Raw genomic sequence first — 61,132 nt, 5'->3', positions numbered from 1 at the left:
GTGTGCTGTTTTGAAGGGACACATGCACCCCCATGTTTATAGCAGCATGATCAACAACAGCCAAAGTATGGAAAGAGCCCAAAAGTCCATCGATGGATGAATGGATAAAGAAAATACGGTATATATATACAATGGAGTGTTACTCGGCAATCAAAAAGAATGAAATCTTGCCATTTGCAACTATGTGGATGGAACTGGAGGGTATTAGGCTAAGTGAAATTAGTCAGAGAAAGACAAAAATCATATGACTTCACTCATATGAGGACTTTAAGAGACAAAACAGATGAACACAGGGAAGGGAAACAAAAATAATATAAAAACAGGGAGGGGGACAAAACAGAAGAGACTCATAAATATGGAGAACAAACTGAGGGTTACGGGAGGGGTTGTGGGAGGGGGGATGGGCTGAATGGGTCAGGGGCACTAAGGAATCTACTCCTGAAATCATTGTTGCACTACATGCCAACTAATTTGGATGTAAATTTTAAAAAATAAAAAATAAAATAAAATAAATACATTTTCAGCGTTTATACACATTCCTTAAATGAACCTGGTTGACCAGCTTGAACATACCAGTTTAAGACAAAGACCATGCAATTTATTTACTTTTATTATTTTTTAAAGACCTACTATATGCTAGGAAGAAGGGAGAAAGACAGTTGTTTTTTTTTTCTCTCTCTCTTCCTAGTAAATGAATTCAATTGAATGAACCATAGCTTTTGAAAATTACAAGCAGTCATGCAGGCTGGAGTGGCTTTACCACTTAAGAGCTGTGGGAATTTGGGGCGCCTGGGTGGCGCAGTCGGTTAAGTGTCCGACTTCAGCCAGGTCACGATCTCGCGGTCCGGGAGTTCGAGCCCCGCGTCAGGCTCTGGGCTGATGGCTCAGAGCCTGGAGCCTGTTTCCAATTCTGTGTCTCCCTCTCTCTCTGCCCCTCCCCCGTTCATGCTCTGTCTCTCTCTGTCCCAAAAATAAATAAACGTTGAAAAAAAAAAATTAAAAAAAAAAAAGAGCTGTGGGAATTTGAGCAAGTTACTTAACCTCTCTGTGCCTCAGATTCCTCAGCAGCCAAGACAATAATACCTCTCTCATAGATATATGATACATAATATGTCATATTACATATCATATAAGTATTATATATAATATGCAAAATACATACTAATATAATACAGTATATAATATATTTAATAATATATGAAAATAGAATACAGAAATATGTATATGTATATGTATATGTATATGTATATGTATATGTATATGTATATGCAAAACATGTGCCTGACAGGGGCGCCTAGATGGTTCAGTCGGTTAAACTGACTTCGGCTTAGGTCACCATCTTGTGGATGGTGAGTTCAAGCCCCGCGTCGGGCTCTGTGCTGACAGCTCAGAGTCTGGAGCCTGCTTCTGATTCTGTGTCTCCCTCTCTCTCCGCCCCTCCCCTGCTCACTCTCTCTCTCTCTCTCAAAAATAAACATTAAAAAAATTTTTTTTAAAGTGCCTGGCATTTAGCAATGGCTCAATTAATGTTTATTATTAGTATATATTATATAATGATTAAAATAATGCACCTTATTTGTCTTAATTATGGCTGTAGTAAGACCTCTCACAGCAGACCGTGGCTTTCTAACTTCCCTAACTGTCCCACATTGTTAGAAATGGACGCTCTCGCTGAGGAATGACCTTGTCCCAACCATGACGTGCATATGGGCCTTTTCTCTCACATCCATACTTTTATCCAAAGGAAAAAGTCTGCTGAACAGGTGGCCTTTCAGCAGTCGTGCTAATTACTTGTAGTTGAAATGTCTACATGTCTGGACTTGCTGCCCCATCAACTAGTTGAAAGAACTCACAGACAAGCACGTCTATAAGGTGTGTAGCTTAGGAGCCACAAAGAAAAAGGAATGGAGTTAATGCCATCAGGTTTTACATTCTGTGCATTCTTCTTCTGTTCCGTCAATTATAGAAACACACATGGGGGAGGAGTGGGGAGGGGCAAGTGAGGCTCACTGTGGTGTCAGCAGGGCCCAATGTTAAGAAGGTCGTGAAGTTTAATGCTTATGAGCATTTCTGGAATAGGGAGACAGGTTGCGGTCTTAGCTCCTTCTAACCTGCAGTGGCTCCTTCCACAAGTCACTTAAGCCCCCTGCGCCTTGATCTCAGTCCTGAACCTGTTGTCCCAGGGAACAGCTTCTGGGAGGGAGATTTGCAGATAGATCCTTTACCGGGAAGTGCTTAACACCCGTGAAGGGGTGAGGGGAGCAAGGGGGTGCACAGGGAGAAATTGAATTATGAGGCAGTTGCAGTGAAGGCCTCAGTCAGTCCCTTGCGGGGCCATAAAGCTGGGATGGCCCTCAGAGGTGTTCTAAAGTGAGGCTGGGGGGCCGGGCCTTTGCATGCCTGCATCAACCAGGCATTGGTTTCTTTTTCTTTTGTTTTTTAATGTTTATTTTTTTATTTTTGAGACAGAGAGAGAGAGAGTCAGAGCACAAGTGGGGGAGAGGCAGAGAGGAAAACAGAGACTCTGAAGCAGGCTCCAGGCCCTGAGCTGTCAGCACAGAGCCTGATGTGGGGCTCAAACCCATGAGCCATGAGATCATGACCTGAGCCGAAGCTGGACGCTTAACCCACTGAGCCACCCAGGGGCTCCAACCAGGCATGGGTTCTTAATGCAGGGAGGGGAGCCAGTTTTGTCCCCAGAGAGCACCTGGCCATGTCTGGAGACATTTTGGTTGTTGTTGCTGGAGGAGGGGTACTACTGGGCATCCAGCGGGAGAGACCAGAGTATTGCTACACATCCCACAGTGCCCAGGACGGCTCCCACGACAAACAAGTACTGTCCCAAGGTGTCAAGAGTGCTGAGGTTTCTCAAGGATAAAGCCTGCTCTTGAAGTGGACTCATAATCTTAGAGTGGCTTTCTTTAGCTAAGGGCAATTTCTGGAGAATTCACGAGAAATGTGAGTCAGCAGCAGCCAAGGCTCCCGGCAGCTGGGAGAGTAAGTGACTGGTCCCGAAGGGCTATGTGGACAGCACATCACAATATCCACTACATCCTTTGAAAAAAAATCAACTTTTGGCTCTGCAAGTAATACTTGAATCCCACCTCCTTATAAAAATTAAAATGTTCTAGGGGCACCTGGGTGGCTCAGTCGGATAAGTGTCTGACTTCAGCTCAGGTCATGATCTCACGGTTCGTGGGTCCGAGCCCCGCGTCGGGCTCTGGGCTGACAGCTCTGAGCCTGGAGCCTGCTTCGGATTCTGTGTCTCCCTCTCTCTCTGCCCCTTCCCCACTCATTCTCTCTCTCTCTGTCTCTCAAGAACAAAATAAACATTAAAAAAAATAAAAATAATAAAAATAATAATAGAAAAAAAATTAAAATGTTCTAGACCAGGGTTTCTCAACATCAGCACTGTTGGCATTTTCGGCTAGATGTCTGTTGGTTGTGAAGGCTGTTCTGGGCTCCGTCTGTCAAGCAGCATCCCTGGCCTCCACCCATTAGATGCTAGTAGCCTTTTCCCCTCCCCCAGCCTCCGCTGGACAACCAGAAATATCTGGAGACGTTGCCTCATGTTCCCTGGAAGGCAGAATTGCCTCTGATTGAGGATCGTTTTTCCCGGGTAAACTTAAAACAGCCCTTGACCACACAATTCCCAATCTTGGGAACCCTCCCCAGAAGTAACCACTACTGAAAGTTTGCACTGGATCCTTCCAGGTTCTTAGTACGTATTTATGCAGATACGTATGTGAGCATAGAAAATAGTGTGGGCTCTTTTGTTTCTTGTTTTGTTTTGTTTTGTTTTCCATAAATGTAATCACCTGACCACAGAAAATAGATCATCTCTTTGTTCCGTTTCCTTTGGAAAAGGCCTGAATTTTCATTCTGGTCACCACATTCGCCCCACACAGCCCGTGCTCTGGAAATGGGCATGTACCACAGACCCAGATCAATCCATGTGAGCCAACCTCACAAACGGTGAGATCATGACCCGAGCCAAAGGCAGACACTTAACCGACTGAGCCCCCAGGTGCTCCTCTATCTTCCTCTTTGAACGTGACCGAAGAATCCTAACTGCGGACCCTTTGGCAGCCATCTTGTGATCGTGGAATTAGAAGCCACCTTTTGTTTCTAGCTGCTGCCATGGGAGACACAGCAGACAAACTGGAAGGAAACCTTGTGCTTGATGAAATCACCAAGCCCCTAACCAAACACAACCGGAGGCCCATGTTACCATAGATCTTGCAAGATTATGAACAACTGCCTCCAGAGATCCCCTCAGCCAGTCAGTATTACACTTTCTGTTGCATTCAACCTAGCATATTCTCAGTGATCCCGTAATCCAGAACATGGATCTACCATAATTTATATAACTATTCCCCTATTAAAGCATACTTAACCAGTATAACTCCTATTTTCCACTTTAACAATCCAGACTTTCGTGAATTCAGACTTTTTTCTTTAAATGTCTTGATTTTGGATATTAAACAGATCACTCATATATTCATCCCAAAAACATATCATGAACACTTGCTGTCACACTCACGTAGATACGGAGGATGCATAGGCATCAATACCAGACCCCTGCCCTCGGGGAGTTTTAATTCTTAGAAGGTAGATAACAAAATAAAACACAATATGAAACAGTACAGAACAGCATGAAAAAATACTATAATATAACATGACATAACAATACATACATAGGACATGACCGTGTGGCTATAAAGTCTATGGGCAACGTGGTTGGTTTTTACCAGTCATGGTTTTTTGGACCCAAGCTTCATGCAGCTTGAAAGCTCTATTTTTCGGGGCGCCTGGGTGGCGCAGTCGGTTAAGCGTCCGACTTCAGCCAGGTCACGATCTCGCGGTCCGGGAGTTCGAGCCCCGCGTCGGGCTCTGGGCTGATGGCTCAGAGCCTGGAGCCTGTTTCCGATTCTGTGTCTCCCTCTCTCTCTGCCCCTCCCCCGTTCATGCTCTGTCTCTCTCTGTCCCAAAAAAATAAACGTTGAAAAAAAAAATTAAAAAAAAAAAAAAAAAGAAAGCTCTATTTTCTAGGAGGAAGTCATTGAGAGCTCTGAGTACATATGGCCCTCCTCACGGGAGGGAAATCAAACATACAATTTCTAAGAGCAGTGTCTGGGTGATGTTTCAGGGTGTGACTATAGGTTGAAAGCCCCAAGGAGGTAAGAGCCCTGTGTCACCATTAGTGTTTGTTAGAACTCTCGGCCTGTTTGAAAGCGGCCAGAGAATTGCTTGCCATTTCCTTCTTTCAGTATGTCTGATCACCATCACTGATTAACGGAGCTGCAATGGAAACGTAATTGGAACATTTCTGAAGCAAAGTTAGACTGAAACAAGTTTAGGGCAAGGCTTTCAAATCAGAAGCCCTAGTGGCTAAGAATGTGGAACCATTGCTCTGTTAAGAAGGTTAGCCGTTGTGGGGCACCTGGGTGGCTCAGTCGGTTAAGCATCCGACTTCAGGTCGGGTCATGATCTCACGGTTTGTGGCTTTGAGCCCCACGTCGGGCTCTGTGCTGACAGCTCGGAGCCTGGAGCCTGCTTCGGATTCTGTGTCTCCCTCTCTCTCTGCCCCTCCCCTGCTCGCACTTTGTCTGTCTCTCTCTCAAAAATAAATAAAGATCTAAAAAAAAAAAATTTGTTTTTTAATAGTTCAGGTTCAGGGTTCCTGGCTCAGTCAGTAGAGTGTGTGACTCTAGATCTCAGGGTTATGAATTCAAGCCCCATGTTGGGCATAAAGCCGAAGTCGGATGCTCAACCGACTGAGCCACTCAGACACCCCTAAAATAATTTTTTTAATACTTCAGTTTGCTCTTTTATCTAGAAAACAATTGTGTAATCACATCAATGTCCTTTGAGAGGTCTTGGAACCTATTCCTTCCTTCTCATCAATACCACAAGTGATATTTTCAGGACTTAACTGTTGTTGGTTTGTTGGTTTTTTAGGAGTTTTTTTTGTTTTTGTTTTTTTATTTTTTTCTTATTTTTTTTAAATGTTTTATTTATTTTTAAGACAGAGAGACAGAGCATGAGTGGGGAGGGGCAGAGAGAGAGGGAGACACAGACTCTGAAACAGGCTCCAGGCTCTGTCAGCACAGAGCCCGACACGGGGCTCAAACTCACGAACTGTGAGATCATGACCTGAGCCGAAGTTGGATGCTTAACCAACTGAGCCACCCAGGCGCCCCTGTTTTTGTTATTTTAGAGACCAAGAGCACAAGCAGGAGGGGCAGAGGGAGGGAGAGAGAGAATCCCCAGCAGGTTCCACGCTGAGTGTGGGTCGACGCAAGGCTTGATCCCACGACCCTGGGATCATGACCTGAGCCCAAATCAGGAGTCAGATGCTCAACTGACTGAGCCACCCAGGCGCCCCATGTTTTTTAGGAGTCTCAATTAATAAGCAACATCCTCTGCCTTCATCCAAATGCAGAATACATTGAAGGACAAATGTAGGTGTCCTAGGGACAACAAATGATCACTTTTACCTCTGAGAAAACTGATTGGAGAACATGGCTTCCAATGGGAGAACTGTAGACAGGTGGGCTTGCAAACATTTCACCCCTGAACGTGAACAAGCTCACTTATTAGGGTACTGTCAGGGTCGTTGATAGAGAAGTCCCAAATCTTGGTGGTTTGGCACAATAGATGGTTAATTCTTGCTCCTGTAAATTCCTGATCAGAGGAACATCTCCCCCACGTGAAGATTTGGGAATCTATGTCCCTGAATCCCCATTTTGTGGCTCCAGCATCTTTTTTTTTGATTTTAAAAAATTCGAACCCAATGTGGGGTTCGAACTCATGACCCCAAGATCAAGAGTCACACGCTCCACTGACTAAGCTAGCCAGGCACCACTGTGGCTCCATGCTCGACTCCCAAGGATGCGCATTGGTACCAAGACAAAAGGCATGGATGTGGGGGTGGAAGGCATGGGAGCCCCAGGGAGTTCTGGAAGGAGAGTGTTTTGGGCAGACAGAGAAAAGCACAGTGCAAAGGCCATGGGGTGTGTGCAAGCCTGGGCTGCTGGAGCAAGGAAACGGTGTGGGTGTCGGAGTGGAAGTGCGTAAGGGAGTGGTAGAAAGCTTTAGGAGATTTTAGGGGTATAGGACAGACATGGTTCCTGACTCCTCTAGAAGGGTAGGCCCCATTGACACTGGGGTAAAAGCACGACTCCATCCACAGAAGACAGTCAGTTCTCAGCTCAACCGAGAGTTTCGAGGCAGGAATGTGGGGCCCAATAGCCAAATTATGTGATCATTTCAAGAATGGACATTGAGAGGACACGGGTCTCAGAAAGTCTTATGTCCAGGGGTGCCTGGGTGGCTCAGTCGGTTGAGCGTCCGACTTCGGCTCAGGTCATGATCTCACGGTTCTCGGGTTCGAGCCCCGCATCAGGCTCTGCGCTGACAGCTCGGAGCCTGGGGCCTGCTTCGGATTCTGGGTCTCCCTCTCTCTGCCCCTCCCCACTCGTGCTCTGTCTCTCTCTCAAAAATAAAATCAAACAAATTTTTTTTTTTTAAAGGAAGTCTTATGTATACAATGCTCATAGGCTTGCATTTTACCCTATAATGGCTGGAGCCAGTGGGAAGTTTTGGTACTTAGAGTAAGCAGCTCCCTGCCATCCAGGCTCAGGTAGGAGGGCACTTCCTCTCCCCCTGCAGTTGGGTGGGGCCGCGTGAGTAATTCTGGCCAATGAGTGATGTGCAGGAGCCACGGATCACTTCTGGTTAGAGCATTTAATTGTAGATTCGGGACTCTCCAGGCAGCTTTCTTTTTCTCTAGTTGGGTCATCAGCAGTGCTCAAGATGGTGGCTGCTTCATGACTTGGGGCCCATGAATCACTGCAGCTTCCTGAGCCGCCCCCCCCCAACCCCCCAACCCCCGTAAAAACTGGAGACAGACCGGGATACATGAGCCACCAAGATTGGGAGGGTTCTACTACACGTACCCGCGATTCCCCACCTGGGAACATTCTCTGGACCTCACCTAGGGCGGGCAGTAATGCTGGGGACTTGTCCCACCAGCAGCCCTCAGCAACATGGTGCTCAGCCCTCAGATGGGATAAGTCTGACATGTGCTCTAGGTGCCTTGGCCGTGAACGCTCTGGCCTAAGGGAGGCGAGGTGAAAGTCTCAATGGCGGGCCTGGGCCCCGGGTCCGTGCTAAGCACAGAGAATTCATATCTCCAGTCCCTCTGCAGAGGATTTCATCCGAGTGGTGGGAGCTTCCAAAGTGGAGAGGGAGGAGGGAAAAGGAAACGAGGGGATGGGGCTGCCTGGAAATCACTTCACCCCTCGGCATCCAGGTCCCTCTAGTTAAGCACTTTAACCTGATTTCTGCAGGGTAATGTGTTAGGGCGTCCCTCCCTTCCTGCCTCTGGTCTCCCAGCCGCGTGTTCCCCTGTGGTTGGCATTAAGGAAGCAAGAGCTTGACTGTGACCCACAGCAGCCGCACACAGTGCTAGTCCCACCGACAGCAAAGCCGTCTGTCTTGAGTGGCCTCCTTGGTCAGGAACCACCCCCTGCCTACCTCTCATGATGAGAGGGGACATTTGAACCCACCTTGAACTCAGGTTTGGGAAGCCCTGCTTACCGCTGCCCGGGGGGCAGCCCCTCTCAGAGCAGAAGTCTCATTTTATGGCTCTGATTTCAGAGCTGCCCAAATTGATGCCTGCTTTCTCCCCCAGGACTGGCTTGCCTTTGAGTCCCTACTGCACGGGGACAATCCACACATCAAGAGAGAGCTGCTAGCATTTACCAGTGCAGGGGCTGGGGGGCCCTTGAGGAAGAATCTGGGAAGAAAAGGGGGATGGATTCTTTGTCCTGTCTGGATGTCCTCAGGACAACGGAGGGAGGGTGCCAGGACCTGGATGGAAAGACCCCGAGATCTTGTGAGAAAAGAGAATCATGAATCAGACACATTCTGCTTCCTAGATTTTCATATCAAGTGTGCTTATCCCCAAATGTGGATGATTATTCCTGAGATTTCTGCTATTAAAATAACCAAGTTAGCAATTATATGAGGACAAACCGCCTCTTTAACCTCCACAAGTACAACATCGATAATGGTGGGGACTTTTTGTTTTTCCTAATTCTGTATCTTTCCTTTCCTGGGGGCGTAAAATGATGGCTGATAAGGCCACACTGGGCTGAAATGCTGGATATTGCCATGTTGCTGTGCCGGGACCAAGAAGGATTTGATTTTTGCCTCGCAAGGGTGGTGATTATCATAGCGGAAATCATCATGCGGGCATTTTCCAACATTCGCCTAATATCTGGAGAGGCTATTTTAGGCTTTGGCAAATATCTGCATTCATTTTCCTATTTGATCACTACTGCAAACAGGGGAGGAAACCTTGACCTTGTGTAATAATCTCTGACCTCAGCTCTAGGCAATAGCTCTATCCTAGTGACCAGACCGTTTGGGTATTAAGCCAAGAGTGACAAGAGCACCTTATGTGGTTACGGATCCCCACCCCGAGAGTGCCCTGATTTTATTCAAAGGGTCCATCGTTTGGGGGGGTGGGGGGAGAGTCAATCAGCTGTCCAGATCTCAATTCCTTCCCTGACCTACAAGTCCTGGCCAAAGCCTGTTCTGATTTCTTGGTGCTAATTGGCCGTTCTCTCCGACTCCTGACCCTTGGAACCCTTCATGCTATGCTGCTGGTAAAGGGCTTTCCAGGAGAGGAAAAACATCCTGGTTTGTAGTATTTGCCAGCTCCCATGGTGGAAATATTTCCACCATAACTGATTTCAAGCAACCTACGTTTTAACAACTGGCTCTTAAGATTCCTAAATTTGGGGGGCGCTCGGCTGGCTCAGTTGATAGAGCATGCAACTCGTGATCTCAGGGCTGAAACATTGAGCCTCACGTTGAGTATAGAGAGTACTTAAACATAAAATCTTAAAAAAAAAAAAAAAAAAAAAAAAGATTCCTGAATTTTGAACAGTTGGCTCTCTGGAGCAGGGACAAGCCTGCTACGGTATGCTGTTGCCTATGGGTGAAGCACAAGCAAAAATATTCACTGACCTCACAGTTCGTGAGTTCAAGCCCCACGTGGGGCTCTGTGCTAACAGCTCAGAGCCTGGAGCCTGCTTCGGATTCTGTGTCTCCTTCTCTCTCTGCCCCACCCCCCACTAGGCCCTGTCTCTCTCTCTCTCCTCTCTCTCTCTCTCTCTCTCAAAAATAGATAAACAGTAAAAAAAAGTTTTTTTAATTTTTATAAAGAATGTCAAGTTTATACACGTTTTTGTAGGCCATCTGCCCCAGCCTGTGGAGGGAGGTCTTCATGTAAGCTTTTAAAAGCTCTCCTCTAAAAGGCAATTAAAAAGAAAAGTTCCTTCTTGACCAGAGCAAAAGCTGAATTTTAGTCCCCTTCAGCCTGGTGCTTTTGTGCAGTGCACAATCTGCCTAACTGTGTCGACCCTGCATGTAAGCTGGTCTTTAACTTGGGACTGGTGAGTATCCTCCAAAGGGCATCTGGCTGGGTCCCATCCCAAGGCTTTCTCTTGGCATCTGCTGCCCAAATGTATGCTATGAGCTGGGCTCCACCTTGGCCCAGTGCTGCAGACGTCCCCAAGCTTCTGCTACGACCTTTACCCAGGCCCGGCCAGTGCCTGCCACCAGCCTCGCTGCAGGGCCACCTTGAGCCCAGCCGTGGTCTACCCCGTGGCAGGTAGTGTGCAAGGATGCCTCGGGAGTGCTCCCTGGGCCTGCTCTCTGCCTGTCCATGCCTGTGTCCGGGGCGGCTCAGCACCCTCCCCCCGACTTAGTCAGAATCAGGTGTGGGCTCAGGCCCTCCTCCCATGCGTTCCCCTCCACTGCCCGCTCTTTCCCCTCCGGGCCCTCCGCTCTCGGATTTTCTCTTCTCCATCACACTCCACTGAGCCAGAAACCTGAGCCACGAGCCTCCCTCTTCCCTTCTTCGTTGTCCCCGAGCCTTTTCGTCGCTCATTTTCTCCAGTCATTTTCAAAACACTAGGTAGATACTTGTACATTTTTTCCTAAATCCCAACTTTTAAACAGCTGAAAAGGGTGTCACGTTTGCACCCCATAAATACTGACATCTTAAAACAGTTTCTTCACACTGAAATGATCCCCAAAGAACATCAATATCATGATAGTTTGTTTTCCACCATCATCTGTTCTTAAAAAGCCATGAACAATATGGGGCGCCTGGGTGGCTAGATCCGTTGGGCGGTCGACTCTTGGTTTTGCCTCAAGTCATGATCTCACGGTTTGTGAGTTCGAGCCCTGCGTTGGGCTCCGCGCTGACAGCATGAAGCCTGCTTTGGATGCTCTGTCTCCCTCTCTCTCTGCCCCTTCCCTGCTCTTTCTCCCCCTCTCTCTCTCTCTCCAAAATAAATAAATGCACATTTTAAAAATAAATAAATAAGCCATGAACAATAGAATGGAAATATTACTTGACCCTCTTTGCCAATAAAATCTTCAAATACATATATGTATTTTATAATGTATTTAAGTAATCTCTACGCCCAACATGGGGCTCGAACTCACCAGTCCAAGATCGAGTCACATGCTCCACCAACTGAGCCAACCAGGCATGCCTAAAAATAATAAGATTTTTTTAATTAAAATTAAGTAATGAAATAAGGTTTTATTTAATAGTAATCAAATAAAATTTTAATAAGATTTTATTCGAAAAGAACATCGGGGAGAAGCCTGACTGTCCTTTGTAAAGGGACAGAGGGAACACTGGGCAGAGGGCAGTGAGAACAAAAGCTGGCAGAAAAGATATAAAAGGAAGGGGAGGAACTATGAACTGATTCCCTTAGGGGCGCCTGGGTGGCTCAGTCGGTTAAGTTCCAGCTTCAGCCTAGGTCATGATCTTGCTGTTCCCAAGTTCGAGTCCCGCATCGGGCTCTGTGCTGACAGCTTAGAGCCTGGAGCCTATTTCAGATTCTGTGTCTCCCTTTCTCTCTCTGCTCCTCCCCCACGCACACTCTCTCCCTCCCTCAAAAATAAACATTGAAAAGAAATGTTTTGTTTTGTTTTTTGGTTTTTTTTAAATGTTTTATTTATTTATTTTTGAGAGAGACAGATACAGAATGCAAGTGGGTCAGGGGCAGAGAGAGAGGGAGACACAGGATCCAAAGCAGGCTCCAGGCTCCGAGCTGTCAGCACAGAGCCCGACGCGGGGCTCAAACCCATGAACCGTGAGATCATGACCTGAGCCGAAGTCCGACGCTCAACCGACTGAGCCACCCAGGCGCCCCGAAAAAAAAAATGTTTTTTTAATTACACCGATTCCCTTAAACTCTCCCTGGTTCAAAGCCTGATATTTTTGCTGTTCTAAACATGTTTCCCTTTCCAACAAGGACTCCGAACCTGATGCATGATCCTGTTATCAGAGAAGGAAGGGGAAGGCTTTCTATGCTTTGCAAGGGACCCTTATTATCTATGCCCTCTAGGCCAGGCTCTGGATCTTGGGCTATGGAGTGTGATGCCCTAGGACCAATTATTTTTACACATTGGTTTAATGTCCTCCATATACAAACACACACACACACACACACACACACACACACACACACACACACACAGTTATAGTTATGCTTGTATAAGCATAACATATTTCAAAAGGACACACAAGAAATCAGGAAGAGTGAATGACTCCAGGCAGAGGGTCTAGAACTTTTTAATTATGCAACATTTTGTTACAGTTTGAATATTTTCCATATACATGGATAACTTTCTCAATGATAAAAGAAAAGTAACCTTACAGGCATATCATGCAAAGAGCTTCCTTATTTGTTTCACGTTTGTGCTGATGTAATACATACCTGGTAAAACAGTTACTTTTATGTCAACTTGATTTGGCCACAGGGTACCCAGATAACTGGCCAAGTATTTTTCTGGGTGTTTCTGTGAGTGTGTTTTAGATGCACTGAACATTTAAATCAGCAGACTGAGTAAAGCGGATTGCCCCCACAATGTGGTGGGCCTCATTCAATCAGTTGAAGGTCTGGATAAAGTAAAAGATGACCTTTGAGCTAGGACATTAGCTTCTCTTGGATCTACCACAGCCTGCTGGCCTTCAGAGTTGAACAAGGACATTGACCCTGCAGATTTTGGGTTTGCCAACCTCCAATATTTGTGCGAGCCAATTCCTTATATAAAGAGATTATATACGTATATCTGTATATATTGTAATATAGTAATATACACACATACCTCTCCTACTGATTCTGTTTCTTTGGAGAATCCTAATACACATAGACACTTTTTTCTTTACATTAAAATTTTTTTAATGTTTATGTATCTATTTTGAGAGCCAGAGAGAGAGAGAATGTATGTGCACGAGCAGGGAGGAGCAGAGAGGGGGAGAGAGAGAATCCCAAGCAGGCTCCTTACTGTCAGTGCAGAGCCTGACCCAGGGCTCAAACTCACAACCGTGAGATCATGACCTGAGCCAAAATCAAGAGTCCGACATTTAACTGACTGAGCCACCCAGGCAGCCCTTCTTGACATTTTAAAAATATTTTTTTTCTTTTTCTCCCCAGCTTTACTTGAGATATACTTCACACACAGTATAATTCACCCATTTTAAGCTTAGATTTCTGAGTTTGGGCCATTGCCTCCGCGTGTATAACTACCGTCACTATCAAAATAAATAAATAAAATATATTCTGTTCACACGCACATAATTTAAAAATCATACAAAGCTATCCATCAGACATGATTTAGTTTGGCTCTGAGTGGCGAGCAATGAAAAATAGCAGAGGATTACTAGCAGTGCACTGAGATGAGGGACAATTCACAGTATCTCCTCTAGGGGGTCAATGTTTCAAACGACAGAGGTGATAGCTCGATTTACCTGCTCCTAAATCTCATTTTAGCAGTTTTCTTTTATTTTTCTGTATTTATTTTTTTTTAAGTTTATTTAAAGAGAGACAGAGAGAGTGAGCAAGGGGAGGGCAGAGAGAAACCCCAAGCGGGGCTCGAACTCACAGACCATGAGATCACGACCTGAGCCGAAACTAAGAGTTGGACGCTTAACCAACTGAGCCACCCAGGCGCCCCTGGAAGTTTTCTTATCTTAGAAGCTTGGATAATTAATTGGCTTAAAGTATAATAAATGTTATCAGACTCTAGACATGTCCTACCATGATCTTGAAAAGCACACTTAGCATATGACAAGAAAAAAGTTGTGTGTTACAAGAGATTTGCAAATATACCCATATCCTGCATCAACGTAAGTTTTTGTTAGAGAAAATTTTGACATTAGTTTTGTAATTTATTAGATTATTATTCATTGAATTTGCCATGGGCCACGGCTTGTAGGCAATTACCACACGGCACTTTGCATGTTTGCAAAGTGAGGTAATCTAACTGACAAATAGCTTTGCATGTATAGGGGCATTTTTATGAAGACTGAATTTCACAATTTATAATGCTACGATAATAGTATGTCTTATAGTCATTAATTTTTTTATGGTTTTTTTTTTTCTTTTTGTATGTTGGAGTCAATATATTTGCCCTTTTTATTCTTAAGGTCTCAAACAGGACCTGATAAGACCATTGGCCCCAAACCCTGTGTACACGTGTTAGGAATGCATTTGCTGCAAGTAACAGACAGCCCAACATACAGGGGCCTGAACGAAGCAGGATTATTTTTCTCCCAAGATGAGAAGCCAGGAGGTGGCAGTCCAGGGCTGGTGTCCAGCAATTTCTCTGTTTCCTTCTATTTTCCTGCTACAGCATCTTTAACATTTTTTTTAAGTGTTGTTTATTTCAAAAAAAAATTTTTTTTTTAATGTTTATTCATTTTTTTGAGAGAGACAGACCGAGCATGAGTGGGGGAGGAGCAGAGAGAAAGGGAGACACAGAATCTGAAACAGGCTCCAGGCTCCGAGCTGTCAGCCCAGAGCCAGACGCGGGGCTCGAACCCACAAACCGCGAGATCCTGACCTGAGCCCAATTCAAGAGTCGGACACTTAACTGAGCCACCCAGGCGCCCCTAGCATGCTGGTTTTCATTTCCTTGTTACAAGGTCGCTATGCAGCTGCAGGCATCACATCCGTGTTCCAGACAAGAACGATGAGGGAGGGAAAAAGACCTTGCTGGTTGTATTTATCCCTATTGATGCTGTGGGAGGGGAATGAAAGCTTCTCCAGTAACCCCTCAGCACGCTTCCTCTTACATAGCTTCAAAGGGGAAAAGGGCTGGATAATCTCATTTTTAGCTCTGGCCTCCAGGCAAGAGAGAAGAGTTTTGAGTGGAGGTTAAGAGAGCCTCCCCACTGTGCCACAGAAGCTACAGGAGCCGGGGCACAAAACAACCTGAATAATTAAGTTCAGCACCCAAAAAAATGCTGCTTTTGTAACTGAAGCAACGTCTTCAAGTTCTAAGCCTCTAAGAACATGGTTTCTGCAACAAAAGTATCCAATAGCTTTCCACTGTGGGTGTGAGCGTTAATATTCTAACCCAGTGTTTCTCAAACTTACTGTTGAGCAACATCACCCGAGGCCTTGTTAAAACCCAGAGGCTGGGCCCACCCAATAGACCAAGGGTGGGCCTGAGAATTTGCGTTTCTAACAAATTCCCAGGTGCCGCAGCTGATCCTAAAACCCCGGGTTGAAAATCACTGTTCCTGCCAGTCTATTATGGTAATAGACATTTGTGCCCTTTTCTTTTTCTTTTCCGTTTATTTATTTTTTTATTTATTTTTTTCAACAATTTATTTATTTTTGGGACAGAGAGAGACAGAGCATGAACGGGGGAGGGGCAGAGAGAGAGGGAGACACAGAATCGGAAACAGGCTCCAGGCTCTGAGCTGTTAGCACAGAGCCCGACGCGGGGCTTGAACTCACGGACCGCGAGATCGTGAGCTGGCTGAAGTCGGACGCTCAACCGACTGCGCCACCCAGGCGCCCCTCAGTTTATTTATTTTTTGACAGAGAATGCGCACGCACCGAGCAAAGAGGGGCAGAGAGAGGGAGAGACAGAACCCCCAGCAGGCTCTGCACTCTCGGCATGGAGCCTGAGACAAGGCTTCAACCCACAAACTGAGAGATCACGACTTTCACTATCAAAAGCTGGATGCTCGGGGCGCCTGGGTGGCGCAGTCGGTTAAGCGTCCGACTTCAGCCAGGTCACGATCTCGCGATCTCGCGGGATCTCGCGATCTCGCGGTCCGAGAGTTCGAGCCCCGCGTCAGGCTCTGGGCTGATGGCTCAGAGCCTGGAGCCTGTTTCCGATTCTGTGTCTCCCTCTCTCTCTGCCCCTCCCCCGTTCATGCTCTGTCTCTCTCTGTCCCAAAAATAAATAAACGTTAAAAAAAAAAAAAAAGCTGGATGCTCAACCTGAGCCCCCCAGACATCTGTGCCATTTTCAGTCTTTTGTCTCCTCTACCCAAACTGTGAAGAACAACCTTGTCACAGTGAAAAGCGGGAGGAGGGCGTTGCGGCAGAGGGAACAACAGGTAAAAAGGGCCTGCCCTGGACAACGGCTGTTTTGCTCACCAGCAGCCATCTTGCTTCTCCGGGTAACAGCACCTTGGCTTGCATTTGGGGAGCTCCCTGACTGCAGGACTTGAGTTTCGCGTGGGGCGGATCGTGCCTCCTGTTCTGGTGGGGAAGATGGGAGGCACGAGACCCAGGATTGCCTAATCAGTGCATCCCGCGTGACGGGTCCCAACGATTGGTCTGGGGATAGTCACCTGACCTCGGCTGATTCAAGGGCCTTTTCTAGAGCAGTTGGGAGGAAGTGAGAATCCTGTTTCCACTAGGGTAGCTAATCAGGACAAGATTAAAGAGGACTTCACGTCCCGTTGGGAGAGACCAGGAATGAAGATAAGACATCAGAGGCTGGGGCAACCAATGGAGACCAGAGGCATCCACTCCTTACTCCGGCCTTCTCTGGAACTTCTCAGGTGCACGGGCCAATATCCTCCTTTACATATAGGCCAGTGTGAATGGGATTTCTGTCTCCTGTGACTGAAAGAGGTCTGACTAACCCAGGATAAGACCTGAGAGGGCTTGGTGCAACTTTGAGAGGAAGTGAAAGAAGGCAAGGACCAGGGGGAGAATGGACATGAGAAGCCTGGCTGAGAGCCAAGGCACAGAGGGCCTTGCAGGCCACGCTAAGCATTTTGAATCTTTAACTCAGTGAACTGGGAAGCCACTGAATGGTCTGAAGCACAAGAGTCATATGAAAATGGCTCTTCGGGGACACAGGACATCAAAACACGTGACTGTTAGCTTCTCAGACAACACATATTCAAAGTTTCAATCTGTTGACTTGAAAGTCTACTTTGAGGGTGTTCTCTGAAATTCTGTGAGGGCATTGGCCACTAGGACTTTTGTGTCCAAACACCGGCAGTCACCTCTTTGGATAGGAGCCATCAGAAAGAGGGCAGAATAATACGAAATTATTTGGGGGGTCATAGTTATAGGAACGATCCGATCCCATTCGTGTTTTCTTATCTTCTAAAATATTTTTAATGTTTATTAAAAACATTGGGGGGAAAGGGACAGAGAGAGAGAGGCTGAGGATCTGAGGTGGGATCCGTGCTGACAGCAGAAAACCCGATGTGGGGCTTGAACTCACAAACCACGAGATCATGAGGTCAAACACTTAACTGACCAAGCCACCCAGGTTCTCCCCATTCTTGTCTTAAAAAGAGGAAAGAAGGGGGCACCTGGGAGGCTCAGTCAATTAAGCATCCAACTCTTGATTTCAGCTCAGGTGATGATCCCAGGGTCGTGGGATTGAGCCCCACATCAGCCTCCAAGCTGAGCATAGAGCCTGCTTAAGATTCTCTCTTTTCCTCTCTCTCTTTGCCCCTCCCCTGCTTGCACTCTGTCTCTCTCTCTCTCTCTCAAAAATAAATAAATAAACTTAAAAAAATCAAAAGGAAGGCAGGAACTGTGTGTCTGCTTCGTTGTACTGATTGGACCCACTATACCAAACTGCTAACAGTGACTGCAGAAGAGGAATGTGCTTTCTTCTGTATACATTTCTGTATTTGATTTTATTTTTACAACAAGCATGTATAACTTTTAAAATTAATGAAGAGTGAATATCCTAACTACTGGAAAATAATTATGTCAGTATCTATTAAAATTTTAAAAACTCATACCCTTTTCTTGTTAACCAGCATTCCCACTGTGGGATTCTCTTATGAAACCAGGGTCAGAAAATTTCCTTTGTAAAGAGCTAGATAGTAAACATTTTAGGCTTTGTGGGCCGTCCAGCCTCTGTGTCAATGAGTCACCTCTGCCAGAGTAGTGGGAAAGCAGCTATGGCTATTATGTAAATTAATGCATTTGGCTGTGTTCCAATAAAACTTTATTTGCAAAAATACATGCTGGGCTGGATTTGGTCTGTGGAAATTGTTTTGTCAACTTGTACTATAGAAAAAAAGCACATACACGAACATACATACTAGGATGTTCATTGCAGAATGTTTGAAACAAAAAGAAAAAAAAAGGCAAAATACTTGAACAGCAAACATGGATCTTTAGTTCATTAGTACAGTGGCTGATAAACTGTGGCATGTTTAAACTATGCAATTTTGTACAAATACTAAAAAGAACCAGTTAGGGGCACCTGGGTGGCTCAATTAAGCGTCCGACTTCGGCTCAGGTCATGATCTCGAGGTTCGAAGAGTTAGAACTGTTCAAGCGTCAGGCTCTGGGCTGACAGCTTGGAGCCTGGAGCCTGCTTCAGATTCTATGTGTCCCTCTCTCTCTGCCCCTTCCCCACTCACGCTCTGTCTGTCTCTCCCTCTCCCTCTCAGGAATAAATACATATTTTTAAAAAGTAAAAAATACATAAGTAAAAAGAACCAGTTAGACCCATCCCTACAGACCTGGATGAACGTCCATAAGGCCTTAACTGAACAGAGATTTGCAGAATAACGGAAATAATACCTAGAGCCGTTTTTCACAAACCGGTGAATGCCAAGTAACTTTGCAAGGCCTCCCACTGCGCTTGAAGCGCACTTCCTGGTCCCACAGCTGAGCTTGGCCACGTGACGTGCTTTGGCCAATAGAACGTTGGCAAATGTCCTGTGCGCAGAGCAGAGCCCGTCGTGTCTTGCACCGTTTGACTTGGCCCGTGGAACTCCTGTGGGAGCCTTGAGAGGAACACGTCTCAAGTAGCCACTGGTCCAGGGAGGATGAGGACACGTGGGGCCGACCCGGTCCAGTGCCCCTGCAGCCTGACGCAGAATTGGCCAGCGGAGCCCAGCTGACACTCGTAGACCCATTAGCATGAGAATAAATGCCTTTTTTTTGAGAGAGAGAGAGAGAGAGAGAGAGGGAGGGAGAGGGAGTGAGTAAGCAAGGGGTAGAGAAAGAGAGGTAGAGAGAGAACCAGGGCTCACCCAAAGCGGGGCATGTGACTCTTGATCTTGGGGTTGTGAGTTCGAGCCCTACACTGGGTGTGGAGATTACTTAAGAATAAACTCTTTTTAAAAATAAATAAATAAAATCTTTTAAAATATAGTTTATTGGAAAAGGAGAAGGGGAGAAGGAGCGGGCTCAGTCGGTTACGCGTCAACTCTTGGTTTCAGCTCAGGTCATGATCTGGCAGCTCGTGGGTTCGAGCCCCACACTGGGCTCTGCGCTGACAGAAGGGAGCCTGCTTGGGATTCTCTCTCTCCCTCTCTCCGTCTCTGCCCCTCTCCTGCTGCCTCTCACTCTTTCCCAAAGCAAATAAATAAACTGAAAAAAAAAAAGAAAAAGCATTCTGTTCTACTGGGATTCCTGGACAGGTAGGATTATGCCTGGATGTGCCAGGGGCTACTGTGGTGAATAAAGCCAACATTGTGTGAAAAGCACTAAAAGCTGGTGAGAACCCAGGTCCTGTTGGCATGACTCAAGGTCCTTGACTCAGCACTGCCTGAAACCAGACTTTCCCCTGTATTCCCAGTTCTACCAGCCAATAGGTGTATTTTCTTTGTAGCTGATGCTCTTAGGACCCCATCCCAAATCCTCTTGGCCCACCTCTGAGGTCAGCTACCACCGTGGCAGAATGTGCTGGTATGCTCCCGGCCTCCCCCCTCACACACCAGGCCTCTCCGCCTGTGGTCTGGCTCTAGTACAGGCTGCCTGGCAGGCAGAAAAAGTGTCAGGGACTTCATGCCGCCAGGGGCCATCTTCAACCAATGTGATACAGGACTCAGTGGACAGATGCCCCAGCTTCTCAGTCCCCTGGGGGAACAGTTATGAGGAGGGTCTTGGTGGGGGGGAGGGAAGGTTTGTTGTGATGGGGGTGGTGGTTGTTTTCCCTATATGTCCATCGAGAAAAGAATGCAGGGGTGCCTGGGTGGCTCAGTCGGGTAGGCGTCCGACTCCTGGTTTCAGCTCAGGTCATGATCTCACGGCTTCGTGGGTTCAAGCCCCGCGTCAGGCTCTGCGCTGGCGGTGTGGAGCCCGCTTGGGATTCCGTCTCCCTCCCCCACTTGCGCTGTCTCTTTCTCTCTCAAAATAAATAAATAAACTTTAAAAGCAAATAATGCAAAAACAAAAAAAATTTTTTAATTAAAGAAATAAAACAAAAAGAATGCTGAAAAGAGCTTCATCACACCCTACCTTCTGCAGTTTAGGGTTTTTTAGACCAGAGGAGGCACCCTAACCCAGATGCACACCGGGTTTCAAGGCTCAGATGTTAGTGAAACTAAGCTTTTAAGTCCTGCAAAATGCTAGTGCACCATGCGAGAAATGTCCAGCCCAAAGAGGCTCCTCTGTCCGTGGTTGATGTGTCCAGGAACAAATTGAGGCTGAAAATAGCAAACTAAAGTTAGCAGAGATGTTCTGCCTCGTGGCCTCCTTCAGGAACATCCTGTCCAGAGGAAAGGATATTTAAGGAGAAAGGAAGCAGCAATAGAGGAAGAACATCTCAAACACAGAGCGCGGTTCTGGTCTGTGTTCCAGAGAGAGGACAGGGGCGGGGGGACAGACAGCCACGACATGCCTACAATATGCTCGTAATTTTTTCGTCATTCTCCTCTTTAACCTTTTCCTTAGGTTTTTAGTTTCCCTGTTGCTTGTTTTTCTCTCTTCTTTTCACTTTGAAGTAGATTTTCTCACCCTTCTTGCCTGAAATTAAGCCTCAAAGGCTTAAGCCACTTGGCCAAGGCTAAGCAGTGGTAGAGTTGGGATTTGCACATGAACTCCCTTTCCTCTGAGTTGACGTATAGTCGCTGATCAATAAATATGGTGTATAGGGGCACCGGGGTGGCTCAGTCGGTTAAGGGTCTGACTTCAGCTCAGGTCATGATCTCACGGTTTGTGAGTTCAAGCCCCACGTCAGGCTCTGTGCTGACAGGTCAGACTCAGGAGCCTGCTTTGGATTCTGTGTCTCCCTCTCTCTCTGCCCCTCCCCTGCTCATACTCTGTGTCTCTGTCTCTCAATAATAAGTAAACGTTAAAAAATTTTTTTTTTTAATTAAAAAAATAGGTATGGTGTATAAGGGCATCTGGGTGGCTCAGTCGGTTAAGCGTCTGACTTCAGCTCAGGTCATGATCTCACGGTTTGTGAGTTCAAGCCCCACGTCAGGCTCTGTGCTGACAGCTCAGAGCCTGGAGCCTGCTTTGGATTCTGTGTCTCCCTCTCTCTCTGCACCTCCCCTGCTTGCATCCTGTCTCTCTCGCTCAAAAATAAATAAATAAACATTTTTAAAAAGTTAAAAAAAACAAATATCGTGTACAAATAAATGAAGAAAGTGCCAACTTACAGAAAGGGAGTCTCAATCTACAAGGATTCTTGATCCCATCCACAGCAAAAAGTAATAATAACAAGATAGCAATATTTCATACAGCAATACTGAAAAATATTGAAAATATGTTTGCACCCATTTTACAGGTGAGGAAACTGAGATTCAGAAAAGTTAACTTCTCCGCTAGTCTACAGGCATGGCAATATTTTGTCTGGCTTGTGACTCCCATACCTCAAGCCTAGAGATACCAGATGAACAGTTTCGTATGCTTGATCAAAATTCAACAAGCTCATCCATAGAGTAAGCAGTGGAGATATCATTTGAACCCAGATCTCTCTGATTCCAAAGACTAACTCCAAGGTATCCATATACTAAGGAATAACAAAATTATTAGGGAGATAATCTGGGTACACTGATCCTATATTAGAAGCAGTTAGAGCTTTTTGCTATAATGATTTGAGGTATTAGTCGGGAGTCACATTTGTAAGAAATACAAGCCCAACTTAAACTCGCTTAAACAAAACGCTGGGGCGATATCAGACGTAGGTGACTCCAAGAGCTCCTGGCTGTCAGTATCCGGTCTCTCTGTCCTCTTAGGTCTTTTCTTCCATGTTAGCTTCACCCTCGAAGATTTCTCCACACGTCACTACCAGGTTCCTTCCCACCAGCCTAGCAACCCCCATGGAAAAAGGAAATCCTGGGGTGCCTGGGTGGCTCAGTGGGTTGTGCGTCTGACTTCGGCCCAGGTCATGATCTCGCGGTTGGTGAGTTCGAGCCCCGCATCGGGCTCTGGGCTGACTGCTCAGAGCCTGGAGCCTGTTTCAGGTTCTGTGTCTCCCTCTCTCTCTGCCCCTCCCCCGCCTGTGCTCTGTCTTTATCCCTCTTTCTCAAAAATAAATAAACAATAAAAAAGAAAGAAAGAAAAAAGGAAATCCCTTTGACAAATCTTCCAAGAAAACTTCTGAGGTGGGTTCTCATTGGCTCAGCCTGAATCACTCCAAGCCAATCACTTTGGCCAGAGAGACAACGCTTTCATTGATTAGGCCTGGGTCACATGCCCACTCCTGGATCATGGGGTAGGGTCTTCCCAAACCACATAGTGGCTTCTTTTTCTTTTTTTTAATGTTTATTTATTCTTTGAGAGAGAGCAGGAGCAGGGGAGGGGCAGAGAGAGAGGGAGACACAGAATCCGAAGCAGGCTCCAGGCTCTGAGCTGTCAGCACAGAGCCCGACGTGGGGCTTGAACTCACCAACGGGGAGATCATGACTTGAGCTGAAGTCTGACACGGAACCGACTGAGCCGTCCAGGCATGGCCACGTAGTGGTTTCTAAGGGTGGAGAAGGGCTGGTTCCCCAACAGAGAACTGGGATGCCATTACCAGGGGCGTGCAAAAGAGATACTGAGCTGGCTAAATGAACAGACAGGATTTGGCTTCTGTTGTTACTGATCACACACAAAAAAAAGGCTGTAAGAAGAAACTGTCAATAAGATCAGTGCAGAGATACCCTTTCAATTGAAAGAAGAATCAACAAACTCATTGGAAATAAGTCCCAGAGGGCCTAGAAGCCATTTTATAGGTGAGAAAACTGAGGCCCAACATCTTTGCTTAAATGCCACCTTCTCAAAGAAGACTTCTCCACCACCTGATCTAAAATAGCCCCCACACACCAGTCCACCCCTCTCTGCTTCTCATTAGCAGTGTGCCCCCCACTGTAAAAGATAAATTGGGGGGGACACCTGGCTGGCTCGGTCATCTCCGCGTCATGAGTTCGAGCCCACATTGGATGTAGCGTTAACTTAAAAAGCTAAAACAATAATAATAATAAAGCAAATATCTGTCAAAGATTTTACGTAACTAGTGAATTAATAAAGGAACCAGTAAGATGTTAATATTGAATCAAAGGAGAATCCAAAGACGACTTCTTTTTAGGCAGTTCAGCAACGCTGAAACGAAATTGCTAAGAGAGACAAAACGGATCAATGTCCACAGGGCAACATGTGATGTTTGGAACTATCTCTTCCATAGGGTGCAAACCGACTGGGTCGCCAATGGACAGAATTCATTTGCATCTCTATGGGCAAGGATCATTTGCATTATTATCAGTTTGGGACAAATTGCAGAGTTGCAAAATAGCTCAAAGACAAAGCCGGGCACAGAACCCCATAGAATCAGATGACCCGAAAGGTCCCCCTTTTTCCATACTTCACTAGCATACGCTCTCTTCTCATTCACCTTCAAGCCATAAACTGGAAATCCAAGGAAACTGAAGGAATGTTCGGTTAGCCAAGACTCAGTTGCAAAGAACAGAAACTCAGCTCACACTGGGTTGAAAGAGAGTTCTTTGCTTTATCCTTGGTAGTCCGGATTACAGACTGAGTTCAAGTACAGCTGAATCTAGGAGTTCAGACAATGTCATTGGGAGCCTACCTTCTCGATCCCTTGGCCCTGATGTCCCTTGTTTTGATCTCCCACCCAGGGGACCCATTCCTCCCTGGTGGGGAGGTGGGGGGCAGGGGGGAGGGGGACTTGGAGCTCCAGCTTTTTATATTCAGTTTGATAACCCAGGCATTCGGGCACTCAGTGCTAATGACTCCAGCAAAAGCCCAGGACTGAATCTCTGCTTGATCTTAACCAAAAGGCTGAGGCTCTGATGGGCTCAACTTCGGTCATGGGTTCATCTCCTGAACCATGGTCACGTGCCCACTCATAGAGCCAAAGAATGGACTTAGCTCCTCCAAACTGCGTGGATGGAGATGGAGAAGGGAGAGTTTTCCTGGAGGAAAATCAGGATGCCGTGATTTGACATAATTGTATGGCAGATGCTGGCTGCCCAAATTTTAGAATCAACAGCCATCACAACGTAATCTTACAGAGCACTCTGTTAAATACTAGGCAGGCAAGTATTTCTGGTTCCAGGGGAAAGAATTGCACTTTCTAGATAGAGTTCACAAACATAACCTCTCAGTTCCGTCCTTTTATACACCGACCATAGAGCAGAAGCTAGGATTTTAGAAAAATGGAACTCAACGGCACCTGAGGGGCTCAGTCGGTTAAGCCACAGGCTTTTTTTTTTTAATTTTTTAAATGTTTATTTATTTTTGAGAGAGACAGAGTGCGAGAGGGAGAGGGGTGGAAAGAGAGGGAGACACAGAACTCGAAGCAGGCTCCCTCCAGGCTGTCTGAGCTTTCAGTACAGAGCCCGACGCAGGACCCAAACCCACGAACCGGGAGATCATGACCTGAGCCGAAGGCGGACGCTTAACCCACTGAGCCACTCGGGCACCCCAAGTGAGGAACTCATAATTTCTGCTCTGGTCATGATCCCGCAGTTCATAAGTTGGAGCCCTGCATCAGCCTCTGTGCGGAGCCTGCTTGGGATTCTCTTTCTTCCCTCTCTCTCTCAGCCCCTCCCCTGCGTGTGCTGTCTCTATCTCTCTCAAAATAAATAAACAAACATAAAAGAAAAAAATGGAGTGCATATTAATACTGTCACACCCGAAATGCCTGGCTGGCTCAGTCGGTGGAGTGTGCAACTCTTAATCTCGGGGTTGCAAGTTCAAGCCCCTCGTTCGGGGGAGAGATTACTTAAAAAGAAAATCCTGGAGGGGCGCCTGGGTGGCTCAGTTGAGCGTCCGACTTAAGCTCAGGTCATAATCTCACGGTGGACGAGTTTGAGCCCCGTGTTGGGCTCTGTGCTGATAGTCTGGAGCCTGCTTCCGATTCTGTGTCTCCCTCTCTCTCTGCCTCTCCCCCGCTCATGCTCTGTCTCTCTCTGTCTCAAAAATAAAGATAAACATTATTAAAAATTTTTTTTAAAAGAAAAAAGAACATCCTGGGGCGCCTGGGTGGCTCGGTCGGTTAAGCGTCCGACTTCAACTCAGGTCATGATACCGAAGTTGGTGAGTTCAAGCCCCAAGTCAGGCTCCGTGCTGACAGCTCAGAGCCTGGAGCCTGCTTTGAATTCTGTGTGTGTGTCTCTCTCTCTGCCCGTCCCCCGCTCACACTCTGTCTCTCTCTCGAAAATAAATAGACATAAAAAAACACCCAGTGTGTCGAGGTGCTGTATTTTTGGGTAACGTATCATTACGATGAGTTCAACTGGATTAGAGTGGGCCCAAGTCCTTATTACAGGAGAGACAGACACACAGAGAAAGCGCATGAAGACAGAGGCAGGGTATCCGAGCGATGTAGTCACATGCCAGGAATACCAAGGATTGCTAATGACCACCACGAGCTGGGAGGCAGGCCTGGAGCAAAGGCTCCCTCGGAGCCTCCAGAAGGAACCACACCTGCAGACACTTACTTTCAGACTTCTAGCCTCCAGAAGTGTGACCTAATCAATTTCTGTCATTTTCAGCCAAGATTATAATGGGTATTTCTCACCCCAGCCACAGGAAACTAATGCAAGCCTGTTCCTATTTCTAAAGAGGGAACGATGAATTGGGTCCCACTTTTTCTTAAATATCAATTCATATGGAAGTTAAAGCAAGATTAATCACGCTTGTTTGATGCCTACCTTGGAGGCATCTTATCAGCCACCATCATGGAAGTTGTCTTCTCTGTCCACGTGGCAAGCTTTTGAGACAGATTCCACCTCCCTCCTCTAGGGGGCGCCTGGGTGGCTCAGTCGGTCAAACATCCACTCTTGATTTTGGCTCCGGTCATGAGCTCACGGTTGGTGGGTTTGAGCTCCATGCTGACGTCATGGAGCCTGCTTGGGATTCTCTCTCTCCATCTCTCTCTGCCCCTCCCTGCTTGTGAGCTCTTTCTCTCAAAATAAATAAACGTTAAAAAATAAAAAATAGGGGTGCCTGGGTGACTCAGTCGGTTGAGCATCCCACTTCGGCTCAGGTCATGATCTCACAGTCCGTGGGTTCGAGCCCCATGTCGGGCTCTGTGCTGACAGCTCAGAGCCTGAAACCTGCTTCAGATTCCATGTCTCCCTCTCTCTCTGCCCCTAACCTACTCACATTCTGTCTCTGTCTCCTTTAAAAATAAACATTAAAAAAAAATTTTTTTTTTTTTTGGCTGGATACATATTTCTTTCTTTCTTTTTTTTTTTTGCTTTTTTTAAATTTTAACTTGTTTTATTATTTTTTTTAAATTTACATCCAAATTAGTTAGCATACAGTGCAACAATGATTTCAGGAATAGATTCCTTAGTGCCCCTTACCCATTTAGACCATCCTCCCCCCTCCCATAACCCTTCCAGTAACCCTCCGTTTGTTCTCCATATTTATGAGTCTCTTCTGTTTTGTCCCCCTCCCTGTTTTTATATTATTTTTTGCTTCCCTTCCCTTATGTTCATCAGTTTTGTCTCTTAAAATCATCATATGAGTGAAGTCATATGATTTTTGTCTTTCTCTGACTAATTTCACTTAGCATAATACCCTCCAGTTCCATCCACATAATTGCAAATGGCAAGATTTCATTCTTTTTGATTGCCGAGTAACACTCCATTGTATATATATACCGTATTTTCTTCATCCATTCATCCCTCGATGGACATTTGGGCTCTTTCCATACTTTGGCTATTGTTGATCGTGCTGCTATAAACATGGGAGTGCGTGTGTCCCTTTGAAACAGCACACCTGTATCCCTTGGATAAATGCCTAGTAGTGCAATTGCTGGGTCGTAGGGTAGTTCTATTTTTAGTTTTTTGAGGAACCTCCATACTGTTTTCCAGAGTGGCTGCACCAGCCTGCATTCCCCCTCAAAAAAGTTTTTTGAAGGAAGGAAGGAAGGGAGGAAGGAAGGAAGGAAAAAAATAAAGAAAGAAATATTACCTATAAAGTAGAAAATTGAAACTTCCCTACAATGACAATTACACAGAATTATGTATTCATTTGGGCAGGGACTGGGTGGGGACACAGGAAAATGAAAATAAAATATCCAAAAGGGAGGTGAGACGTGAATGCTGTTAAATGTTAACTCTGCCTCGGTCAGCCTGGTGTTGAGAGCAAAGGTCTCAAGTCAGACATACCCATGTTCAAATCACAGAGTCACAACACAAGTTACCTGTGTAACTTAACTTCTCTGAGCATCAGTCTCTCCCTCCGTAAATTCGGTTTTTTACTACTGCTTCTCAGCCTGAGGTTTAGATAACGTGATGTATAAAAGATCCCCGCCATGGGGGTGCCTGGGTGGCTCAGTCGGTTAAGCGTCCGACTTCGGCTCAGGTCATGATCTCACGGTCCGTGAGTTCGAGCCCCGCGTCGGGCTCTGTGCTGACAGCTCAGAGCCTGGAGCCTGTTTCGGATTCTGTGTCTCCCTCTCGCTGACCCTCCCCTGTTCATGCTCTGTTTCTCTCTGTCTCAAAAATAAATAAAACGTTAAAAAAAAAAATTTAAAAAAAAAAAAAAAAGATCCCCGCCATGGAACTTGACACATAATAAATGAGCAATCTATTCTGGCTTTAATTTTTTCTATTTAATTTTTTCTATTTAGTTTTCTTAAGTTTATTTATTTATTTTGAGAGAGAGAGACAGTGTGTGTGTGTGTGTGCGCGCGTGCACACACGGGTGAAAGTGTGTGCTAGGGCTAGAGAGGGGGGAGAGAAAGGTAGGGCTAGAGAGGGGGGAGAGAATCCAAAGCAGGTTCCACACTTCCAGTGCAGAGCCCAATTCGGGGCTCGAACCCACCAACCATGAGATCATGACCTGAACTGAAGTCAGACGCTCAACCGACTGAGCCCCCCAGGCATCCATTTAATTTTTTCATAAAAAAACATTCATAAGGTTCAAAAAGCAAAATGAAGGGCGCCTGGCTGGCTCAGTTGGTAGAGCATGTGACTCTTGATGTCAAGGTTGTGGGTTTAAACCCCATGTTGGGTGTAGAGATTACTTAAAAAATAAAATCTTAGGGGTGCCTGAGTGACTCGATTGATTAAGCATCTGACTTCGGCTCAGGTCATGATCTCGAAGTTCCCGAGTTCGAACCCTGAATCCGGCTCTGTGCTGACAGCTCGGAGCCTGGAGCCTGCTTCAGCTTCTGTGTCTCCCTCTCTCTCTGCCTGTCCCCAGCTTGCACTCTGTCTCTATTTCTCTCAAAAATAAATAAATGTTAAAAAAAAAAAAAAGACAGGTCCCTTGGGTGGCTCAGTCAGTTAAGTGTCCTACTCCTGATTTCAGCTCAGGTCATGATCTCACAGTTCATGAGTTTGAGCCCCACATCGGCTCTGTGCTGACAGTGCCTGCGATGCTCTCTCTCCCTCTCTCTCTGCCCCTTCTCTGCTTGCTCAGTCTCTCTCTCGCTCAAAATAAATGAATAAACTTAAAAAAAAAAAAAAAGGCAAAGTGATCCAAAGAGGGACTTCTTCCCTCTCCCCTACAGCACTGGTAAACACGTTTGTTAGTTTCTTGTGAATACTTCCTCTGTGTCTTTAAGCAAACATAAATACTTAGCCCTCTTATACAAAAGGGGGCATTCCGCATAATTTTTTTCCGCACTTTGACTTTTTCACTCGCCAACGTATCCTGGAGATCATTCCCTAGCAGTACTCAGAGAGCTTCCTCGTTCTTCCCTTATCACGGTACACCATTCCAGGGTCTCGGTCTCATTCCCTGTACATGGGAACTTTATTTCCACTCTTGCAATGACCAATGATTCTACAACGAAAAACTTTGTACTCACCTTCTTCTGTATGTGCACAGGTATATCTGTGATATACATATTTGAAAGCAGAATTTCTGGGGCAAAGGGAAAATGCCAGAGTACTTTTTCTGAAAGATTTTGTTTTCTTGGGGCACTTGGATAGCTCAGTCAGTTAAGCATCTGAGTCTTGTTTTCCTCTCAGGTCATGATGTCACAGTTCGTGAGTTCAAGCCCCACATAGGGCTCTGTGCTGGCAGCATGGAGTCTGCTTGGGATTCTCTCTCTCCCTCTCTCTCTGCCCCTCCCCTGCCCCTGCTCTCTCTCTCTCTCTCTCTCTCTCTCTCAAAATAAATAAATAAACTTTACAAAGATTTTATTTTATTATTAAAAATAATTTTTAATGTTCGTTTTTGAGAGAGAGAGACAGACAGACAGAGAGAGAGCAGGGGGAGTGCAGGAAGAAGGAGACACAGAATCCGAAGCAGGCTCCAGGCTCCGACCTGTCAGCACAGAGTCCGATGTGGGGCTGGAACTCACAGACCACAAGATCATGACCTGAGCTGAAGTTGGACGCTCAACCAACTGAGCCACCCAGGTGCCCCATTATTATTTTTTTTAAGCAGGCTCTGTGTTCAGCATGGGGCTCAAACTCACACCCTGAGATCAAGAGTCATATGTTCTGCAACTGAGCCAGCCAAACCCCTCAGAGTACTTTTGATACGTATTGGTAAATTGCCCCACAAAGGTTGCCCCCAGAGATGTATGCCCGTGTCTGTTTTCCTACCTCACCAACACAATATGCCCACAAGATGGTTATTATTCTGTTCTGTTGTTGCAATGTGGTTTGTGCAAAAATCTTTTCTCCTTGCTACATTTTGTCTATAGATACAAGGATAGTTATCTCTCATTTTCTTCCTTCCTTCCTTCCTTCCTTCCTTCCTTTCTTTCTTTCTTTCTTTCTTTCTTTCTTTCTTTCCTTCCTTCCTTCCTTCCTTCCTTCCTTCCTTCCTTCCTTCTTTCTTTCTTTCTTTCCTTCCTTCCTTCCTTCTTTCCTTCCTTCCTTCCTTCCTTCTTTCTTTCTTTCTTTCCTTTCTTTCCTTCTTTCTTTCTTTCTTTCTTTCTTTCTTTCTTTCTTTCTTTCCTTCCTTCCTTCCTTCCTTCTCTCTTTTCTTTCTTTCTTTCTTTCTTTCTTTCCTTTCTTTCCTTCTTTCTTTCTTTCTTTCTTTCTTTCTTTCTTTCTTTCCTTCCTTCCTTCCTTCCTTCTCTCTTTTCTTTCTTTCTTTCTTTCTTTCTTTCTTTCTTTCTTTCTTTCTTTCTTTCCTTCCTTCCTTCCTTCCTTCCTTCCTTCTTTCTTTCCTTCTTTCTTTCTTTCTTTCTTTCTTTCTTTCTTTCTTTCCTTCTTTCTTTCTTTCTTTCTTTCTTTCTTTCTTTCTTTCTTTCTTTCTTAAAGTAAGCTCCATGCCCAATGTGGGGCTCGAACTCCCACCCCTGCGATCAAGAGTCACATGCTCTACTGACTGAGCCAGCCAGGCGCCCCTCTAACTTTATTTAAAGAACAGGCTGTCAGGAAAAGGAAACAATCAGACAACGGGAAAAGGGTTCTAGACATTAAAAATATAGTTGCTCGAAAAAATTGTATATCCGTGAATGTGCCGGAAAACAGAATACAAATGGCCAAAGACCAAATCAGTGTGTGGGAATATCAGAGCAAGGGAATTCTTCGGAATGTGGAGCTGAAATTCTTCAGCAAAAAGTGCTTAGAAATTTTTTCTCAGTGCTTTAGACCCACATTTCCATATCACACAAGCGTAACCCTTCCAACAAAAATGAATTCAAGATGCGTGCCAGAAAAATGAAAATGCAAACCAAGACAAGCAAAAAGGCACGGCATGCGAGAGGCGGTGGAATGAACCTAAGAATGCATGACATATGGGCAGCAGGCCCAGGAAGACATAAGAACAAGAAATTGGAACAGGAAGTCAACGGGCTGTATGAAAACCGCCATAAAGAAGAAAGTCGAGTTTTTGTTCCACCCAAATTGTATGGCTAAAGACCTCGATGTCCTCAAAGCAAAAGGTAAAAAAATAATAAAATGAAATGAAATGAAATGGAATGGAATGGAATGGAATGGAATGAAATGAAATGAAATGAAATGAAATGAAATGAAATGAAATGAAATGAAATGAAATAAAATAAAATAAAATAAAATAAAATAAAAATAAAATAAATGTATCTCTTCTAGCAACAAGGATTTTAAATACTCACTGTGGGAATTCGGTGTGGGGAGCTGGTTCCACAAGTTATGGAACATTTGAGAAGCCAGGAGACCAAGAGGCAGGCAGGGATTAGGGACAGCAGGAAACAGGGGTGTGCTGGTGAACGACCAACTGGTTTTTGGAAACAAGCCCTGATTTGTCGTGTGTTCCAATTTGGAGACGTAAATACTCCCACCGTGGCCGATTTCAAGCTGCCAACAGGAGGGCACTGAGCATGCAAAAGGGAAGAGGTGTATACGATGAGTTTCTGTGAGCTGGGATGTGCCAGCTTCAGCACCCTATTGGTAGAAAGGTACCACCCTACCTTTGGGACAGCGGGGGGATGAGCCCTGGGATCAGGGCCACTTGGTGGAAGAAGGAACCAGAGAGGAAGATCTATTTCCCTTTCAGTTGGTCCCGTAGCGTAGTTGTTCTGCAGTGGGAAATATTTACATAATCCTATGATTATAGATGCTGTTCATTCAAAGTTTAGAATCACATCATAAAACAGCCTACTATGTCCCAGGCAGGCAGTCATTCTAGTTCCCAGGGAGACAGAAGTGAACAAAATAAAGTCCCTATATTAACACATCGTAATTTGTTGATTCGTTCACCAACTGATGGGCATTCGGATTGGTTTCAGTTTGGGGCTACGATGAAAAAAGTTGCTATGGGGGCGCCTGGGTGGCTCAGTCAGTTAAGCGACTGACTTCAGCTCAGGTCATGATCTCGCGGTCCATGAGTTCGACCCCGCGTCGGGCTCTGTGCTGACAGCTCAGAGCCTGGAGCCTGTTTCAGATTCTGTGTCTCCCTCTCTCCCTCTGACCCTCCCCCGTTCATGCTCTGTCTCTCTGTGTCTCAAAAGTAAATAAACTTAAAAAAAAAATTAAAAAAAAAAGTTGCTATGAACTTTGTTGTACAAGCTTGCATGGACAAACGTGCTCATCTTGGGTACATAGTTACGAGGGGGGTTGCTGTGTTATGTTAGTTGTGTGTTTGACTTTATAAGAAATCACCATCGCTTCTCGGCCTTTTGGCTAAGATCAAGTGTATAAGAAATCGTCAAAGTTTTCCAAATTGGTTGTACTGGGTTATACTTTTATATTTTCTATTGGTATCATTATATGTTTTATCGCCCCACCATCCACACAGGTGGATTCTGGTTTCTCTGCATCATCACAATTCCTTGTTATTTTCAGCTGTTTGTTTGTTTGTTTGTTTGTTTGTTTGTTTGTTTGTTTCATGTCATCAGGGACGCCTGGCTGGCTCAGTCAGTAGAGCATGTGCCTCTTAATCTAAGGGTCATGAGTTCAAGCCCCACGTTGGGCATGGAGCCTACTTAAAACTTAAAAAAAAAATTTTTTTTAATTAAAAAAATTAAGTCATCAGGTTTATTGAGGTCTAATCTACACATAGTGAAACTCATCCTTTTTAGTTCTATAGGTTTTGACAAAACGTATATAGTCATGTAACCACCATCACAATCAAGATATAAAATATCTTGGGGCGCCTGGGTGGCTCAGTCGGTGAAGCGTCCGACTTCAGCTCAGGTCGTGATCTCGCGCTTTGTGGGTTCGAGCCCCGCGCCGGGCTCTGTGCTGACGGCTCGGAGCCTGCTTCAGATTCTGTGTCTCCCTCTCTCTCTGCCCCTCCCCTGCTCGCACTCTGTGTCTCTCTCCTTCAAAAATAAACATTAAAAAAAAAAAAAAAGATATAAAATATCTTGGGTGGCTCAGTCATTAAGTATCTGACTCTTGATCTCAGCTCAGGTCTTGATCTTAAAATTAAAAAAAAATTTTTTTTTCAAGATACAGAATGTCTAGGTAGGATTGCTGAGTCATATGTTAACTGTATGTTTAACTTTATAAGAAACTGCTAGGAGCTCCTGGGTGGCTCAGCTGGTTGAGTGTCTGACTCTTAGTTTCAGCTCAGGTCATGATCTCAGGGTCATGAGATCAAGCCCTGAGTCAGGCTGCAGCCTGCTTGAAATTCTCTCTCTCTCTCTCTCTCTCTCTCCCTCTGCCCCTCTCCCCCACTCATGCTCTCTCTCTCTCTCCCTCTTCCTAAAAATTAAAAACAAATATATATAAGAAACTGCCAAACTCTCTTCCAAAGTGGCTGTACCATTTTGCATTGCCACCAACAATGAAAGAAAGTTCCAGCTACTCCACATTCTTGACATCACTGAGCCTTGTTTGTTTGTTTTTTAACTCATTTTGTTAAATGTTTTTATTTATTTTTGAGAGAGAGACAGAGACAGAGTGCAAGTGGGGGAGGGGCAGAGAGAGAGGGAGACACAGAACCCGAAGCAGGCTCCAGGCTCTGAGCCACCCAAGCGCCCCTAAAATCCTCATTCTAATAGGCGTGTGGTGGTGTTTCCTTCCGGTTTTTAGTTTGCATTTCTCTGATGACTAATGAAGCTGAGTATCTTTTCATGTGCTTACTGGACATCTTATCTTCACGTTATTGAATTGTAAGAGTTCTTTACATATTCTAGACCCAGTTCCTTTGTCAGATATCTGTATTGTTTGTTCGTTTGTTTTTTTGAGTGTTTACTTATTTTTCAGAGAGAGACAGAGAGAGAGTATGCGCAAGTAGGAGAGAGGGGCAGAGAGAGGGAGACAGGATCCCAGGACGGCTCCCTGCTGACCGCAGTGGATTGATTCAGTCCTGAGTCCGGCCCCACACTGAGCAAGGAGTCTGCCTAAGATTCTCTGTCTCTCTTTCTCTGCCCCTCTCCCCCACTCGTGTCCACACTCTCTAAAATAAAATTTAAAAATTTTTAAATATAAATAAATACGTATGGTAGGGAAAATAATCTTATAAAAAATTAAATTAAAAACGGAAAAAAGCCTGGGTGGTTCAGCCGGTTAAGCGGCCAGCTTCAGCTCAGGTCATGATCTCATGGCTCATGGGTTCAAACCCTGCATTGGGCTCTGCCTTGACGGTCTAGAACCTGCTTGAGAGTCTCTCTCTCTTCTCTTTCTGCCCCTCCGCACTTGTGCTCGCTCTCTCAAAATAAATTAATTGATTGGGGCACCTGGGTGGCTCAGTCGGTTAAGCATTCGACTTCGCTCAGGTCACGATCTCACTGTCCGTGAGTTCGAGCCCCGCGTTGGGCTCTGTGCTGACAGCTCAGGACCCTGTTTCGGATTCTGTGTCTCCCTCTCTCTCTGCCCCTCCCCCGTTCATGCTCTGTCTCTCTCTGTCTCAAAAATAAATAAACGTTAAAAAATTTTTTAATTAATTGATTAAAAATTTTTTTCAAGATAAAAGATCCTTGCCCATCTCAACTGGGTCCTATACTTTCTTCTAGGAGCTTCTAATTTTAGCTTTTATATTTAGTTCTCTGATCTATCTTGAATATTTTTCATGTATGGTGTGAGGTAGGAGTTGGGTTCACCCTTTCCAGTATGAATATCCAATTGTTCCAGGAACATTGGTTGAAAAACAAAGGTTTTTTTCCCTCATGGAATTATCTTACTGCTCTGGTTGAAAAGCAGTTGGCCATATATATGTTAGTCCAAACTGGCCTCTCTATTCTCTTCTGTTGATCTGTCTATCCTTACTTCTTTTCCCTTTTGAAACACGCAAAGTGGCCCAGGGTACTCTGTCACACAGACAAAATAGTCCTTTCACATACAACAAGTATTTTCTGAGCCTAGTCTGTACCAGTCACTGAGAACATAATGGTGGTCAAGACCCAACATTTTCCTTTTCCCTCATGGAGCTTGGGGTAGTGAACATCTGCTGGGCTTTGCCTGATTGTAATCCTACCCCCTTCATAAAGCAACAGGTTTTTAATTCTCCGCTGGGGAGCCACTGTCCATCCACCCCGATCCCATGTGATTCAGATGTGGCTCACCTCAACATCACCTTCCCAAGGTGAACAGACAACTCAGGTTTGGCCAATAAGCACCAGCACTAGGACATCTTTCTAGAACTACCAGGAAGATGTCGTTTTCTTGCCCTCACGGTTTTTGCAGTCGGAAAGTTGAAGGGGACCACTATTTCCTGAGATTGGTGCCAATATGGAGGGCATCAGAGTTTCTAGGTGGAGACTGATAGATACCCACCATTTGAGCACACCTGGTTCCAGCTATGCCTGAAGCTCATGAAACTCCTGGGCTTTCCAATTCTGTGAGTCAATAAATTCTTCTTCTTCTTCTTCTTCTTCTTCTTCTTCTTCTTCGCCTTCGCCTTCTCCTTCTCCTTCTTTTTAACTTAAGGCTATTTGAGTTGAGCCTTCTTCCCCCTGCTAAACATAAAGGAATTAACACACGCAGTAAGAAAAAAGGCAGGGTCACCATGGGCATCTCAGGGAATTTCCCTGGTCAACTTTTGAGGCAATTCCTATTGAATTCCCTCCTCTCAGATACCTCAGTCCAACCCCTCCATCCAATCAATCAACAAGTCCCTGGGGAGCAGTATTTTTCACACTGAGGATTATGACCCACTAGTGAGTCATGAAATGAATGTAATGGGTTATGGCCGGCACTTTTTTTTTTCCAATGAAAGAAAATAGAATAAAAGGAATAAAAAATATCAGAAGGCACTGCATGTTGCAAGGCTAAGCATTTTATAAAACTTTTCTTCCTGTAGCGTGCACGTGTGAAGCGTATGTTAAATGTATCCCTTCCCATGAGATGCAGTCAGGTAAGTTTACAAACCACCACCTTAAAGCGCTTTGTGGCAAACATTATGGGCTCCCAAAGCAATAGCCGCTACCCTCCTTTCTGTTTGCTAAGAGAACTGTGGTTTTGTTCAGGAATGGAAACAACCGTGTGTTTACAGGGAGGTTGAGCTGAGCGGAGTTAGGGGTGGGGGTAAGCCCCTCCTTAGCCCAGGAGTGAGTTCTGATTGATCTAAGCCAGTGGTTTTCCAAAGCGGGGTCCAAGAGCCACTGGGAGTCCCTGAGACCTTTTCAGGGGATCCACCGGACCCTCCTTTTTGTGATAATGTATCTCCGTGAGGCCAGAATTTCTTTCTGCGTTTCAAGCAAAACGACATATCAAGATGGATTGAATGCAGGAGGAGAAATTAGACTCTGGCTTCTTCTATTAAATCAGACATGAAAGAGACAAAGAAAAATGTAAAACAATTTCACTTTTCCACCAATTAAAAAAAAATATTTTTTTAATGTTTATTTTTGAGAGAGAGAAGAGAGAGACAGAGTGTGAGCAAGGGAGGGCAGGGAGAGAGAGGGAGACACAGAATCCGAAGCAGGCTCCAGGCTCTGAGCTGTCAGCACAGAGCCCGACGCGGGGCTTGAACCCGCGAACCGTGAGATCATGACCTGAGCCAAAGTCGGATGCTCAACCTAGTGAGCCACCTAGGCGCCCCTCCACTAAGTTTTGTTTGTTCAGGTGGAAAAATAAAATGCCATTTTTCATTTAAAAAAAATGTTATTTAACTTATCTTTTTTTAATTAAAAAAAATTTTTAATGTTTATCTTATTATTTTTGAGAGACACAGAGAGAAAGAGTGTGAGCAGGGGAGGGACAGAGAGAGAAGGAGACAGAATCTGAAACAGGCTCCAGGCTCTGAGCTGTCAGCAAAGAGCCCAATGTGGGGCTCAAACTCACAAATTGTGAGATCATGACCCGAGCTGACGCTTAACTGACTGAACCACCCAGGTGCCCCTTAAAAAAAATTTTTTTTATGTGTATTTATTTTTGAGAGAGAGAGAGAGAGAGAGAGAGACAGAGTGCGAGTGGGGGAGGGGCAGAAAGAGGGAGGCACAGAATCTGAAGCAGGTTCCAGGCCCTGAGCTATCAGCACAGAGCCCGATGTGGGGCTCGAACTCACAAATGGTGAGATCATGACCTGAGCTGAAGTGGGACACTTAACCAACTGAGCTGCCCAGGCGCCCCTAACGTAACACCTAAAGGATAATTTTAAATGAACCAATGATCACATATATTTAAAATTTTCAGTTTTGGGGCACCTGGGTGGCTCAGTCAGTTGAGCCTCCGACTTCGGCTCAGGTCATGATCTCACGGTTCATGAGTTCGAGCCCCGCGTCGGGCTCTGTGCTGACGGCTCAGCGCCTGGAGCCTGCTTCGGATTCTGTGTCTCCCTCTCTCTCTGCCTCTCCCCCGTTCATGCTCTGTCTCTCTCTGTCTCAAAGATAGATAAACATTAAAAAAAAAAAATTGTTTTTTAATAAAATTTTCAGTTTTAACTTCTAATACAGCAAACATCAATCAATGTAACCACGTCATTAATAATATTTAAGACTTTGAAAACCACCAGCTTCGGCCAGTCGTGGTTGTCTCCTCCCCCTCCCCTTTGCCAGTGATTTTCTCAGGAATGTGATACGATTCTAGAAAATGGGACTTAAAATCCGCTGGGGACTTCTGAGAAAGTTTTCCTTCCAGGAGAAAAAAAGAAGAGCTGAGTGAAAAGAAACAGTCCCTGTTCTTTTACTCCACTAGGATAATGTGCATGTGGCGTGATGCCTGGAGCTATGGCAGCCATATTGTAACTGTGATGTTCCAACGCTGGGAACGGGGTCTACACTCTAAGGACAGCAGAATGAAGAGATGGAAAGAGTATTGAAGACAGTGTTGAACCTCCACTAGCACCAGGCCACCTATCTCTGGATTTCTTGTTTCGTGAGACAATATATCTCTCCCTGCTAGATTGTAAGATCCACTTGGGCGGAGTTTTGCCTTGATTTGGGGATGTTTTACTGTTTTAATCACTGATCTGTCACCAGCATCCCAGCCTATGCTGCGCATGACCTGATTTATAGCCCCACCTCAACGAGGGATTATCTCTGTCTCAGCACTTCTCCCTGTTTTGTTTTTAATTGCCTCCACTAGAGGTGGAGATTAGGGACTTATTAGTTTGGGTACTAGATCTTGGCTGCTATAACAAAGAGGCCTTAAGTTTATTGGCTCAAAAAGAAAAAAATCAAGTTTATTTCTCTCTCACTTACCAATCCAGGCTTAGGTGGTTCTAGGTGACTAGCATTGGCAAACTCAACACAGAGCTTCAATCTCTGTGTCCAAGGTAGCTGCACTAGCTCCTGCCATCACATCTGCATCCCAGCCAATGGTAAAAGGCAGGAGAAAGGGCAAAGAGGGAACATATCCATTCCTCTTAAGGGCATGAACTGAAATGAGCATACATCATTTCTGCTCACATCTCACATAAACTCACACGAACATCTCAGAGCTCAGTTACGTGAACACTTAGATCCAAAAGGAAAAAAAAAGGCTCAGAAATGTAGTCATCAACTGGACAATCTTGTGCCAGCTGAAACTCATGAGTTCCATTATTAAAGAAAGAAGGGAGAAACCGGCTACTAGCCATCAACCAGCTATCTTTGCTATGGTCTGGTTTGACTTGTAGCTGTATCTTCAGAGCCTCAAACAGGGCTTGGCACATGGTGAATGTTGAGGAAATATTTAAAGAAAGAAAGAATAAAGGGAAAACAAAACAAAAAAACCAGAACCCAAGATTCCTGCCCATGATGAATGTGCCACGAGTCTGGAGAGAACTCAGATGAAGAATTAAAGTACCACAAACAATACAAAACAGTACTTGCTGGGGTGCTAAATCAATTAATATTGTCCCTGCAGGGTAGGGGTGCCTGGGTGGCACAGTCGGTTGAGCGACCGACTTCGGCTCCGGTCATGATCTCACGGTTTGTGAGTTCGAGCCCCGGGTCGGGCCCTGGGCTGACAGCTCAGAGCCTGGAGCCTGCTTTGGATTCTGTGTCTCCCTCGCTCTCTCTGCCCCTCCCTCGTGCTCTGTCTCTGTCTCAGAAATAAATAAACATTAAAAAAAAATATATTGTCTCTGCAGGGTAAACCTTTTTTTCTGGCTCCACAACACCCCTCAACTTCCTCATTTCCACAGAAGCTAACTCTCTGGACTGTGACCCACTCCATGGGGCAAAATCTCCGTGGCCCTTCACCCGTGTTCACTTTCTCATGGACCAAAAAAAAAAAAAAAAAAAATAGTGACAAGAGTGGAGAGTAGCTGGACAATTGCAAAGCTTCACAAACTCAGAGACCCATGTGGGTTTAGCCTTGGAGATGTCATAGTCAAGAAACAGTTCAACAGGGGCACTTGGCTGGCTCAGTCGGTGGAGCATGGGACTCTTGATCTCGGGGTGGTGAGTTAAAGTCCCACGTTGGGTGTAGAGATTACTAAAAAAATTTTAAAAATGAACTTAAAAAAAAAGGAAACAGTTCAACAGCCAAAAGACATTAAAAAGGAACTGCATTTCCCATACATACCTCTTAAGAACATTGAAAGAAATTCCCAGCAATACTAATTAAAAGTCCCTGTCTTTTCTGGCCTCCCCTCACCCTCACCCCATGCCTTTCAACGGCTCCAACACCTGGTTTACCAAGCCCTGCCTTCACCCCCTCACCTAAGCTCTTCTCCTCCCTCCTCTCAACCCGTTAGACGAGAGGTTCTCGGGGCGCCTGGGTGGCTCAGTCGGTTGAGCAACCCACTTCAGCTCACGTCATGATCTCACGGTTTGTGGGTTCAAGCCCCGTGTCGGGCTCTGGTGCGAACAGCCCAGAACCTGGAGGCTACTTAGGATTCTGGGTCTCCCTCTCTCTCTGCCCTTCCCTGCTCATGCTCTATCAAAAATAAATAAACATTAAAAAAAAAAATTAAAAAGAAAGATAAAGGAGAAGCACCTAACCTGGCTGACTGATTCCTAAGTTTGGCTGCACATCTTGACAGTTTAGAAAAATCTGGATGCCAGGGCACTTGGCTAGCTTAGTCAGTGGAACATGCGACTCTTGGTCTTGGGGCTGTGAGTTTGAGCCCTACCCTGGGTGTGGAGATTACTTAAAAATAAAATCTTTTTTTTTTAATTTATTTATTTTTGAGAGAGAGAGAGAGAGAGAGAGTGTGTGTGTGTGTGTGTATGGGGGAGGGGCAGAGAGGGAGACACAGAATCCACAGCAGGTTCCAGGCTCCGAGCTGTCAACACAGAGCCCGAGGTGGGGCTCCAGCTCACGACTGTAAGATCATGACCTGAGCTGAAGCTGGATGCTAAACCGACCAAGCCACCTAGGTGCCCCAAAAATAAAATCTTAAAAAAAAAATTGGGGGGCACCTAGGTGGCTCAGTCAGTGAAGCATCTGACTCTTGATCTTGGCTCAGGTCATGATCTTGCGTTCATGAGTTCAAGCCCCACGTTGGGCTCTGCACTGGCAGCTTGGAGCCTGCTTGGGATTCTCTCTCTCCCTCTCTCTCTCTCTGCCCCTCCCCTAATGGAGTTCTCTCTCTCTCTCTCAAAATAAATAAATAAAACTTTTTTAAAAATCTGGATGCCAAGGCCATACCACCAGCCAGTTAGGTCAGAATCTGTGTTTGAGGCACCAAGGCTTAGGTGTTACGCATGGAGGTTTGAACACTACTGGTCTAGCTCTTCATCCTTTCTCCCCTTGACTTGAGACCCCTTCTGCAACCGTGAATGAATCACACTCAAACTGAGTTAAAAAAAAATTTTTTTAACTTGGGGAGACTATTTACGACTTGAAGCACTGAAATAAAATGTCCAAAGTAATTCCGTCTTCCACCCCTGGCAGAACCTGGTCACCAGAATCTTTCACTCCCTCCTGCTCTGCTTCTCCCCGGATGGGCTTGCCTCTCTCCGTGCGATGGCGAAGACAGTTCCGAGAAAGGAGCATGCCCTTGACAGTTTCAGCAGCCCAGGGTAGTTAGTGAATCCTCTGATTGGTCCAGCTTCGGGTCATGTGTCCAGCCCTGAACCAATCACAGTGGCCAGATGAATAATGTCCTCTGATTGGGTAAGCCCGTGGCGCGCATCCACAGCAGGAGTTGATCCCAGACGTGGACCTAGAGGAACCAGATGGAATGGCGATGTAGGTGGGGTGGTCCCTTTGACGAATGCTCAGCGGGTAAAAATACAGACAGCTGCTCCATAGCTTCCCCTCTGTCTCCTAGTTCATTCTCCGCGTCATAGAAGTGCGGGGAAACCAGTGGGCAAAGGCCATCTCCTTTGAGGACCTCGGTTGCCCAGGAGGCGAAGACTGAATGCTCTTTCTTTTGGGGGCAGGGATGCTGTAAGCACTTATATTAATTATTTAATCACATAAATTAATATGGAAGATTCGGGATATATTTGGGGGGAGATGCTGAATAATTCATACTTGAATCCTAACGCATACATATTATAATGCCAGATAAGTGGAAAATTATACACCAGAAACATCGTTCATGCAAATATGCAGCTTTACATTCCGCACGAACGAGGTATCACGGATTAATTGATAATGAGGAAGCCAAGGCAATAGTAATTCTAATTCTGTGTTTAGTTCTGTTTGATTCATTAGAATGCATTAAAAGTAAGTTTATGATTGAAAGTTTTTATACGTGCATATTATGCACACGTGCATAATTTTGCATACAATCATAAGGGTGACCATATCGTATGTATTGGGCGGGTTTCCTTTTCTAGGGAAATCGTCCTATTTCTCTTCCTTTTCTCCTTTTCCTCTCCCTTCCTCGCCTCTAGTTCATATACCCCTATAAAGATAGGGGTATATGTAATTTTATACGAAGTCATGTACCCCTATGTGTTTGGACACAGATAGATACACAAACACACATAGAGACACATGTAGATTTATACTGAATACACAGGAGTTTATATAGATGACATCATGTTATCCTCATTTTTCTGCACTTTGCTTTTCTCATTTAACAATATCAGAAATCCCTCCAGGTCACCTGGCAGAAAGCACGCCAGTGATTGTGCAATATAGTATGGGGGGGGGTGCTTCTATTTTGTGGTGTGGCTGTACCATGATGTATTCAACCACTCCCTAAGGATTAATATTTGCTTTGCCATTTTTTTAATCCCTTTTTGTTTGATTTTTTTCTTTTGAGTAAGCTCCGCACCCAACGTGGGGCTTGACTTCACCACCCCGAGATCAAGAGTCGCGTGCTCAACCGCCTGAGCCAGCCAGGCACCTGCTTTGTTCACCATGTTTGCCTCTGTGAACGATACCACGTAAATCTTCCCTCACCTATATCCATCGGTTCCTAAGAATGGAAGCCATCCCGTAGAAACGTAAAAATGTTAAAAGATACTGGGGTGCCTAGCTAGCTCAGTTGGTGGAGCGTGGGATCCTGGTGTTGTGAGTTCGAGCCCCACACGGGGTGTAGAAGTTACTTAAATAAATAAAACTTTAAAAAAATGTTAAAAGATCCTGCCCGAAGGCTATAACCGTATAGAAACGTATAAGGATTTTCTCATATGGCTGCAAGCAATAACTCTCACGGTTCTTTCTTTTTCTTTCCTTCCTCCCCCTGCTCCTCCTTCTCCTTCAAAATTTAGGTGACATTCACATGGCGTAAATTTAACCATCGGTGATCTTTAGCACAATCGTAGCGTTGTATCACCACTACCTAGCTCATCACCTAGGCCTAAAATATTTTCATCACCCTAAAAGGAACCTTGCGCCTATTTGTGTCATTCTCCATGCCTCTCTCCTTCTGGCCTCTGGCGATCATTAATCAGCTTTCCTTTCCTGTGAATTCACCCATTCTGGGCACTCCATACCAACGACGTCCTACAGGAGGCGTGTGACTTCTTTCACTCAGCGTGGTGTTTTCAAGGGTCATCCACACTTGATCCACAGGTACCAGTACCTCCTTCCTTTTCGAGCCTGGATAATGGGCCAGTGTACGAATATAACACCTTCCGTCTACCCATTCATCAGCTGAGGGACATTGGGGTTGTTTCTACCTTTTTTGGCTTTCGTGAATAGTGGTGCCACGAACATTCGTCTGTACGGGTATTTCTTTGAATACCTGTGTTCAATTATTTGGGGTCTATCCCTAGGAGTGGAATTGGTCATAATTCCATAGTATGGTCAAAATTACCGTAAAATTGGTAATTTTATATTTAACTTTTGGAGGAAGGGCCGAGCCGTTTTCCACAGCCGCTGCCCCGTTTTACATTCCCATAAGCAGCGCGCGAAGGTCTGTTTTCTCTTCTTATAAAGATTCCAGTCACTGGATTAGGACCCACGCTCATCCAGAGTGACCTCATTTTAATTTGATTCCATCTGCAATGACCCTATTTCCAAATAAGGTCACATGCACAAGCAGAGGATTAGGACTTGAGCATACCTTTTGGGAAGGCACAATTCAACCCGCGATGGGGTGTAATACCTTTTAGTCCACGGGAAATAGAAGCTGCTGTTGAGAACCATAACGAATTCAAGATAACACCAAGAACAAAGTGTCTTTTCCTTAAATTGTACGAATTTCAGCTACTTATGCAAAGGCAAGGCCATCAAGCACTGAGTGCTAGCCAGATGGACTTGGCAGAACACGGGTGTGGATAAGTTGGCTAATTTTAGTTCATGAATACTGCATTTTAATAACCCTTAATACCTCACGTAGTGAATTACTATTAGGTCTCCTGTGGGCGTACACAGACATGAAAAATTATTTCAGCGTCCATCATTTAGGTGCAAAACCCGAAGGAAGGACAAGAGATTTCAATGTTCCAAACACCGTGGGTTTTCTGAGTTTTCTTGTGGCAGACACAGCCAGCCAGCAGGCTAAGCCAGCAACTGCTCCCAACCTTTGACTCTCCTCTTCCTCCTGTTTTAGAAGCTGGAAAGCTCCTCTGCAGCTCGTTGCCAACTATGCTGGTGGATTTCCAGGAATATGTTCGTTTTCCTGATAGAAGGGACAGATGCGACTGGCTCCAGCCCCTCCCCTACCTCTTCCTGCCTTGAACACTGACACGATGCCTGGAGCTACAGCAGCCATGTTGCTGCACCGTGAGCTGAAGGCCAAGGGGATCACAGAGCACCTGACCCTGGTACCATTCAACCAGCAACAGCAGCTACCTACTTCCAGATTCCTTGTTTTGGGAGAAAATACAAGCCACTCTGAATCAGGTTGTCTGCTGTTTGTAGCCGCCCCCCCCCCCAACTCTCACAGATTCATTTCTTATGCTACTTAGACACAACAGTGCAATGACATAATTATATTTATGATTTCATTTTGCTTGGCAATTCAAAAGCCAATTCCCCAAAGTCAAATCTTAATGGGCTCCTTGAGAGTTGGTGCCCCCAGGTTGCTTTTTTAATGAATTGGAAATTTGGGGCTTAAAAATAGAGATAAAAACAAATCAGACCCTCCCCTCCAGGCTCCCATCACAGAGGCTGATCTTCAAAGGGACCACCCAAGCCACCTAAGTGCCATGAGGGGCCAATTACACCTGTATCATCCAGGTGGCTTTTTCCTCCTCTTACCCAGGACTATACAGGGATCCCCGAATTCTGTAGGGACTTGGACATCCCACTGACAATTGTCAGGCACTTTTAATCGCTCCTGCACTGCTGCAGAGTGAGCAAAGAAGCTTCCACTATTGGAGCGCCTGGGTGGCTCAGTTGGTTGAGCGTCCAACTTCAGCTCAGGTCACAATCTCATGGTTTGTGGGTTCGAGCCCTGCATCAGGCTCTGTGCTGACAGCTTGGAGCCTGGAGCCTGTTTGGATTCTGTGTCTCCTTCTTTCTCTGCCCCTCCCCCACTCACGCTCTCTCTTTCTCTCAAAAATAAACATTAAAAAAATAAACTACACGTATTACTTTTTTTTCCTCTATGTATTGCTTTTGTTTATGAGCGAAAAATCCAAAGGCACGGGGCACGTGGCTGGCTCAGACAGTGTAACATGCAACTTTTGATTTGGGGGTTGTAAGTTCAAGCCCCACGTTTGGTGCAGAGATTACTTAAAAATAAAATCTTTTTTTTTTCTTTTTTTTTCTTTGAGAGAGAGAGAGAGAGAGAGAGAGAGAGAGAGAGAATGCCAGTGGGGGAGAGGAAAAGATGGGGAGAGAGAATTCCAAGCAGGCTCCATTCCGAGCCACCCGGGTGCCCCCAAAATAAAATCTTTTTTAAAAAAAAATCCAAAGGCCAGGAGAGCCTGGGATGGCTCAGTCAGCTGAGTGTCCAACTCTTGGTTTCGACTCAGGTCATGATCTCACGGTTCCTGGGGTCGAGGCCCGAGTTGGGCTCTGTGCTGACAGTGGGGAGCCTGCTTGGGGCCTCTCTCTCTCTCTCTAAAACAAAAAAATGAAGAGCATAGACTCTTGATCTTGGGATCACAAGTTCAAGCAAGCCCCTTATTGTGTGTAGAGATTATTTAAATAAATAAATAAATACACATAGGAAGAAATACACATGGCACTAATGCGCTCACTCTTAGGATTTCTCAGTACCACACTCTTCGTAAAAACAAGCACAAAGGGAAACATCCCTGGAAAAGCTGCAGAACAGAAAGCCTTATACCTGCTCGTCTCATTTCCATCCCTCTAGGGGGACAACGGGGGGGGGGGGGGTTCAGATACCTTCCTCGTTTAACGAGGAAGCGATTGGTCATTGTCTGGAAGCGAAAGGAACAAAAATAAACTATGGTGAATGAGCTTACACATATCTTAGCCTGAAGATTTGAATTTAAAAAAAAGGGATTTTTTGAGGCCCATTTTCTTATTAATGGGCCTTCCCAGTACTATTTCATTTGAACTCCTGGAGAACTCGTGGGGGCATATAACACTGGGTGGCTATTTCTGATGTCTTATTTATTCCCACACATGGACTCATTCATTCAACAAACATTTCTTCTGTGACCTACTATGTGCTTGGCAGTGGGATAGTCTGAATTCTCTTGGTCATGGCTTTCCTTAGCCCAACTCAAACAGGCTTCTGCAGAGAATGAGGTTCCTGGCTGACTCAGTCAGTGGAGTGTGCAACTCTTGATCTCAGGGTTCTGAGTTCAAGCCCCATGCTGGGTGTGGAGGCTACTTAAAAAAAACATAGGGATGCCTGGGTGGCTTAGTCAGTTGGGTGTCCGACTCTCGATTTCAGCTCAGGTTATGATGTCAGGGTCGTGGGATCAAGCCTTGTGTTGGGTTCCATGCTGAGCATGGAATCTGTTTAAGATTCTCTTTCCCTCTCTCTCTCTCTGCCCTTCTCCCCAGCTTGCTCTCTCTCTCTCTCTCTCTCAAACAAAAACATTAAAAAATCAAAATTAGGGGCGCCTGGGTGGCTCAGTTGGTTGAGCGTTTGACTTCGGCTCAGGTCATAATCTTGTAGTCCATGAGTTCGGGCCCCGCATTGGGCTCTGTGCTGACAGCTCAGAGCCTGGAGCCTGCTTCGAATTCTGGGTCTCCCTCTCTCTCTGCCCCTCCCCACTCATGCTCTGTCAAAAATAAATAAACATTAAAAAAATTTTTTTAATAAAAATTTTTTTAAAAAATAATAAAAAATTTAAAAAGCAGAAAATGAGAGGGGCCTGGCTGGCTCAGTCAGAGGAGTGTGCGACTCTTGATCTCAGGGTTGTGGGTTTGAGCCCCATGTGAGGTATAGAGTTTACTTAAAATAAATTAAAAACTTAAAAAAAAAAAAAACAGAATACACTGGGTGTTGTATGGAAACCAATTTGACAATAAATTTCATATACTGAAAAATAAATAAAAATAAAAATAAAATTTCAAAAAAAAACAATATAAATTCATTGGCTTATGAATTATAAGCTTCACTGTATACCTGCTTCAGGCATGGTTGGTTCCAGGGGCACACACAACAACATCATGATTTAGTCATCTTTCAGATGCTTTCTTCTGTAAAGACTTCACCCTCAAGCAGCTTTCCCCCTGAGACAGTAGCACTGATGACCTCCAGCAGCTCCTGACTTACCGGCTTAGACACTCCCAGGGAAAGAGGGCACCTTTCCCCCAACAGTCCCAGTAAAAGCCCTGAGTTGGCTCTAATTTGACTTAGCGTCAGTCACCTGCCTTCACCTGAATGACTGGGAATTGCAAGATTCTGATTGGCCAGTGCCCACTCATATCAACTAGAAGGTGAGACAGCAAGGCCACAGCCATCTGAATCAGGTGGGCTGAGATTAGCGATGGTTCCCCAAAAGAAACCTAGGGTCCAGTGACCGGAATAAGGAAGAATGGATATAGCCTGGCAAAAACAACAGATGTCCAACTCCAGGTGTAACACAGATGAACAAAATACCTGTGGGAGAGACTACGGAAACCCCCGCGACAGCTGGTGGGAGTAAAGATTGGGAGCGGTTCTGTGGGAGGCAACCCAGCCATCCGTGCCACCCACGTCCCCATGACCAGGCACCTCCTCTCCTGGGGATGGAGTCCACAGAACAGCTCATTCGGTCCCCGGGAAACGTGCACGCAGATGCCCATGGCAATGACACATGTAGAAGCAGCAGGTGCAAGTGAAGGCAGGGGTGGGGGCGCATTGCTAGGGGAGTGCATTGGTTAAATATGCCTGATGCACCCAGTCTGGGAAAGCCCCTGGAAGGCACGGACTCGTTTTTCATAGAGACATGAATCGATCTTGCAAATGCAGTGAAAAAAAAGAAGCCAAATGAACCCCGTGACACAAGACTATTTGTGTAAATGTAAAATGTGCACTCGCATTGCTAGTAATCAGGACAGACTCATCTTTGCCAGACGTGACCGGAAGGAAGCCCCGGGCTGCCCAATTAAAGATCGCATTCGCCAGGGGCGCTTGGGTGGCCCAGTGGGTTGAGCTTCCAACTCTGGATTTGGGCTCAGGTCGTGATTTCAGGGTCGTGGGATTGAACCCTGCAGCGGGCTCTGTGCTGACAGCGTGGAGCCTGCTTGGGGATTCTCTCTCCTCCCACCCCCACTTCTCTCTCTCTCTCTCTCTGTGCCCCTCCCCCACTCACACTTACAATTTCTCTCTCTCTCTCTCTCAAAATAAATAAACTTTAACAAAATAAAGATTACATTTGCCAGCTTTCCTTGCTGCCAAATGCGACCACGTGATAAGGTTCTGGCCAATGAGATGGGAGTGGAAATAAATAATGCAGGCACCTTCTGGGATCAAGACCTTGAAAGGGAAAGAGAGCGCCTTGCCTCTCTGTTCCCTCCTGGGAGCTGAGGCAGCTGTCTTGGTCCTTCTGGTGAAAGCCACATGTTGAAGATACTGAGCAACAAGTTAGAGCCACCCACAGAGCTGTTGGCCTCGTCGAGTATATGGACCATTAAGTGAGAAATAAAAATCTACTGTTCTTTTTTCAGTCTTTGTACAGCGATGGAACCCACACACTAATAATGTACTCGATGAGTATTATTAATTTAATATTATGATTGTTCTTCCCTCAATGGTCATTATTATTACTTTATTGACCTAAAACATTTCTTAAATATAGTTCAGCGAATTCTCTTGGTACCCTGATAATGGAGGCTATAACCCTTAGGGTTCTTTTCTCCTTTTTTTTTTTTTTTATTTATTTAAGAAAAAAATTTTTGCAATCCCTGTCAAAATAACACCAGCATTCTTCACAGAGCTAGAACAAACAATCCTAAAATTTGTATGGAACCAGAAAAGACCCCGAATAGCCCGAACAGCAATCTTGAAAAAGAAAACCAAAGCAGGAGGCATCACAATCCCAGACTTCAAGCTATACTACAAAGCTGTAATCATCAAGACAGTATGGTACTGGCACAAAAACAGACACTCAGGTCAATGGAGCAGAATAGAGAACCCCGAAATGGATCCACAAACATATGACCAACTAATCTTTGACAAAGCAGGAAAGAATATCCAAGGGAATAAAGACAGTCTCTTCAGCAAGTGGTGCTGGGAAGACTGGACAGCAACATGCAGAAAAACTAACCCGGACCACTTTCTTACACCAGACACAAAAATAAACTCAAAATGAATGAAAGACCTAAACATAAGACAGAAAGCCATCAAAATCCCCGAGGAGAAAGCAGGCAAAAACCTCTTTGATCTTGGCCACAGCAACTTCTTACTCAACGCGTCTCCAGAGGCAAGGGAAATAAAAGCAAAAATGAACTATTGGGACCTCATCAAAACAAAAAGCTTCTGCACAGCAAAGGAAACAATCAGCAAAACTAAAAGGCAACCAACAGAATGAGAGAGATGTTTGCAAACAACATATCAGATAAAGGGTTAGTATCCAAAATCTATAGAGAACTTATCAAACTCAACACCCGAAAAACAAATCATCCAGTGAAGAAATGGGCGAAAGACATGAATAGACACTTCTCCAAAGAAGACAACCAGGTGGCCAACCGACACATGAAAAAAACACCATGTGTCAACATCACTCATCATCCGGGAAATACAAATCAAAACCACAACGAGATACCACCTCACACCTGTCAGAAGGGCTACATTAACAACTCAGGCAACAACAGATGTTGGCGAGGATGCAGAGAAAGAGGATCTCTTTTGCACTGCTGGTGGGAATGCTAACTGGTGCAGCCGCTCTGGAAAACAGTACAGAGCTTCCTCAAAAAACTAAAAATAGAACTACCCTAGACCCAGCAACTGCACTACTAGGTATTTACCCACGGGATACAGGTGTGCTGTTTCGAAGGGACACATGCACCCCCATGTTTATAGCAGCACTATCGACAATAGCCAAAGTATGGAAAGAGCCCAAATGTCCATCGATGGATGAATGGATAAAGAAAATGTGGTATATGTATACGATGGAGTATTACTCGGCAATCGAAAAGAATGAAATCTTGCCATTTGCAACTACGTGGATGGAACTGGAGGGTATTATGCTAAACAAAATTAGTCAGAGAAAGGCAAATATCATAGGACTTTATTCATATGAGGACGTTAAGATACAAAACAGATAAACATAAGGGAATGGAAGCAAAAATAATATAAAAAACAGGGAGGGGGACAAAACATAAGAGACTTTTAAATATGGATAACAAACAGAGGGTTAATGGAGGGGCTGTGGGAGGGGGGATGGGCTAAATGGGTCAGGGGCACTAAGGAATCTACTCCTGAAATCATTGTTGCACTAGACGCTAACTAACTGGGATGTAAATTTAAATAAATTAATTAAATAAATAAATATTTGAAGGATTATTTCTGAGAGAGAGAGAGAGACAGAGGATGAGTAGGGGAGGGGCAGAGAGAGAGAGGGAGACACAGAATCCAAAGCAGGATCCTGGCTCTGAGCTGTCAGCACAGAGCCCGACACGAGGCTCAAACCCATTAACTGCGAGATCATGATCTGAGTCAAAGTGGGATGCTCAACCAACTTAGCCACCCAGGAACCCCCTTTTCTTTTTTTATAAAGATTTATTGGGGGGCACCTGGTTGGCTCAGTCGGTGGAGTGTGCAACTCTTGATCTTGGGGTCGTGAGTTCGAGCCCCATGCTGGGGCCTCCGGCAGCTTAACTGAGTTCCCAAGCACAAAAGGAAAGTCCAACCAGGGAAGACATCCACCATGACAGCCCCCAGGAGGCCTGGTGAGGCCAAGGAGAAGGACCCCAAACAACCAACAGAGGCAAAGAAGGACCTTCCCAACCCAGGTGAGGTGAAAAGGGGACCCATGAAGCCAGGAAAGGTGAGGACAAGGTTTCTCCCAAACCAGGTGCAGCCGAGAAGGCTCCCAAGAAAGGCAGCCAGACCAAAGACCAAGAGGCAAGACTGAGTGAGGCCAGGAAGGCCTCCCAGCAGCCCGACAAGGCCAGCCAGACCCTTCCTAGTGCTCCTGGCTCCAGTGGGAAGTCCAAGGTCAAAGGCACAAGGAGAAGCCAAGACGGTGAGGCCCACATGAACACAAAAGCTAGGAGTCAGAGTTCAAAATCCACGGTTCCCAAGGGCAAGATTAGTGACGCTTCTCCAGTCAAAAAGAAGGAAAGCGAGGTCCCTAAAGAGGCTGTTGCCCAAGGGGCCAACATGGGGCCCAGAGTCAAGGCTGCTGCTCCTCTTAGGGGCGGTGGGTCTAAGACAGTGGCTGAACACCTGGCCAGGAAGACAGAGGCCCCCAAGGGCCCAGAAGGCCCAGCATGCCCACACAGGCCTCCTCCTCCACATTGACCTGTAAGCTGAAGGCTAGAGCCAGGCTGGAGAGAGACTGAGATTCTGCTTGAGTTTTTATTCCCCAACAAACCATCACTCTTTCTATTTCATTGTAACTTATTTATCAATAAAGCCTTCTCTTCCCTAAAAATATGTATGTGTATGTATATATATATGTATACATATATCTATATGAGTATATATGTATACATATATATATATACACATGTATATACATATACATGTATATACACACATATACACGTATACGTATATACACGTATACATAAACACATATGCGCATATATACACACATATATACATGTATACATATATACACACACACACATTATACATATATACATAAAAGCCGTCAGGGGTTGGACACTTGCTTCACTGACTGAACCACTCAGGCACCCTGGGAACTGCCCTCTTTCTAGAGGATCTTGTTCAGTATCAAGAGTTTACTTTTATTTCTTTTTTAAATGTTCATTTATTTTGGAGAGACAACAGGAGCAGGGGAGGCACAAAGAGGGGGACAGAGGTTCTGAAGCAGGCTCCTCGCTGACAGCAGAGAACCTGATGCGGGACTCGAACTCACAAACCATGAGATTGTGACCTGAAGTCGGCGCTCGACCAACTAAGCCACCCAGGTGCCCCCAGTATCAAGATTTTAAATGGCATCTCAAAGCCGATGACTTCCCCGGTTATGTCTCCTGTCCCCTGAGCACGTCCAGATCTGTAGAGTAGCATCTCTAGCCGTTGCCAATGGTGCAGAACAGAATCTTTGATTGCCTCTTGCCCCGCCAAAATCTGCGCCCTTCTATTGGGCTTTGATGAGCACAAAAGTAGGGAGCAGCTCTCAGTTTCTGTTTTGTCTCATTTCCCATCCAGGAGTAGCATCCCTGTGGGCTTTGGCTCCCATCCCCCTCTCCACCACCCACCATCGCTTGGTCTCCCTGCCTCCACTCTGGCTCCACTGCGAATACTTGTCCACCCAGCAATTAGGTGAATCTGAAAAAATCCAGCCATGCCAGAGACCCTTACTTAAAATTCGCCATGGGTTTTCCAAAACAACCAGGATAAGACCCGAACTCTTCTCCAGGGCCTTCAAGATCCTCCACGATTTGCCCCTGGCCTCGGATTTCACCTCATCCATTCTCGGCTTCCTTCATTATACTCCAATCAGTCTAGCTGCACCCCCCCTCCGCCCCCGCCATCTTGGTTTCTCAAATTCCCTTCCGGAGGCATGTTGCTTGAGAGACTTTGTCCAGCGCCTTCACGTGGCCAGCTCCTTCTTCATCCTCCAAGCTCCACTTAAATACAAGATTTTATTTTTACGCAATCTCCCCCTTGGCCTTAGGGTTGGTGGGCCTGGCAAGGACGCTCCAGTCCCCTTGCTCTCCTGCCTTCAGTGCCTCCAGAACCATGTGCAGCATGGGAGGGCGACAGCATGGCACTCAGATGCTGCTACAGCTCGGGCCTGGCTATTCAGACCCCACGGCAGAGGTCAAGGACATTGAGGAGACGGAAGGGTCACTGGAGGCAATGCTCCCAGGAGCCACTGCACAAGCAGATGGAGACCCAGATGCTGGTAGGCTTAGGTCATGATCTTGTGGTTCGTGAGATCAAACCCCAGGTCAGGCTCTGGGCTGACGGTGCAGGGCCTGCTGGGGATTGTCTCTCACCTCTCTCTGACCTCCACCCCCAAAAATAAATAAATAAAACACTTAAAAGAAAAAGAGAGAGAGAGAAGGAGAGAAAGAGAGAGAGAAAGAAAGAAAGAAAGAGAAAGAAAGAAAAGAAAGAAAGAAAAAGAGAGAAAGAAAAGAAAAGAAAAGAAAAGAAAAGAAAAGAAAAGAAAAGAAAAGAAAACAGCGAGCCCCTCTCCTCTTTTTTAAAGTAAACTCTCTCCAAGCCTTGTTTATTGCTACTAACTCACCCTTTCCCACCTCCTGTGCTCTCCTCAACCTGCCCTGATCAGGCTGAAGTATTTGGTTTTGACAGTGAGTCAGTCTAGTGTAATTAATAACAGAACAAGTGGATCCTAGCTAATATAAAATAGATCCCACTTTATTTTCAAGAACCTGGTCCAAGTGCTCAAACATACATACTGGCTCCTACCCCAGGGCCTTTGCTCCTACCATTCTGTCTTCCTGGAATGTTCTTCCCCCAGATATCTGCCTCTTTCCCTCGCCTCCCTCAAGTTTTTGCTTAAATGTCATCTTCCCTTTGAGGTCCCCACCCCCTTTTCTCATTTTCCTCCATGGGTTCATTCATTCATTCATTCATTCATTCATTCTCTGGTGGGAAAGCATCCACGGAGGCAGGGATCCTGTCTGTTCTGTTTATTTCTGTATCTCCAGCACCTAGAAAAGTGCAGGCACGGGGCGCCTGGGTGGCTCAGTCAGTTGAGCGGCCGACTTCAGCTCAGGTCACGATCTCACGGTCTGTGAGTTCGAGCCCCGCGTCGGGCTCTATGCTGACAGCTAGGAGCCTGGAGCCTGTTTCCAATTCTGTGTCTCCCTCTCTCTGACCCTCCCCCATTCATGCTCTGTCTCTCTCTGTCTCAAAAATAAAAAATAAACGTTAAAAAAAAAATTAAAAAAAAAAAAAGAAAAGAAAAGTGCAGGCACATAGTAGGCTCTTAAAAATATCCATTGAATTGCACTGCTCGGTATTTATCCACGGGATACAGGTGTGCTGTTTCGAAGGGACACACGCACCCCCGTGTTTATAGCAGCACCATCGACAACAGCCAAAGTATGGAAAGAGCCCAAAAGTCCATTGATGGATGAATGGATAAAGAAGATGTCGTATATATATATACAATGGAGTATTACTTGACAACCGAAAAGAATGAAATCTTGCCATTTGCAACTACGTGGATGGAACTGGAGGGTATTAGGCTAAGTGAAATTAGTCAGAGAAAGACAAATATCATAGGACTTCATTCATATGAGGACTTTAAGACACAGAACAGATAAACACAAGGGAAGGGAAACAAAAATAATCTAAAAACAGGGAGGGGGACAAAACAGAAGAGACTCATAAATATGGAGAACAAACAGAGGGTTACTGGGGGGGTTATGGGGGGGATGGTCTAAATGGGGAAGGGGCACTGAGGAATCTACTCCTGAAATCACTGTTGCACTGGATGCTAATTGGGATGTAAATTTTTAAAAATAAAAAATAAAATTCAAAACTATATACCCATTGAGTGAATAGACGAAAGAAGAAATGGACCGGCTCTGGAAGCAGGCACAGGCACGGAGAGAACACACCGGCCTTTTGCAACTGCTCCTGGAGGTTTGGTTCTGGAAATTCCTCAGCAGGAATCTTGGGAAGGTCAAAAGGTGAAAGCCCGGATTGTTCTCAGCTGTGCTTTCCCCATCTTTACCCTTTTACCCCAGCCCCCTGAGCTCCCCAGGGCCCGGTCCACCGCCCTTCCTTTACATTCCTCAGTTCTAAAGTCCCCACCCCTTTTCAACACCCGGAGTTCTTTCTGAGGAAGGAATGGACTGAATAATATTTTCCATGTTAGTAAGAATACCGATGACTCACTCAAGACAGCAGAGCGCCCAGCCTGGGCGGCGCGGCGCTGTTCCCCGAACGACCACCAGGAGGCGCCAGGCCTCCACGGAGGCGAACGCAGGCTCTCTGCGAGGCGCTGGTGTTCCCCGCGTGGGAGGCAGGAAGGCTTCTGGCGGCTGCAGCCCGGGGTGTGCCGCGCGGTTTTGGATGCGAGCTCAAGCAGGTGGTCGGAGAGCTTGCCGTGGTGTCTGCCAGGAAGTCGACTGCGCAGGTCCTGTCCTGCTTCTAGTTCTGGTTAAACCCACACTTCCACCGCTTTCGGCCTGTTGTGACCCTGGACGCGGCCTTTTCGCGTTTGGGAGCCTGCGTCATCACCTCCGAGAAATAATGGGGATGATGAGACCCCACTGCTGTGAGGATGCCATGAGAGGCAGCTGGCAGGCACTGAGGATTGATCTGAAATGGGCCTTGGTGAACCTCATCAGGGTTGTTAATTACGATCAGCTCACAGCAGCGGTTCTCAAAGTGTTTCCCCTGGACCACCGGCAGCGGCCCCTGGGAATTTGCGGGGGGATGCAAATTCTCAGCCCTACCCAGCCCTAACCCGCACCCCCTTGCTCCCCAACTCAGACGTTTTGATTAAGCTCCACCCTGTGTCCCTTGATCAGTGCTTAAGGTGTTTCGGAGAGTGCTCAGGTGGATTTAGGGAGGTAACGAGATTTCCCCCAAGGCATAGCTGTTGAGGAGTAGAGCTGGGACTGGGGGGGTTGGGGAAACCCACATTGTCTCACTGGCTGCAAAGCTACAATCCTGAGTTGGTTGTGATGTGTGTATACACACGCACCGCTCTTTAGTAGCTGTGCGCCCCCCGGCTGGCCCAGTCACTGGAGCATTCCACTTTTGATCTCAGCATTCTGAGTTTGAGCCCCACGTTATGCATAGAGATGACTTAAAAATAAAATCTTAGGGGCACCTGGGTGGCTCAGTCGGTTGAGCATCCGATTTTGACTCAGGTCATGATCTCATGGTTCAGGAGTTCAAGCCCTGCACTGGGCTCTGTGCTGACAGCTCAGAGCCTGGAACCTGCTTCAGTTTCTGTGTCTCCCTCTCTCTCTGCCCCTCCCCTGCTCACCCTCTGTCTCTCAAAAATAAATAAAACGTTGTTTTAAAATTTTTGTAAATGCCCCTTCAAGTTCTCTTTAGAGCTAATCTAAAGCTTTTAGTTCCAAGAACGCGGATTCTCAACCTGGCTGCGCATTAGAATCAGCTGGGCTCCTTAAAAAGTGTATCAGTGGGGCGCCTGGGTGGCGCAGTCGGTTAAGCGTCCGACTTCAGCCAGGTCACGATCTCGCGGTCCGTGAGTTCGAGCCCCGCGTCACGCTCTGGGCTGATGGCTCAGAGCCTGGAGCCTGCTTCTGATTCTGTGACTCCCTCTCTCTCTGCCCCTCCCCCCTTCATGCTCTGTCTCTCTCTGTCCCAAAAATAAATAAACGTTGAAAAAAAAAAAATTAAAAAAAAAAAAAGTGTATCAGTGCCTAGTCCTGTCCCCAGACCAATTAATCCAGGATTTGGGGAAGCATCTGTGCTTTTAAAGATTCCTCAGGTGATAGAGATGCCCAGTGAGGACTGAACAGCACCACTCTGAAAGCATCATCTTGCCGTTTATAATAAAGCCTCCGGTGTTTGGGTAATGAGGGTCAGAGAGGCCTGGCTTCAGAGCCTCTGCTGCCCTCCCAGCCTGGTTCTTCATTTTCTCCTGTGTCAGTTAGGAAGAAATAAACTACAGAGAGTGCCTGGCCTGGGGCTTGGCCCTGGGCAGAAATGGTAAAAGGGACAGCAAAGAGGGGGGCGTTTGCAGTATGCTGGCGCGCACCTAATCCTCACCAAGAACCCCACCTCGTAGCTGAAGACCCAGGGACTCTGGGACATTAAATATCACTGCACCTGCCCACCTCCTGGTCAGTCACAGAGCCAGGACTCATCAGCCCTCTACTGAAAAGTAGGGCTAGTACCTGTCCCCCCCCCCCCCCCCCGCCCCTCAGAAGCTTCCAGAACCAGCATTTAAGGAGACACTCATGAGTCCAGAGTGCGTGCCTGAGAGCCCGCACCTGGCCTCCTTAAATGTGGGGCCCTGGGCCTCGCCGGCCTCCCCCTGTCCCAGCCTTGCTCAAGAGGCTGCCTTCTGAGTCCCTAGCCGGTCTCTGAAGGAGGGAGGGGCCAGCCCAGGCGGACTTACCAAAAACCTACAACTTCTTACAGCAACAGAATTGTCTTCTCCTTAAGCAGAGAACAAATTAATGTCTAAACATATAAATGCATGCCAGGGAGGTGAGTTAATTATTAATAAGCAATTTACAGTGGGCTTGTTGTATAGCCACTGGAAGAAGTTTAGATTCTGGGCCTTTAAGGCAAATTTTTCTCTTCTTTTGTTTATTTGTTTATTTTTGAGAGAGAGCCCCTGGGAGCACACACGGGGGAGGGGCAGAGAGGGGGAGACACAGAAGCCCACGCAGGGTCCAGGGTCCATGCTGTGGGCACAGAGCCGGATGTGGGGCTCAAACCCATGAACCCTGAGATCATGACCTGAGCCAAAGTCAGATGCCTAAGGGACTGAGCCACCCAGGCGCCCCAAGGCAAACTTTTCAAAGAAATAAATAAGGGAGCAGTTAGCACTAAGGACGGAGATGTGAGTTCAGGGGGACTATGGAGAAAACAAAGGTATCCCGTAGCCCATGTCTGCACTCAAGAAATGTAGAGAAAAGCACATTAACTTGGAGAATTCACATGCAGGTTGAGCGTAGTTACAGAGACAAAGGAGGGAACCCTCATGCTGAGTCCCTTTGACTTACCCAAACACATAGATGTGCACCTTCTGCAAAGAAAAGGGTGTTAAATAACATTTTATTTCTAAATAGGTGCATTTTCCTAAGCAGGCGTACATCTGCATAGTAAAAACCCAAAGGCATCAAAAGAGCGAAGAGTAAAGTGTCCCTTCCTTGCCCGAAACCCACAACCCAGGCTCTCATCCCCGGAAGCCACCTTCCTGTGCCTCCTTCCAGGGCTATTCTGCCCATTCTACACTGATAGAAATTTTCTCACGGAGTCTGTCCACCAACCCACTCGAGCATGTGGCTGCAAGGAAGGGAGTCAAGGACTCTTATCCCCAGTGGTCCCTGGGTCAGTCTTGGTGCCAGTGTGCCTCTCCCAAAGATACCCTTTTATAGGGTGACCAACTGTTCTGGGACCGAGGGGTTCTTAGGATGTGGGATGTTCAGTTTGAAAAAATGGAAACGGGTGTCTGGGTGGCTCGGTCAGTTAGGCACCCGACTCTTAGTTTCGGCTCAGGTCGTGATCTCACGGTTCGTGAGTTCAAGCCCTGCGTCGGGTTCTCGTGCTGACAGGGTGGGGCCTGCTTGGGGTTCTTTCTCTCCCTCTCTCTCTGTCTCCTCCCCCGTGCTCCCCACTCTCTCTCTCTCTCTCTCTCTCTCTCTCTCTCTCAGAAATAAACTTTTAAGACATAAAACGTAATTAAAATAATTAGAAGATAAAAACCTGAAACAGGGGCTCCTGGCTGGCTCAGTCAGAGCGCACGACTCTCAGTGTCAGGCTTGGGGAGTTCAAGCCCCACGTTGGGTGTAGAGATCACTCAAAAATAGAATCTTAAAAAAAACAACCACCCCACACCGAAGCTCTCCCAGGCAAACCAGGAGGAGCTGGTCGCCCCCGGCCACACCTTCCCATGTGAGCCTGAGGATTAAAAGTCAGAGCTGTGCATTTTGCATTCAATTTACCGCTAAACAACGGCTTCATCTAGAGCTCAAAGAAATAGTTCTTTTGTTCCTGTGGAAAAGGGGGAGCTGGCAGAGTGGGACCAGCTGAGACACAGTATCCACTCTCAACTGCGGGGTCGAGAAGGGGTTTCTCAGGACACTTTTACGGTGTATGATTTATGCTTAATAGGCCGACATCAGCATCAACTTGCCCGGATATGTTTCTTTCTAAGTCTTTCTAAGTAGCTCCAGAAGAGCAAAAGCCAGGCTGCCCTGAAACAGACATTGGAATGTCAGCCCTTTTGCTCCCAACAGTCGCTAGAAAAACCTGTTGTTCAAGCAAAAGTACCTGGAGAGAGTCCCTGGTGTCTCCGGAGGGGGAAGGCAGGGGAGGACACCCACAGGGTTTGGAGGCCTACAACTGGGTACTTGTGAGACAGGTCTTATAAGGCAGGGACCCAATAGCTTCGGACTGGTGAGCACAGGGTCCTGAAAGGGAGCCTTGAGGAGCAACTTATTAACCTTGATAAGTAAGCTATGGCCAGTATTTTCTGGAGCAGGTGGCTCACTCACAGACTTGTCTTAGCCCAAGAGCAGGAAGGCATGTTGATTTCAGTCTAGCCTGACCGGGAGCCCTGCCTCAGGGTCCCTGTGCAGGGTGACTCAGTGCCTCACTCAGTCCCTTCCATCTTCCTTTTTTTTTTTTTTTAATTTTTTTAAATGTTTGTTTTTGAGAGAGAGAGAGACATACAGAGCATGAGTGGGGGAGGGGCAGAGAGAGAGAGGGAGACACAGAATCGGAAGCAGGCTCCAAGTTCCGAGCTGTCAGCACAGAGCCCGACGCGGGGCTCGAACTCACAAACCGTGAGATCGTGACCTGAGCCGAAGTTGGCCGCTTTACTGACTGAGCCACCCAGGCGCCCTGACGTTCATTCATTTTTGAACTTTTTTATGTTTGTTTTTGAGAGAGAGAGAGACAGAGTGCAAGCGGGGGAGGGGCAGAGACAAAGGGAGAAGCAGAATCCAAAACAGGTTCCAGGCGCTGAGCTGCCAGCACAGAGCCCGGCGTGGGGCTCGAACGCATGAACCCTGAGATCATGGCTGGAGCCGAAGGTGCACGCCCAACCGGCTGAGCCACCCAGGCGCCCCGTCCCTTCCATCTTCTTGCTTCACTCTCCGAGGGGTGTCAGGTTCATCTGTGTAGTCGGTGCCAGGCCATCCCTTCGTCCTGGTTCCAGCCTGGAGACACTCAAGCAGGCGAGGATCCAGCGGCCCCGGAGGGAATCCGCACAGGTTCTCAGCTCCTCCCTTATCCAGGGAAGCAGCAGCCCCGCCCGGAAGAATCAGACAGCCCTAGATTCTAGGCCAGCTCTGCCACCTTCTGGTCCTGTGATGTCAGATCACCTCTCCTTCTGGCCACACCTTAGTCACGTGGCCACACAGATCCCAGGAATGGGTGCCACACATGGGGTCTGTGCTCAGCCAAGTCCGTGCACCTAATTTATTTAATTAGGGGGGTTTTGTTCAATTTTTTTTTTAATGTTTATTTATTTTTGAGATAGAGAGGGACAGAGCATGAACGGGGGAGGGGCAGAGAGAGAGGGAGACACAGAATCCAAAGCAGGCTCCAGGCTCTGAGCTGTCAGCACAGAGCCCGACGCGGGGCTTGAACTCACGGACCGTGAGATCATGACCTGAGCCGAAGTTGGAGGTTCAACCGACTGAGCCACCCAGGCGCCCCATTTGTTCAATTTTTTAAGTAAACTCTACACCACGTGTTGGGGCTCGAACTCACGACCCCGAGATCAAGAGTCTCATGCTTTACCAACTGAGCCAGCCAGGTGCCCTAGATCTGTGCACTTCAGAGGGTCTGGGATGGGCAGAATGACATTCCACAAATGATCTCCCCCGTGAATCTATTCTTAACAAAGGAGGTAAGCACTAGGAAGAAAAAGAAAAGGAGTAAAGGGTGACTAAAACTTGGGGACGGGTGGTATTGCTAACCTAGTTGGGGGGCGGCCAGAGAAGGCCCTTCTGGGATAATAGCACTGAAGTTAAGTACATGAATCGGGGGTTCCTGGCTGGCTCAGTCGGTAGAGCACATGACTCCTGACCTCAGGGTCATGAGTTCCAGCCCCATGTTGGGGGTAGAGATTACATTAAAAAAAAATTTTTTTTTTTTAATTAAATGTTTTAAAAACAGAAGTAGATGAGTCAGTAGTAGCCAGGCTCAAAGGGAAGCCAAGTGCAGCATTATTCAAAGCAAAGAGCCAGAAGGCCACGCAGACGGAAGCAGCCTGGGCCCAGTTTCAGGAACTGAAATTGAAACTAAAAGTAGCTTGAGACACGGCAGTCTGAGAGAGGCCAGCAGGGCTCACAGTAGCTGGCCCCAAGGTCAAGAAC

At 46.1% G+C, this 61,132-nt stretch overlaps 1 long non-coding RNA gene and 1 pseudogene across 1 annotated transcript; one reads left to right on the top strand and one right to left on the bottom strand.

Moving 5' to 3' along the window:
• Positions 1–41,024: 41,024 nt before the first annotated feature.
• LOC147582776 (uncharacterized) lies at positions 41,025–55,332 on the bottom strand. The gene is made up of 2 exons (XR_015248780.1): positions 54,990–55,332; positions 41,025–41,387 (listed from the first exon to the last, which is right to left on the bottom strand). It is a non-coding gene; the product is annotated as an uncharacterized LOC147582776 (long non-coding RNA).
• LOC147582777 (histone H1.8 pseudogene) lies at positions 50,848–51,443 on the top strand (annotated as a pseudogene).
• Positions 55,333–61,132: the final 5,800 nt, after the last annotated feature.

Source organism: Puma concolor, chromosome A3, assembly GCF_028749965.1.
Source record: "Puma concolor isolate L17-30 chromosome A3, mPumCon1.1.hap2, whole genome shotgun sequence".
Taxonomy (NCBI): domain Eukaryota; kingdom Metazoa; phylum Chordata; class Mammalia; order Carnivora; family Felidae; genus Puma; species Puma concolor.
This window is presented reverse-complemented; position numbering and strand designations above follow the sequence as displayed.